This window comes from Natrix helvetica (genome assembly GCF_964273705.1).
Source record: "Natrix helvetica genome assembly, chromosome: 3".
In the NCBI taxonomy this organism is placed as follows: domain Eukaryota; kingdom Metazoa; phylum Chordata; class Lepidosauria; order Squamata; family Natricidae; genus Natrix; species Natrix helvetica.
Genome location: NC_138549.1, coordinates 126,756,868 through 126,828,956, shown reverse-complemented (window position 1 = coordinate 126,828,956; position 72,089 = coordinate 126,756,868). Strand labels below are relative to the sequence as shown.

Here is a 72,089-nt window from a genome sequence, read left to right as displayed (position 1 = left end):
ATAAACCAAGTTAGGCATACTGTACTAATCCTGTGTAGGAGAGTGGTGGTTCACACATAAGCAAGCTATAATGTCACCAGTTAAGATCAGGTTTCATAGAAAATAACCCACTGTAGTTTGTAAATCATATTTTATAGATTGGCTTCATGTATGAACCTGGTCATTGTAATTTATTTAACAAACTATGGATAAAACAAGCCATGGCTTTATATGAAATACGAACCACATGAGATTACATATACTTAGCCTGAAATTTGCAAGTCCCATATCAATAGCCCTTTTATCTGCAATAAATATAGACAATAAAATTGAGTTCTACATATTACAATATGAGACTGTGAAGTGATCTTTCTACATGGCAACTGCAGTTAAAGAACTGCGAGATTATTTCAGTGCCTACTTTCTTTCTTTTTTCTTTACAGAGGTCATCCAATGTAATGCTCAGGAGAAAAAGAACTTGATGGACTGAAAGGAATGCACTTTAAAAATGTTTCCTTAATTTGAAAACTCTTTCTCAGTTTGCATAAACTTACCAGAAAGCTCCCTAATTAACTAAAAATACTCAAGGGGCTTTCCAGTGTTCATTCAGCTTTTACAGTTTCTAGTTTAATTTCACTGGTTTTTGCAGATGTTATAAAGAATAAGGAACAGTCAGAACAATCGGCTAATTCCTGGTCGCTGGTTGTTGAATTCCTATGGTGAATGGTGGGATTAGAAGGATTCATAGAAAACAGTGTTGGAAAATGCCATGTGGGATATTTCCAACTTTCTACCCAGAGCAGGAATCCAAATTAAAACAACCATAACAAATGTCTGTCTAAACTCTGTTCAGAAACCTACCCACTTCCAATAAATGGAAGACACATCACCTTCTGGATAATAGCATTTGATCTAAAAAAGTATTATTTTATCAAGAGTGAGTATTCAGGATTGTGTAGCATAGGCTAGTTAAGTTTTTGATTTGAGAGGAGAATTTTAGTCTGAGCTTATGTTTCAAAGATATATCAGCATAACTCTATATAATCTGTATCTGAACTAGAGATGGTATTGAGCCAGTTCTCTCCAGTTCGGGTGAACTGGTAGTGGCGACTGTGGGAGGCTCCGCCCACCCGGCCCAACATAATGCGCGAGCACTGCAGATGCGCAGAAGGCTGTGTACATATGCAGATGCAGCACGAGTGAGTGAAGTGAGTGTATGTGCGCTCACATTTGCGAACCAGTAGGGAAGGTAAGTGAATCCCACCACTGATCTGAACTAATCTGTATCAGTTTTTTAAAATGTATTTTAAAGAAGCCGTTATATAGGACAAGACCCAACTTCTTTTAGAACTGTCTGCAGTTGTAATGAGAGAATGAGTTGTAATGAATTGTTGTTTCTCAAGTATATCCTGATCTTGAGACTTGCAATACTTGCAAATACTGAGAAGGGGCACATTGATTGCTACATCAGTACATCTCAATCAAGATGTTGCAATAGTATAACAGGAATATTACATCATAATCTCGTACAATAAATTAATGCTGTAGTGCTAGACAAGACAGATATGTAATTTTATTTCATTTGGAAACATACTGAGTCTGTTTTCTAATTCACACAATATCAAATAAAATTGACAGAGTCCTTTATTCTCCACCTATGTATACAACCCTCTCTCTCTCTCTCTCTCTCTCTCTCTCTCTCTCCCTCCCTCCCTCCCCCGTGTGTGTATGTGTGTGTAAACAGAAAAAGGGGAAGAACAAATCACTTGCAAGTTAGGTTCAATTAATTATGGCTTGTTACATATGGAACACCTGGTTGAGTTCATACATTACACACATATTGCCCTATCACACAAACCATTATTTACAAACTATGACAAGTGGATTCACATAATACATAAAGCCAAAGCAAAATATGTTATTGTTTTGCACAATTTGGAGAAGCAGGTTAGAATATCTATGAGTTGGGTGGTGCTACATCCACAGAGAAGCTAACAGAGCTCTTCCCTGTTTACTACAATTTTGTTACGTATTACTTTTTAGTTTGACAAAAACTGCATCTATAAGTGCACTTTTAAATGTTGCTTAAATCAGATTTGTGTAATTATCACAGGCACTGCTGGTGCTATTTCAGAAATGATTCAAACATTATCAATGATAATTCATACAACCACACTGCAAGTTCTAGTTCCCATAAGCTGAGGTATCAAAAAGGATGAACCTCAGGCTTCCTGAAACCAAATGCATTGCTTATAACTCTGTGAAAATGTGTTTCTCTCAGAAATATAGAATTTGCTTTAAAGCAAGTTAGGACAATCCTTTTCACAAAATGAGCAATGGCTTTAAAATGTTCTGCTTTCTAAAGCCTCACCATAGTACTCAGATTCTCAGTACTGTGTCCTATGTATAGAAGTTCCTTACAGTTGCTTCAGTTGGTGCTTGGCAGTCTCCTTGCTCTAGCATTTAAAATAATAATAATAGGACGCTGGAACGCTGTTAAGAAAAATACTAGTTTCCAGCATCATTTTATTTCAAAATAATGCTCTTAGCATAATATGAGAGCTGTAAATTTTCTTAAAAGATTAAAAACACTGGGATATTGAAGGCTAGTGCTTTGGAAGCACGCTGAATTGCTTGACAAAGGTAAGCATGAGTAATATGGAGCTTCTATACGAGGAAAACTAGAGAGGGTAACAGGCACTTTCTGTAAATTAGTGTACTTTGACTGTGAAGATTCTCAGTCATCCAGGTCATAGCTCTCTCAAAGTTGCTTTTCCAAAAGGCTGAACCAGAACCAATGAAGCTCCTTGAATGAGAACCAAAACATCTTCCTCAAATAAAAAGCAGTCCAGTTGCCTTTTGGAAAGCACCTTTGAAATAGTGTATTGTGACCAATGAATCTCCCACACACACATTATGTCCCACAATCACCACTCTATCAACCAGAAAGCTCTCTTGCAACCATATCTGATAGTGCCCACAAGATATTTTCAAAATTCCAAATATGTCCACCAGTCCTAGTACTTGGGGACTCTGACCTCCTAGGGCAAAACAGCTGTTCAGATAACAAATATAGTACCATCTAGAATAACAAAAGGCTTGTGGTAGTGAGCAAGACCTATGTGTTTGATTGCATAAGGTCTAGATAGAACCCTATTTCCCTTTGGCAACCCTGATCCTGACTAATGCGGTAAAAGATATCTGAAGAGCACCGATAGAAAAGAATATATGTAGCTCAGGGCTGAACTGTAGGGTTCTTGATGTTCTCGGAGCTTGGTGATTTTCTTGCAGATGTTTCATTACCAAACTAGATAGCAACATCAGTGCTTATGATGTTACCAAGTTTGGTAATGAAATGTCTGTAAGAAAACCACCAAGCTCAGAGAGCATCAAGTACCCCACATCCGAAGAGTAGCATCTGTTAAGCTTCTATTGATGTTCTCCAGGTTACTTCATTTCAGAAATGCATAAAATAAAACTATAATGCTGCTTAGCCATAGCATATTTTGTATAGAAACACATTCAAATGTCAACATCAGGATATTGCTTTCCTATATATTATAAAATCTTGGAGTAAAAGATTTTTTCCTGAAATTATGGAATTGTGGCTTATATTTAAGTTACCTTTTGCCCTACAGTAACAGGCAGCAGAATAATTTTAGAAAACTAGATTCCAATGGCCAATGAATAAATCCTGGCTTCATAAAGCAAATTTGGATGAAATGATTTATAATTTATCACATACAATGAAGTGGTAAACAATTTAAATAATCAGTCATATTAGCCAAAATTACTATAAGAAGCATTGAGTTTGAGGCATGGCAAAGAGGAATATTTCATATAAATGGAAAGCAACTTTCCTGTATTTAAAGGAATGGATCTAGGAGATGAACTTGCTATCTTCTTTTTGAAAATTCTCTATATTCTGAAAATGAGAAGATGATGCAGTATACTTCTGTTTGATCTAGATTTAATTATAAGCTTAATAATCTTTATGAGATATATTTAAGGACCTTTTAAAATTAGGTTTCTTTTGCTTTTGCCATATGTAATTTATTTTAATCACAATACCATATCTAGCTTTTCTTTCTTCACTGTATAATCACTATCTTTTTTTCTGTTGACAGTCTATTGTTGGTATTTCATCAGTTTAAAAAAAAATCTTGTTTATAGTTTCTGTTTATAGATAAACTATAGCAGAAACAGTTTAAACAAGCCTTTTACTGCCATAAAAAGCCAAGACAAATTTAAGTAGAATGTAATGGTTTCTATGTACATGTGTTTTTTTATGTTTAAATATTTTTGCAGCATAAAAAGAATATAACACTTGAAAATCCTCTCTGGACTAAGACTATTTTCAGATATTTGACAAGGTGTATTCTCAATAAGCCTGAAAAGCAATATTGGAAAAACTACACTATAGAAACAACTTTATTCTTTTTATTAACTTCACTGTATTTTGAATTTATAATGGTATGCACATAGGTTTCATGTTCTGGGATATATAACTAGATAAATAAACATGGAAGAGAAAAAAGGCCTTAACCAAACCGTCTCTAAAGCCAGTTTCTTTTGTCATGTCCTTCTGTTATTTTAAGCTCCAATAGGGCAGTCCTCCTTGCAATTTGAAAATAGGGATGAAAAGAAAGAGAGCATATTTCTCCATCAAAGAGCATATGTATAACCAAAGCTGGAAGAGGAGCATCTTCTCTCACAATTTAAAGAAAAGTTGGGCAACCTATAGCTTTAGGGCTATAAAACCCAAATCTTAGTTTAGGAGCCCTAGTGCTCCTTTATAATCATGTGCCAAATTCAGCAGTGTGTCTCCTGATATTTTAATGTATGGAAAGTATTAAAACCTTTGTGAATTCCTAAAATAAATGTCATACAGTAAGAAAAAAGGGGGAGAACCAACCCCATAGAAACCAAAGACGCAACCTGGAAAATTCTAACTTTTTCTATGGATCTGATACAACTTTGCCCATTTTGCACCACTGTTTTCCCCATTAAAATGCTGAGATTCATCCAAAATTTAAAGAACCAAAGAGTTAATCATCCTTAAAAAAATCTTTATACTAGAAATAATGTATATTCCCTAAAATACTTTTCCAACTCTTTTGATCCCATACTAAAACATGGGAAGCTTCTTGCTTCAAACTAACTCATGGTTCTTGGATTTTGGCTGTAGGGAATGGGGTAGAATGGGGAATGGAGTAAAAGGGGCAAGTAGCAGGTTAAGTACTCTTGAAGCAGTCAAAGCATACAATGGTGAAGGAATGTGTTGTTATGCCTTTAGGTTACTTGCTAGGAGTTGAGTCATGTCCAGCATATTTTTGGAATCCATCTATCATACATAAAAACTACTGAGAATTTGATGGAAAACCATCACTATATACAGGATGGATAGAAAACTAGATGACAGAGATATATAATAGATTGCATATTAATATAGGTTTTTTTTGTTCTTAGTCATTACTTGGTCATTTCACTTCCTAGTTTTCAATAAAATAGATACAATATTTTATCATTTCTAGACTGTTGACAAATTCTGATCAGCCTTTTTAGAATTGCTTTCTTTATCAGAAAGATTGCTACTTTTAGCCTTTTCATAGCCATAGAAGTATGGTTATTATACTGTAAACCTAATGGGGATGAAGCAGAAATGGGTTTCAGAATCAAGCAAGCAGCAAATGTACTGGCCGCTTCATTCAGTCAGAATAAATTTTCAAGGGAGATCAGGGGATGCCCTACAGCTGGGATAGCCAAGCAGCTTCTATTAGGTAGAATGTACATTTCAATAGATATTGATTGGGTGCTAAAATAGCCTCTTTGCTATCAAGGATATAAAAGTATTTCCTTCTTGTTTCCCTGGCCATCCTCAGCAATTCCTGTGTAACATGTTGAAATAAACGAATCCCTGCAGACATATACTATGTCAGGCAGAACGATTCCCCTCAAACCTTCCATAATATCACTGTATTGCAGCCCGTATACAATTGATCCCTACTCTTCCATCCCACACTTGCCTGCAGCTCTCGCTGTTACTGAAAACTGTATGCATACCATGTTGCTGATTAGCTTAAATTGCCAACAGCAAATGTTTCTGAATTCACTGGAACTGAGCCTGTTAATTGGTGGTCCTATTTAACATTTCTTGCATTCTGGGGAGAAGGTCAGACCATAGAATTATTATTTTGTCCATGAAAATCTTTCTGAAATTAAAAAGAGAATAATTGAACCTTGTAAATAACTCACTTTACCTGTTATGAAGAGTCATTATTTCCTAGCTGGGACTTTGTAGTTATGAACACATACGGTATGTCCAGGTATGTTTTTATGTCCCTTTGGTATATTAAGAAGTTTCATTTATTTATACTAGTGATATTTTAATTATGTAATGCAGGGTTGTCAAACTCAAGTTCATTGAGGGCCACATCAGGGTTGTGTTTGACCTCAGGTGGCCAGGGTGGGCGTGGCCAGCTTGACGTCACTCATATCAGGGGTGTCTCTGGTGGCCTGAGTGCTTTATTAGCAAAATAAAGCTCTTTTTCCACTGGCAGAAGCACCATGCCCGGTCTTTCCCTGTTTCCAGGACGGTCCCGCGGGCCAGATCTAAGTACCCGGGGGGCGGATCCACGCCCCAGACCTTGAGTTTGACACCCCTGCATTCATGGATTCTAGACAACTTCATGTGGAGATACATATGGAATAATGCTGTTTTTTAAAACAGAATCCAATTAGACTCTCAGAATCAGAAATCTAATTAAGTGGTGGTTAATGGAGCTTGATTTTTATAAACTTTCTGGTAGTGTAAATACACTTTTTATTTTAAAGCACATATTTTCTGCTGTTAGTCAAAGGATGTGAATCAGCCAAAGAAAAGGAGGGGCAGCAGTTTTAATTGTAAACCACTCAGTCACTTAGGTGAGATGGGCAGTGTAGAAATGTGATGAATGAATAAATAAAATTCCTAAGCTAGGAGAGTATATAACATCTGAACTTTTTTCATTTTCAGAGTATTTAGCTGAATTCCTCCTTGTAGATTAGCCTTCAGTTTAATCAGAGGTATCGACAAGAAAGTCAAAAAAGTCCAGATGTTGGATGCAACCACAACCCAGGTCCTTTTTTAGACACGCATGATGTATTGTTAAAAGGGAACATGGCTTCAATCATTTGGTCAGGTCCATCCGCTTGGCTACCTTGACAAGTCCTTTCCTTTGGATGCCCCTGGTTATTATATTATGTGGACTGAATCATTATGTTTAACAGTTATGTAGTTTGCTTGTTTTATAATAAAGTTTCATGTGAACACAGCAATGTGTTGTGACTGTTAACCCAAATTTATGCTTTTGTGTTGTGTCGGTTGCTAGGTCAGCAAAATAGCTTAATCACTAAAGTTTGTTTAATCGGTTTATAGAACTTCCCAATGCAAATCTGCGTGGCTTACAATAAAAACAACCAGTAAAAAAAAATCCCCAATATGATGGCATGAGCTGATAAAATTTATTACCAAAACAATAAAAAATGAGGCCTGATAATACAATTAAACCAAGGAGAATCACTCCTTATTCCAGCGCCTGGGAAAACAGCCAGGATTTCAAGGTTCCTCTTAAAGAGCAGCAGAGTCAGGGCAATGTAAACCAATGAGTGGTGATGGGGACATCATTCCATAGGCTGGTGTTATGACAAGGAAGACTTATTTCTTGGACCCAGTAGATGAAATTATGTACTGTAACTGCCATGGTGGACTTTACTGCATAGGCCACAGTAACTACCTTGAATTGTATTTGGAAGCTTGCTGGTAGTTAGTTTGGCTCACATGGCACCCATAACTTTCATGTCAAATGTATTGAGTACCAAATTTGATACGTTGCAAAGCAATTGAGTACCAAGGGACCACTTATAACTAAGTGTCATCAACATAATGATGGCACTGGACCCCGGACCCTCTATTAAAAATGACCTTGCCCAGTGGTTTCATGTAGATCAGGGGTGTCCAAACTTGGGAACTTTAAGACTTGTAGACTTCAACTCCTAGAATTCCCCAGCCAGCATGGCTGGCTGGGGAATTCTGGAAGTTGAAGTCCACAAGTCTTAAAGTTCCCAAGTTTGGACACCCCTGATGTAGATAATCAGAAGAGGTGAGAGTGTTGAGCCCACAGATATTCCACTTGAAAGAAGGGGTAAAGTTGGCTTCTTCCCCCTGCCAACATCTCCTGGCACTGGACTGAAAGAAAAGAGAATTGCCACAACGGCATTCTTCAGGTTTGTGACAGTGGTCTAGTCTAATCCATTAAATGTACATCCTCTACCATCAAGGATTTGACCTAGTCCTCCTTCCTTAAGTTGCCACCTTATTGTGCATAATATTCTAGTCCTTCTTCTCTCTTTGGAGGAATTTATGTTCATGGAACCTGAGTAGCTATTAATTGTTGTTGGCAAATCCCAGCAGCCAGGTGATGTGGACATGGAGACAGCTATATATTAATACAGTGGAAAGAAATGAAATGCTGTGGCATGAAACAATTTATCAATTCATCCATGCAAGGAACTTACCTTATTAGTCTGCTGCAAAGAATCTAGAGTGACAAGAGGTATCTTATGCCAACAGGGTATTGTATCACACAGCAAGATTCCTCCACAGTTTGCTACTTGGGGAAGGCTGTAAGAGACTATATTTGTTGAGCATTGGCTGTTCAGCCTTTTTGATCTTCCCTTGATGCTTCTTATTTATTAATTTACTCAATCTAAATTACAATCTATTTGTTCTTTCAGCTATTTCTGCTAACAATTATTTTCCTTTTTCAGATCAGTATTTAATTATGTCACTGTTATTTTATTTGTAGACTTTTTATTTTTGGTCCTCTGTCATATCACACTTCTTACTATTACCTTCTTGCAATGTTCCATACCTTCATTTTATTGTAGTTTGAGTTACCTATTACTCTTTATACTTAGAATTATAATTGTAGGTTAGCTGTTAAGGGCCTAAGTTGATATCTGTCACAGCTGAACTTTGTGCAATGAATGCTGTGTTATCGTTGGAAGTTTACTTCTAGCCGAATAATAAACACACACATATAAAGCATTTTGGATTGTTTGGACATTCAGCTCCATGCAGTGTAGCAAATGAAAGCATTTCTTTCATTTTAAAAGTTTTCCCACTGTGTTGTGTCGCTAAGTAGAATATACCACCATAGCTCATTAAAATAGTGTGGCAAATTTTAGTTATCAAAGTATTCTAAACTACAACTACCAGCAGCCTCAACCCATATTGCTAATGGGTTGACTAATTCTATGTTGGTAATTCTACTTCAGCAATTGAGAGGCACATATGTGCACTGTAAAAAGTAAGAAAGATGCCACTGACAGAGACAGGCCAGATCCATTATTAAAGCAACAAATGCAAAAAGGGGGCTCAAGCCAAAAATTAGAAGAAGACATGTGCACTAGACTCAGGCAGGCACCTTTGTAATACACATAGAGCTGAAGGGTAGGAAAATAAAGCATAGTCACGTTGCAAGATTGTGTGACTATAGTCAATAAAAATACATTCTAAATCTTTTGTGTGGATTTGATTCCATGGTTTCTTTTTTTACATAGTGGGACTGGCTGTACCCCAGGTTGATTCCATCATTTGAATTACACCCTTATTTTTTTGCTTCGTTTATTAGATGTACATCTTGCCTTTTTATTAAAATAGAAGTTCAAAGTGGCATAGGTAGTGTTCCATTCTCTTCTCCCTCACAGCAACCACCCTGTGAAGTAGGTTAGGCTGAGGGGCCAATATAACATTTACAATATATTACAATATTATTATGTGTGAATTTGTAGCCATCTCTGTGTTATGATTTTTAAGAAGACCTCCAGTTACCATCATTTACTATAATGCAATGGAATTGTATGGCAATTTCCTTTGCAAATTGCTAAGTTTGGCAAATTTGTGCCAGAAAAGCAAGGAACTGTCTATCTTTCATCCCTGTTGAACATATCCCCTCCCCTCCTTGTTTTCTTCTTCCCAAAGTGATATTCGGTGCAGTTTTGAAAGCTGCCGGTGTCTTTAACTTGCCATTTGGGTCTGATAATGTATCTTTGGGTATCTTGGGTTTTGCAAAGTCATGATCTGGAGGCAGAACTGCCTGTTTTGCAACAGCTTCTTTCTTTTCCCCTCCTTTCTGTTCCCTGTTCCCTTCTGTTTTTAGAATTAGTTTCAGAATATTCCAGGATATGTTAAAGCCAACCTGAGTTGGAAGATGATTGTGTATAATGGGTGGCTTGAATATTTAGTTTCAAAATACTGAATCCAGAAAACGTTAAGAGACAAAGATTCAGCTTTCTGCTTTCCCAATGTTTGGCTAATAAGATAGCCTAGATATATTTTATGTATAACTTGAATCCTTTTCACAAAGCAAGTGACGCAGGGGACACATACACTCTTAATTGTAGTTTAAAATCCATCAGTTGGTTTGTCTTACTGAAGGCAACATTTTTTTCATATAATATATCATCATTGAGATTGAAAGATTTTCTGAAACTCAGGGAAAAGATATGATATTAGAGTCCTGGATATGAGACTGATATAAAAATCTCTTTGTAACACAGAACACTTGAACTGATGGATTTATATCTTAATGTGATAATCCAGTTTACATTATTCTTGATGTTTGCAGTAATTTCGCCATACTTTTATTATACGTATTTCTTTCATGGCATTGATTCACCTCATTTAAAAAAAAGCACTGGAGAAAGTACTGCATGGCACTGTATCATATTGGCAATACTTCCTCCTTTTCCATCTGTCAAAAGTTGTTTAAGAGATCTACATCTCAATTTTGGAAGGAACAAAAATCACTGACACTCCTCTGGATTGCTATAAGTCTGGCAGTACCACAAATCTCTCACATTAACCATACAAAAATAAAATAAAATTAATTGCCAATACACCTGTGCATATCTACTTTGTGCATTTACATGGTTGGCATCAAGTCATCATTTCCCTGTCAAAGGAGCACTGAAGTCAAGAGGCAGGACATGGCAATGCCAACATTCCTGAAAATGGGGAAAGAGGCTGCCCCTATGCTGTGTTCCTTTTGCTTTTTTAAAAGCTAACTTTACTCCAATTTTTAAAACACTGGAGCAGAGACAGATATAAATCCAGTTAACTCAACCGTAGTCCTCCTAGGATGACAAAGATTTTTAGTTGGTTTTGAACTGGTAGAGTCCTCATATGAAAGTGTTCATGGCAAAGCAATTTGGACAGAAACCAGTCAAATGTATGGATGACTCTTATAAACGATCACTTAGGTTGAAGGTTTTATACTGGAGTTAGAAATGTCTAAATAGCAGTTGCTGGTGATGATAAGCAAGAGGATGTGAATAGCATCAGGTTGACTTTAAGAGAGTGTAATACTTGGTCTGATCTAGCAGGGAACTTGTTTATGGTAGCTCCTTCCATGACTTAGAAGCCCTTTGTTAAGGGATAGCAGGTGGTCTCTCACTCTCTCACTCTCCCTCCCTCCCTCTCTCTCACTCCCTCTCCCCCCCTTTTTTTGGTCAAAAACAGGATTGTTTATCAGCTCCTTTGTTGAACAAGTGTTCCTTCAACCACCCAACTGGCCAAAATCTGTGAAATGGCCATTTTCATCAAGCTAATCTTAATATTTTGCTAGTATAGATGCTAGACAAGAGGCAGTCACTCATTTTATCTTTTCACCACAAGAAAGATTTAGCTATGGGATTGTCATTTAAAAGAGTTTCTTGTAGCCTTCAAATGATAAAAATAAGCTACAGCAAGCAAAGATAATACTGTATTGAGGGGTCCTTGGTGCTCTTGGTTGTTTTGTGGAGACATTTCATTATCCAAACTAGGTAACATCATCAAGCTCAGAGGACCAAAGACCCGTTTTCAACCCTGAGCTACAAATATTCTTCTTTATTGGCACAAAGATAATATTGCAATATGACCATGACTATTAAATTATGGCATATGCAACACTAATGGTTTCATTCTGCAGCCTGGTTTCCCCACAGGAATTTCTGATTTTGTAGTGATAATTATTATGTCAAGACAGTATCATCCATTTACTGTATCCACAAAAGGAAAAGTATATTCAGAACTCCAAGAAAAAAAGAAAAGAAAATCAATCTGTTCTCAGAGGTGATTCCCCTAAAATTCACAGAAGAATGAGTTGGCTGCAGTAATATTTAAACAAGGGGAAAAGGGAGGAATGGAAGAGAGTGACTATAAATGTGAACACTACAATCTTTTGCTGTAAATCCCAGTTGTTGCTCTGTGTATCACGTTTTCAGAAATGTCTTGGCTTGTTTAGTTAAATAAGCATTACTGCATGTAAAAGAATGGGAAAGCCCCCATTGTTGGGGGATTGTTTTTGGCAGAAACAATTGCTATAAAAAATAACAATGGGGGGATGGGATGGCAAAATAGTTGTCCATTTTGGGCAGCAGCCTTGAGATGAGTGTGAATGTGTCTATAAAGAAAATCGGGTGTCAGAGGTATCAGATATGGACTGCAAAAATTCAGACAATCATCTCATAGCAGCAAAAACATACAAAAGCCCCAATTCTGCCGCCATCCAGTAACTGTCCATGGTTTAGAAATCAGTATCTGTCCTTCCTGAGGAGAGGAAGTTGGAAGAGGGGGCAGCGATGGCCTTGAACGGATCGCTGCCTTCTTAGTCCTGAAACTTTGGGTTAGGGCACCTTATCAGTGGCCATGTTGGTCACTGGGTGTGAGGGAGGAGCCAAAATGTCACATGCAATTCCTTAGTTTGCAGCAATCGGGATATTACGCCAAGGACTGGTGATGGGGGTATATTGTTGTGAGACACCAGGCAGTTCTAATAACCCTACTTGTGGCACATGCCATCTTTTGAGAGAACTGCAGGGCCCGTCGGAATACCGAGGGTTCCTCTAGCGCTGATGCCCTGCTTTACAAGGACGCAGAACCCAGATTCATAAGTGCAAGGCAGGCAACCTGCTGCAAAGAACGCTCTGGCCCTTGGTAAAATAACTTCCTCGGGGTGGAGAAAAAGGAGAACCCCCCGCCCCTATGATGGCAAATCTTTCGCGTGGCCTAGAAAGGGGCGGCCGTCAGAAGAAGGTGGGTCGGAGGCCGACTCCGCCTCTCCGAAGGACCCGTGGCCGTACATTCATTGGTGTCAGTGCTGCCGGGAGGTTGGAGGTACTTCGCAGGGGGAGGGGAGGCTTCTTGGCTGGGCTCGCCGGGTCGCCGCCGCTGGATCCAGCCCGCGCTCGGGCGGAGACTGCCGAAGAGTCCCTCCTCTCCCTTCCTCGTGGCCTCCGGCTCCCCGCTCGCAGCCTCGGCTCCCTTCTTTTCCATCGCTCCGTCCCGTCTCCGAATTCGCGCACATGGAGCTGCTGTGTGTGGAGGGGGTGATCCGGGCCAAGCGGGATCCGCAGCTATTAAGGGACCGGCGGGTCCTGCAGAATCTGCTCAGCCAGGAAGAGCGCTGCTGCCTTCGCGTTTCCTACTTCCAGTGCGTGCAGAAAGAGATCCAGCCGTACATGCGGAAGATGTTGGCGTTCTGGATGTTGGAGGTTTGTGCCGGGAGGGGTCGGTCGCTCGCTCACTCACCCTCTCTCCTTGTGGGCTCAGCCCGGCTTACTTTTTAGTCGGTCGCCTTATAAAATGGGGGATGGGGGTGTTCCCCTTCTTTTCCAACCGTTCGGAAGGAAGCCTGGTTAGTTTCAGTGGCACCTATAATATTCGGGCAAGTATGAGGTATAGTATGCGACTTTATGGCACGTTTTTCTCCGTTCATTTCCTGGAATCTGGTTTCTCCGGAATCCGGAGTTTTCCTGGAAAGAAGTGAGGCCTTGGGTTAGGAGCCTGGATGGAGCGGGAAAGCTGAGTCTAATGGTAGTGGCGGGAGGGATCCAAATCCAGGCATTTTGGGGGAAAACTTTTTGCAAAGGGAGAGGTCGACCGAAGGTGGTGGGGAGTGTTTGCGTTGAGAGGGTGAAGGAATCGAATAAACAGCAAGCCGGGGTGGGGATTGAAAAAGTAAATGAGGCCTCCAAGCCCCTCGGTTTTCGCCTTCTCGATTTAGGTTGATTAAAAAAAAAAAAACCACCCTGATGGTGCTAAGCCAAGGAGAAGATTCTTATTCGAGAAACGTTCACCTTTTCTTGGCAGTAAGTCGTGCAACCTCTAGGGGGTCCCGGTCACTAGCCCTGCTTGTGCACAACGTTCAGGGACTAATCGAAGCACAGTTTAGAATCTGCAGTTTTCCATAACTAAAACACCAGAAATGAAGATGGGAGAAATAAATAACCAACTAGTAAAGGACAAATTTTAACCACCAATCCCTTCTCTACCGGAAAAAGAAAGTTGTAAGTCAAAATAGAATAATCTTGCCTTATTTTATAAATAAATTGCTTTAGATAATTGTACAATAAGCATAAATAAATTAAGTAGAGCTTTTTTCTAAATGAAACAAGGGGGAAACACAGTTTTATTTGTTAAGTTTCTTCCTGCTGGAAACAGGATTCTGAATTAAAGGGGTTTGTAGTCTAGAATGGGACTCTTAACTTTTATATGCCTGCCTTATTGATAATATATATTTTACTATCTTCATTTGCAAGATACCAAAGCACTCAGGGGAAATGACCATTTTCTGCAATTCCATTAATTTCGGTTATTAAATTCAGGGTTATAAAATCTTATTTTCCTGATCATCTGTAATACCGGTAGGTAAGAATTGCTTTTGGGGAAAACAAAGTAAGGAGCTCAGAATGGAAGAGAGATTTGAATTCCTCCATCCATTATACCTTAGGGGTGTCATAAATGGAAGCAGCCCTGTGTGGATAGGCTAGGAGTGATTGTGACTTTAAATTCATTTATATGGCTTTAAGCTGTTGAGACAGAAACCAGTATCTTGAACAGGAAAACTAAATTCATCCATTTTAAAAAGCACCAATTCCTATATGGGAAAGTCATACAGTAAAAAATGAGTTTTGGTTCTACAGTCACAGTTTAATTGTTAAGTCAATTTAAAAGATTCAGTGGGTATAGTAATAAATCAGCATATATAGCTAGCCTAATCAATGGAGAAAATGGGGAATTAGGCTTTTTAAATTATTGATTAATGTTGTCATCATATGATGGTTTCTTCTAGGGAAGTGCCATTTATTTCACTGGTATTTTTATTGGCATGAGATATAAAGGGTTTTAATGTTCTGTAGTAAATGAAATTAGGAAAGTGAGATGCTTTTGAGTATTTAGGATCTTAATTCATTGCACATAATGCATTAGGCCACACTTAAAAACCAAATACTGATTCTGTAATGCAGATTTGACCTAACCAACTGTGCAGCAGGATCTAGAAGCAAAAACAGAAAACACATTTTCACATCCCCTATTCTACATATTAACTCTCATATGTTCCTTCATATTTACAAAAAGTGCTTTGATAAGGACTATTTTTGAAGAATTTATTTTATTTATCGTAGGTGGTACCTATTTATAAAATTCTTTATCCATTGTTACTGGGTTTTTTTAAAATCAGGTTTGTGAAGAGCAAAAATGTGAAGAAGAGGTGTTTCCTTTGGCTATGAATTATGTGGATCGCTACTTGTCCTGTGTCCCCACCCGCAAAAACCACTTGCAACTCCTGGGAGCTGTCTGCATGCTTTTGGCTTCCAAGTTGCGAGAGACCATGCCTTTAAGTGTACAGAAACTCTGCATTTACACAGACAATTCCATCACACCATGTGAAGTTTTGGTAAGTTTCCTTCATTATTAGATATAATATTTCATATTTCTACAACTCAGCTTGCTTGTTCTGTTACTTAATCGTGGATGGGCAGTGGGCACTGTGGTTGCATCTTAAGTATCGTATGGTTTTCCTTTTCCTGCTACATCCTGATCTATTTTTTTCCTTTTCTACATGCACAACTTTTTTAGACTCTTGATTCTGGCCTGTTGAGTGCAATTGCCCATAAATTATCTAAAGTTAGAAGTGAATAGTAAATTGCCCCTTTTTGCTAAGCACATCAAATTACTTTAAGAATGGGTAGATATGAACTCCAAAATGGACATACTATGTAGTAAATGTTATTGGGTGGAAACAAGACTAAAGTGCTGTGCATGGGACAATTCCCCCCTCCTCCTAAAACTGGAACTCATAAGCATAGACTTTTGCACTTGTGAGCTTCCCTCTATGGTGACAATGTTTAGACACAATGGGCATGAAATGCCCTATCAGAAAGAAATGTACAGGTAGTCCTCGACTTACAACCACAATTGAGCCCAAAATATCTGTTGTGAATTGAGACTTGTTAAATGAGTTTTGCCCCATTTTATTACCTTTCTTGTTGCATTTGTCAATTGAATCACTGAACCTGTTAGACTAGTAATACAGTTGTTGAGTGAATCAGGCTTCCCCATTGATTTTGCTTGTCAGAAGATCACAAAAGGGGATTATATGACCCTAGGACACTGCAATTCTCATAAATATGTGTCAGTTGCCAAGTGTCTGAATTTGGATTACATGACCATGAGGTTGCTACAACAGTCTAAGTGTGAAAAATGGTCATAAGTCACTTTTTTCAGTGTCATTGTAACGTTGAACAATCACTAAACAGTTGTAACACTTGCCTAGCTGAGTGTTTCATATATGTGCTTAATCTAGTTATACTTCTGTGAATCTTTGTAATTATATTATTTCCAAATGTACAATGTTTTCCTCCACCATTTTCTTAAAAAATGTGTTACAAAGAAACTTCCTTTGTCATTATTCATCTGCAATGAGAAGTAATCATACAGCAAATACTATTTGAAGAAAACACATAGATTAGCAGTTTCTGTTAAGGGCAGAACTGTTCCTTTGATGGTTTGGGGATGGTTGAGACAAATACAGGTTTTCCAAATTTAGCTAAATCTCATTTAAAAATGAACAGTGAAATGTAGTCATGTCAGAAGAATAGCCATTTTTCAATGGTAGTTATAGTTTCAAACCTTCAGAGTACTCCAATAGGAAAATAATGCCTGTAAATATTTTTAAAATATTTAAACATCAGCTCTCTCAGAAGGTATGGCCAATGTTATGGTACTTAGCCTGGAAACATGTAATTTTTCTATCAGGCAGTTCATCAGTAGAATGACTCAAAAGTTGCTGCAATCAGTTCTATCAAGAACAATTCATCACTTACATCACAGTCTCTGTTATCCTGTTGCAGGTTCAAGTTCTATGTTCATTTTTTAATAAAGAAGCTCTTTTTAGTGAGACACTCAATATGAATGTAGTCTGTATTCTGAATGTTTATATAAAATACATTTTTGAAGCTCTTGCAGTGGTCTTTTCATTAGATTTCAGACTAGATCGAATATAGTGCAGAATTTCTAGAAACCAACACATCTCTTAAGAAAACGGTAGAGGAAAAGTAAGCAAGATTATATATGCTGTTGCTTAGAAAAGACTTATCCATGCTTACTATATTCAAAAGTAACCCAGGGTAGTTGGCTTTCCAAGGCATTCGCCATTGCTCTGTGGCAGAGCACTTGTTTTTCATGCAGAAGACCCATGTCATCTCCTGACCAGATGGAAAAATCCTGCCTGAAACTAGCAAGTTGCTGCCCATCACCCATGGCCTAATTCTGCATAGCCTAAGAAGTTCTCCTACTGTGACACCTGGCCCATTAGTTCTTATGTCTCTTCCTATACTTTACCTTTCTGGTGAGCCTTTCTTACAAAATAGCAAGCATCTCCGCTCCACTTGGGTTCATTTAATCCCAAAATTTGTCACTCAAGACTCTGCAGATATATCAACCGGTAGGAAAAGGAGATGCTTGGTAGAAATTCAAGAATGAATTAACGTAGTTTTTGGAGTGTAAGACGCACCTTTTTCCCTCAAAAAAGAGGCTGAAAATCTAGGTGCGTCTTATACACAGAATACAGCATTTTTTGCCTCCTGAAACTCCGCCCCTTTCTCCAAAATGGCCGTGCATAGCTTTTAGAAGGCTTTCAAACAGCTCCTGAGGGCTGGGGAGGGCAGAAATGAGTGACAAATGGCCCATTGTTTGTCCTCCCTGCCACCAGCAACACTATAAGCTTCCTAAAGGCTATCCATGCCCTTTTTGTGACAAAAAACGGGTCTGTTTTCATGAAAACCAGGCTGTTTTTTACTCATTTTTGGGGGGGCCATATCCCCCCCAGGAGCACTCTACAAACCTCATAAGGGCTATTTATGCCCCCCCCTTTTTTTTGTTGAAAAAAAACGAGTCCGTTTTTGGGAGGTTTGCAGAGTACAAAAACTTTTTTTAAAAATTTTCCTCTTCAGAACCTTGCTGCGTCTTATACTCTGGTGCGTCTTATACTCCGAAAAATACAGTGATGAGACATTTGAAGAGTTGGCCTGTCCTTCTAGCTGAGCTGGGAAAAGTATAGTAGCTTTTACCCAACTTCTCAGAGTAATAAATTGTGTCTATCCTTTGAGGAGCTTCTGCAGGATTCTTATCCATTGAATGTGACAAGCTCCTATCAGCAGGGTGGGTTGATTTAATTCAAAGGAATGTAATCCATCACTGGAAAATGGCCTGAATTAAATAATTGTTCTAAAACAGCTTTCTACTTTCTTACCTTCATTTCCTCAAGGGATTTGGATCTGAAATGATTGATATAACCATTGAAATAGTTTGTTTGCAGGTAAATAGGAAATCTTATGGATATTGATCATAGACCATATAACCTCCGTCCTGTTGTGTGTGTGTGTGTGTCTGTGTAAGTGTGTGTAATCTCTACTTCTCCAGAAGGAGCTCTACTGGCAGTAGCGGGATGCCATGGATCTCCCTAGAAGTATAACTGAACTGTCAGAACTTGTTTGCTTGTCAGGTAGTGGCATTATCTCCATTTCAGCTTCCATCAATCAAGGCATACAGGGCAAGGATTGCTCTGCCTGCTGTTTTCAATGATCAAAGTTAAATACAGCATGGATAAGTAGCCAAATAATAATAGATACATTGTCTAGCTTACTGTCTCATATACTGTATAATAATGTCTGTTCTTCAAAGCCTATTTCTCTTGTCCTTGGTTGCCTAGAAAAGCAGACTTTTAACCCCTTTGCATTTATACTTTTTTACTGAACATGTAATATTCTTTAAAGAAATAAGATTTAAATATATAACAAATCAGATTTTAAAATTACTTTCCTTGTCAGTGTGGCCCTGATTCTTTCCAAGAAGCTATAGCTAATGCCTAATGTCTTTAGTTTGGTTGTACTATATGTCTCTTCAGCCCAGCATTAGTCATGATTACCGAGGAGGATGGAGTTGTAATGGAAGAGCAAAGGGGAGTAGGTCAGATATTCTCTATCACTCTGTATTCTACAGGTGTTAGCTAGATACATTTTGTAGGTCAGGGGAACAGGAATCCCTTCTGAGTAGCTATATTTTTTCTTCATGTCATTAGACAGTTCATGGAACTATTTTTTCAACTCTTCAAAGATTATTTACTTGAGCATTCACTGTCTACTCCATTGGTTTACATTTGATCAAAGAGGGAGGGAGTTGTATTCACATGGACAATTAACAATGAAAATATCATTATTGTTAGACATTTTAGGTTTTCTATGAAACAAAGGTTACCCATTGCCATCATTCATTCATTCATTCATTTTTAGATTAACCATGTACGTATATAACCCATCAACTCATAAAGATCTCTGGAATTCCTCTTGATTTCAGACCACCAATAAGTTCAGGTCCTTGATCTTATATTGATTCCCCTCTGCTCCTGTAAATGCGCAGAAGTGCAGGAAACTCAGTAGAACCCCAACTGATTTATTTAACAGTAATGAAGTTTCAGAAGGAAAAGGTGATAAAATCCTTCCCAACTCAGCCTCTAAGTTCAGTTTCTTTCCATCTAAATTACATAACTGTTCTGGTCAGTATGGTGAATGAAAATATATTTGTTGCCAGCACTTTGAATCTGGCCCCCAATTCTGTTTGAAGAGCACAATGGCATAAGCATCAAAATGTGTTAGGAGCTTGATCTTCTACATGGAAGAAGAATCCAAAATCATCTGTGAAGCTGATATCCTGTATTCTATGACTGGACTGTGGATTGCCTTCCATCCTTCTCTTTAAAGTTCACTAACACTAAGAAGATAGGTCAATTATCTCTTTGAGTCATGCAGGATGGCATCTGCTTCTGGGTTTGAGAGTGTTAATTCTTCACTTACCCAACCACTTCCCTCCTGTGTGCTAATAATGTCCCATGCTTTTCTTTCACAATTGGGCAGCGAGAGTGATCCAGGCAAAGAAAAGAGAAAGCAACTTTATCATGGTTTGGACAATGGATGTATCCTGGCAATTTATCTGCCAGCTCCTGGAAGGAAAGCTATCTCACTTTCCTAGCAAGACCAATTTCCTCTTGGAAAGAAGAGGATGCCTGCTTGACACCAGTTCAGCACTCAAACTCATGCTGAAGTTATTCTTAGCATAAGGAAATGATGCAACAAGGAATTTATCCCCTTAAAGGAAGCTGGATTTCCGTCCACGGGTATTATCTAAGCTGTTGTGCACTTCATTCATTGAGCCAATTTGCTGCATGCATGTTTAGCTGAAAAGATGGTTACAAAGAGTATTTCATGTCAGCAGGTCACAAGGTCTTCAGTATGATGGGATTTACTTTCAGCATTCGTTCATTAACCATCTGGCTTGTCCAGCATTTTGGACTGTTGATCTTGAAGTTGGTCCAGTCTGCTCCATAGATAGGGAGCTATCATTTTACAAAAGTCCTTAGACACTTAGCCAATCTTCATCTATGACTTGGAGAACAATAACATTTACCTGCCTTTTTTTTCCAAAGCAGTTTACTGGTATAAATTTAAATGAAAATATTTTTTGAATATTTTTTAAAGATTATTTCTTGTAATAGAAAGTATTTTTTTCCTCTGTGATTTGTTAATTTTTTTAAAATGTAGAGGACACTGTTCAAAAATTGTGTCTCCACCTACCCCACCCTGCGTTATTAAAGTCCAGACTACCAGCTAAAGAGCCCATCATCTCATTCGGGATATGCAGAAAAGGATTCAGTTCCTTAAAGTTATACTTTATTTGTTGCTGCCTGCTGTGATCAATAGAGCATTGCTTGAAATTCACCGAACCTTCTTATTTGCAGTATTGATTCTTCCTAATTTTTGGATCCCCATTTGTCACTGAACAAATTTGATGTTAGATCTGTGGCAGTTGCTCTGCCTTTTCCCCCCTTAGCTTGATGTGGTAATATGCTGTTTTTCAAATGAAGGGCGAGTTTTCCCATAAAACAACAGTAAAGCCACAATGTAAGAATTTATCTGTCATGTGCAAACTGAGAAGATTAAACCCGAATAAACCAAGAAGGCTTCTCTCTGACCTTATGCTTGAAAAACCAGATAAAAGTCACTTTTGTTTCTCCCATGGCAATATTAAACGAAAGTTAATATCGATACTCATGTCAATCAAAATTTGATTCTTACTTAAGGAAGACTGCCCCAACACTGGAAGTCTTTAAGAAGATGCTGGATAGCCATTTGTCTGAAACGGTATAGGGTTTCCTGCCTAGGCAGGGGGTTGGACTACAAGACCTCCAAGGTCCCTTCCAACTCTGCTATTGTATTATTGAATTCTAAAATTACTTGCTGTCTGAAAATGAGAAAAGTAAGGAAAGATGAAGGAACAGAAATTAAAGGAAAAAAGAAACATGTGATTGGGGGAATCCGTTAAGAGCCTGTTGAGATGTGATGTGGCCATACGGGCAGCCTAAAAAGGGATTACAAAAGAGATTGCATGTAACCTGTATTCAAGGAAATGATATCATGTTGAGGGGCAAACCTCAATGGGAAGATGATCTTGCTGAAAGAATGAAAAAAAACAAAACACCAGGCCATATTCAGTCTTTCAAGGAAGCCTGCAAAGTTCAATTGGTGCATAACTGCTTTGACTTCAAAAAGCACATTGGGATTGAGTCGTAAAAATCTGCAGGCAAGACAAGGCCATGCACAGTGCCACTTCTCATATAGCTTTTCTGGCAAGGCCTTATATCTGTTTGAACTCTGGGAGTTGAGAAGCAATTGGTTATATCTTGGACATGCAGTCTCAGAAAGCTAAATAGAAGAATAGAGCATGGAGATCGTGGGGGAAAATGCTTGAGTATGCTGTTTAAGAATAAGAACTTGGGAAGACAGATAATATTGAGTCAGCACTAAGGTTTCCAGTGTGGTATTGTCTATTAAATGGCAGTAGCTCTTCAGGGTTTAAAACAGGAGTTGCTCTCAGCCCTAAGAAGAGAGCTGCTGGGTCAGAATCTGGAATTTTTGGCATACAAAGAATGTCCTCTATCTTGAGTTCTAGCCTCTGCCCAGATATTAGAAGAAACAAATCTTTATGTGTTTCTGAATTTGTTTGTTTTATACTGTTTGACCTGAGCTGTTCAATGTAAGAGGGGAAAATTGAGGAAAGAGGTTTTGCCTCCCCCCCTGCCAAGGTAAATAGGATACCATTGCTCTTGTTATTCCATTTGCCAGGAAATCTGGTATTTTTCTTGATAAGAACATTTAAGAAATTAGGAAGAAACTATTTTGGAAGATGAACCAGAAGATTAAAAATGGGATGGTCTTTTAGGCAAAAGAGACATTGACAGCCTCCCTGAAATTGCCCTTAAAACACTTGGATTTTGGAAGACATTGGGTCATACCAACCAAGGCTGATAGGACTTAGAAGTTAATATATGGATGGCAGATGAAGAAAGATAAAGAATTCTGATAATAAGAGAAGAAGAAACAAAATGTCACTCTTCCGCTAGAATGGAAAGTTTATTGAAAATGTTTCCATAGCATTTGGCAAATAAATAGTATACATCAGTGCTTCTCAAACTTGGCAACTTTAAGATGTGTATTTCAACTCTAAATTCTATAGTGTGATTGCGGAATTAAAATTACTAAATTTGAGAAACACTCATATGTTTTTTGCCTAGAAAAGGCTGTATTCAGTTGTGCCTGACTACACGGGAGAATGAAGATTATAATTGACCGATGTAGATCCTGTATTACTCTTTCCTCTGGTGTTCGTTTTAGAGGACAAATTCTACATCTTATCAGCTGCAATGACAGAAGGTTTGCACACCTAAACTGTCAAGAGGCACAGTTTGGGGTTGGAAACATTCTGCAGTACAGGTATTCTTCAGCTTGTGACTACAATTGGACCAGAATTTCTGTTGCTAAGCAAGGTGGTTGTTAAGAGAGTTTCACCCAATTTTACACTCTTTTTTTGTGAGTTGCTTTGCGAACCGCTGCGGTTGTTAAGTGAATCAAATGGTCATTAAGCAAATTGAACTTCCTCCATTGACTTGCTGGTCGGAGGCTGGCTTAGACTTGCGGGATCGTATTCTGCCCCATACATCCCTGCGACCAATCCGCTCGCACAGAGAGGGTCTCCTCCAGGTGCCGTCCACCAGGCAGTGCCGGGGGGCGGCGCCTAGGAGTAGAGCCTTCTCTGTGGCGGGCCCAGCCCTGTGGAATGACCTCCCCCCGGATATTAGGAATACCTCTGACCTCCGCTCCTTTCGTGTAAAGCCCACCTATTTCAAGTAGCTGGCCTGGCTCAACTTTGATCCAACTATATCGTTCCTGACGGGTTTTTTTATTTGGGGTATTTTAATTGTATTCAATTATTTAGGGGTTTTTAAACATTGTGTTTTTAATTGTTTTTATTCATCAGCTCACCTCCTCCTTGTATATGTCTTTGTATACGTTTTTGTTATATGTATGTTTGTCTATATATTTATTTCCTATGTTTTATTGTACGCCGCCCCGAGTCCTTCAGGAGAGGGTGCGGCTAAGAAATAAATATTTATTATTATTATTTATTATTAGACGGTAGAAAATGATTATTCCCAGGATGCGACAACTATCATAAATACATGCCAGTTGTCACGCATCCAAACTTTGATCATTTGACTGTAGCGATGCTGTGGCAGTCATAAGTGCAAGGACCATTCATAAGTGGCTTTTTTCAGTGGCACTGTAGCCTTTAACAGTTGCTAAACAAATGGTTGTGAGTCAAGGACTATCTGTATACAGATTCCAAGGAGCAGTAATCTTTTGCTGGGATCTTGAGGAAAAGGACAGTAAGCTTCATGCATTTGGCTTTTTTTCTTGTGTGATTTTTTTTTTAAAAAAAAAAATTCCCCTGTTTTTCTTGCATAATCTCCCCTCCCTTCCCTCTTTAGGACTGGGAATATTTGGTCTTAGAGAAGCTGAAATGGAACCTGGTAATAGTAATAGCAAACGATTTCCTGGATCACATTCTCCATCGGCTGTCTCTTCCTCAGCATAAGGTGCACTTGGTAAAGAAACACGCCCAGACTTTCATTGCATTGTGCGCCACAGGTATGTTTGTGTTTGAAAGGGTGAGCCTCTCTGGAAGGGAGAAGCAGCTTCATTTATACACTTTGAAAAGAGAGACCTTGTTTAATTGATACCTGTAGTAAACTGATTTTTTTTTTCCCGAAGAGGCCAAAGATTCCCCCGTTGATTGAAATCCGGTTTCTGTCTCTGGAAAGCAGGGATGGTGAATATTTCAGGTTTAAGTGTGCCATTATCTATAAAAATTAAATATGACATAATAATTCCAAAATGATAGTTTGCATGATAAGGACAAATTTAGTCCTAGAGGTTTGTTCACAGAAGCAACTTGCTGTCTCTAACTATTTTAAAAAGAACTTTACTGCTCTGTTGAAGAATATAACCTCTGGTTCTCTTCTATCACCAGAAAGACACATCCTATTGATCATTTGAACTGGGCATTAGGTCACTGCTGAATTCTTGTATAGTCTTAAGTGGGGAAATGCATTTTTCTCTCGCGTTCGCTACTTGTTGTAAATGTGCAGGGAGAGCACCTATCTTTTCTTCTTTCAGGAAGAGGCATTTTTGCTTATTGTAACATGCTATCGAAAAGAAATAGCTATGTAACCTTATAGATTATTCTTAGGTTGGTTAATGAAACATCTTAGATAGATTTCATGTCCCCTTTTGTTGGTGTCAAAGTAGGAAGCTGCCAGTCACTTCCACTATTTTCATTCCGGTTTTTGGTAACTTTGGAGTAAATGGAAGAAGGCCTTTTAGGCAATAATGGGTTCCTTTTTCCAAGCTGGCAGATTAATCGAATACTAATGTCTGATATGCAATAGCATTGACTGTTAAAATACTGATGCAAATTGATCATGATGATGATGACTTTCGAAGGTGGGATTTCATCAAATGAATGCTTCCTCCTGACACCTGTAAATACGCTGATGATAATTTTGTTGCAAAATGATTTGCGCAAGCTAAGATCATGCTCTTTTTCAATTTGGGAGGCACTTTAAAATTATGAAAGTGGTTGGTTACAGGTCCGCAAAGTACTAATATTTATGAGATTGCTCCTGCCACCATTTCTAGATGTCCCCCACTCATAATACATAATCACAGATTATCTTTGCATTTTAAATGGAGCAAAAAATAGACTTTATAGAGAAAACAGCCTACCATTTTATTTTCTAAACATCCCGTTGAGGCTTCATAATAATAGCAATAGACTTATAGACCTATACACCACCCCATAGTGCTTTATACTGCAAGTTTTTTTTTTCTTATTTAAAAATTAGTGTCCAATTCTGCATTGCTGAAATTTTGAAATGAGCCATCTGGTCAGGAATAAGGCAGAGTTTAAATATTTTAAATAATATTAAAAGAACGAAGATGTTGTATTCCTTTCTGAAATTTGAAACCCTAACCTGTGCTGCTTAGTTTTAATTTGCTTGGTCTTCTATCTTAAAGTATCTGCTTTAGCTTTCTTTGTGGACATTTCTCTTTGCTGAATGAAATAACGAATGGATTCATTCCTCTTCCTCCTAACACCCCTTTCTTCTTTATTTGTAGAGTACACCTTTGCTATGTATCCACCATCCATGATTGCCACAGGTTGCATTGGAGCAGCAGTCCATGGCCTCTCTACCTCATCTGACCATTTTTCTGGCGAGGCACTTACTGAGCTGCTTGCTAGCATTACTGGCACAGAGGTGGTGAGTATCCTGCTTGGAGGCAATAGCGAGCAAAATGGGAACTGGAGTTCTGCTAACATTTTCTTCCTTGAGTCAAGGAGAGCTATTGTGGCTTCTTCCCTTTGCATTCCAAACTGGTTCTTGTTTATAAGATGGCCAGAAAATCTGGTATTAACAGATGGCATTTAGCATCTCCTTAAGAAACCACCAGGCTGTCAAATCATTTCTTAAGCCTCTGTTTGATGATTAGAGACATCTGCCTCTTTTCAAAAGTTTCTGGTGATAAAGCTTTTGAGCTGCCAAATCTAAGCTGATGATCCAATATCATCGGCAACAGCAACCTGGATAATAAAGATCCAAATACCCAAATCCCAAGTTTCTGTTGATTAATCAAAACATCTTAACAACAATAGCAAAAGAAAAATACAGCAATAATCAAACCCCAAATTAATCTATGCACCATAAAATTAGCTACACTAAAACCAAGGCTATCTTTTTAGGAATGTGATAGATGGAGAAAACATCTAGGCAAACAAAGGGAACTCTTTCAAAAGTCATTTTGAACCGTGATGCTGATATTGCTACATAAACAAGAAAAACGACAAACCAGGACTGAAACTTGCAGTTTATTTTTCTGCCTAAGGAACCTCTTGTGCTTATGACTGTAGAGTCGCAATTCGGAGAATTAAGGGGAGATTGGGACAAGATGCTGAAGAAAATAAAATCCATATTTTCTTGTTAAAATCTTGTTGGTAGATTAATTCATTTATTTTCACTTTTTGGTTTAAAGTAAAATCCTCAGAATTCAATAGGAATTGTTGTGAATGACACTCTTGCCCAAATCTGGATTAAACATACTGCATTCTATGTGGTATGTTTAAAGTATGGAATGGAGTTCATAAATTCCCACTTTCCAACATATGTGTATAAAAACAATTCTAAGTATAAGACATTTCAATTACAAAAGATTAAAATAAACTTTAAAAACCCCACAGATTTGTTAATTGTGCAACTAATGGGCTATGTAGGGATAGAATTAGCTAATTTTGGTCTGACTTCCTTACCCTGCATGGAACGTTCACTTAGAATTACCTTTAAAAATTCCTATATTACCTTGTATTGCAAAATTTAAGGCATAGGTCCTCTTTACCAGCTTTTTCCTATTGGATTGTTCATCGTGCCATTTTTTAAAAATTAAAATAGATAGAATTAAGAGCAGGAAATTAGGTTCCTTTGATCATGTGTTCTGCTTAGATTTTGGACATAGTAGACCTTCTACCCCATTTTTCCTGGCTATCCTGCACAAGTCATTATGCTAAAACAAGAGCTGTTTGTTTATTACATTTCTATGCCACCCATTTCACTGATATAGTGACTTTGGACAGCTGTTCAAAAGTTGTGTTTGGAAGCCTAGAATGAAGGCATATCTGGAAGAGCAGATGTATTATGAGAAGCCACGGATGAAAGGAGAAATGTTGGAGCTTAATTCGACAAGCAGAAGCACCTAACTAGTTGTTTCAGATTCTTGTTCTCACAGCTCTGGAAAAGTTGTCATTCATTTAAACCACCAACTCGCCCCTGACATTTTATAGATTACTTGATTTGGGTGAAAAGATTTTATATGCAGCCACTGATTGTCTGCCATATGTGACTATATTATTAATGAGGCTGAATCTTATTTTAGTTGCAGCCCAGTGCAGAAAGCCTGTCACCTTCAGAAATGGAGGATAGTAGAGCCTTTCTTTGCCTGGTCAATGCAAAGGTTACATGGTTGTCCCTGGAAGACATCTGCTCTTCTGGCAGGCTTCCTCTCCTTGCTCTGCATCCTTGGATTCCCAAGCCAGTGCTGCTTTTTCACTGTTAAGCCAAAATAATTGTGACTCTGCAGTACTCAGTGGGGTTGCTATATAAATTGGCTGTTCTCTAAAACCCAATTGCTTTTTCTTGTTGCATTGTGGCAGCTTCTGACCTACCACTGAGTTCATGATTGGTGGGTATTTGCAGATGGTTCTTCCATTTATTACTTACCTGATGCTCCAGATTGGTTATTTCTTCTTTTCTTTTGCACACGGGGGAGGGGGGTTGTCTTTGAAAAGCAGAAATGTTGGAGATTAGGTTGGTGAATGAGGACAGGCTTGGAATTGGCTTCATGTCTATTCAGATGGGTCAGTGTAGGATTTTTGCCACAGGCAAATATGGAGTCTAGAGAAGTACACTTCAGGTGGCATTCCAGAGCCCTCCCGGGTTGCCTTCTCAAGTTGCCAGGAAAAGCATATTTGACGTTCTGAATACTCTGTTACATGACTCAAACCAACAGAGAAAGCAGGAGCTGGTGAATTGTGCCTATCTTGCAGATCTAGTAGTAAATTGCTTGACAACCATGAAGTGAAGAACATGTTTGGTAAGGTTTTTGGCTTTTTGCCCCATGCTTTCTGAACTGTCCAAGGCCAGCTGCTCGCAAGCTGCTCTATGAATGAGAGTGAGTCTGGAAATCAAGTTTGAATGCTGAGCCTATTAGCAGAGTTGATGGAAAACAGTAAAGGGCAGGTGGAAAGTGGATAGAGGATTACAAAAGATGAACATCTCATAAAGAGAAGAAGTGAGGATTTCAAGGCCCCATGCTGTAGTTAGTTCTTGCCTGAATTGGAATGCCATGTTTTATCTTGTCAATTGGCTTTGTTTTACTGTCCAGTGCTTTTAAGTTTCTTTCCCACTTTTTGCATTTTTTGAGCTTTTTGTCTTCTAACTGAAGCTTGTAAGATGCTATAAAAAAATAGAGCTCTTGCTCTGTTTGATATTCTTACTAGGCTTCAGCTGAAGATTTAGTGGGTAGAGGCACCAAGCAGAGATTTGAATTATTTCCAGTAGTTTTGTTTTATTGAACTTTTCTGTTTCGTTGAAAATAGCCTTTAAACCTGATTTTTGCATTTATAGTGAATCTTGAGTGCTTTGAGATTTATAAGGAGATGGACATACATTCTTCCTATTTTTGAATGTCAGTTTATCATAAAATATGTAATCAGGAACAAATCTTAAAATTTTGAGACATTCCCATTCTTTTCTTACTTTTTAGATCATATAAAAATAGAAACAACGAGACAGATTCAAAAACAACAAAGAACAGGTTAGCATGTGGAGGACCTGTACATACTTTCTATCCCTTTCAGTTTTCACACCTGTCCATCCACTCCCAGTTGCATTTAATTCTTAAAATTGCCCATGCCAATGCTTAGTGTCTCTTGCATACAATTCACTAGATGTATCAGATGTCTTAAGATTCTAGAGCGAAGAGTCGATGATCTATAGGTGCTTTGAATGGCCATGCCATTTTTAAACAACAGTCCCAAGTCATGAGAATCTAGGACATGTTTTACAAGAAACAGATCTTTGATCCATTCAACTCTTTATTGCTACACACTGAATGGCAAACAGGGTTTCAGATCAGTTTTTAAAACATATCCCCCAAAACACCAGACACTGCCTATGTTCCGGCAAAGGATCACAAGGCCAAAATATGAGGAAAAGAGAAGCTACAATTATTGTTGCAATGTTCTATTTCAGTATCATGGAAGTTCTTAGAGACTTGTGTGAGAATGTCTTGAAGTAGAACTGAAACAGCATAGGATATTAACCACAAAGGACCAAAGCCCACCTGTGCCTCACACAAATCCCTTCTAGTTCCCTCAATTCCTGCAGGAGTAAATTTAAAAATAACACAGAGAGGGTCTTCTTTCATGTAAATTCTCTCTACTTCAGCCTTCCTTGCCTTTGTGGGAGGGATTTTCATTTCGGTCCATTTCTTTTTTTCTTTTTTTTTTCCTCTGGAGAGAGATTGTGTTTTGTCACTAAGCTTGATGTTTGGCCAACTGAAAGTGTAGCTTATTTTTCAGTTCAATGGCAATGCTGGGATCTGGGTCATCCACCGAAATAGGAATAATTATTTTCTATGGAGAATTGTGTTCATACTTGATCCATCAGAGTTTTGTCTGTTGGAGCTAGAAGTAGAAACATACAATAATCCCTTTCAGAGAAGAAACTTACCATGAGACATCCAACATTCTAAATTCTATAATCAATGCTTCCTGTATTTCCTTATCATCTGCTTGCAAGCTTGGCAAATGATTTAGAGTGGGCTTTACTAAGCTTTAGATGGGTGTTAAAAGAGGTTTTAGAGGCCATGTTTACTGGAACTGTCTTAGAGGGAAAGAACTTGGGTGTTGCTATTTTTACTTGCCACATCCTCTGACAGATTCTAAGAACCATCAGTGGATTCTTTGTAAGATTATATACAGTACATGACAGGATCCCGCGAATTGAGCAGCCTCAACGGGCTTGTTGAGGATCCACTCAAACCCCAAAGACCTGCAGAGAATCATTGTGTTTTAGGCTAGAGCAAGAAGATGGTCCTTTGTCTTTATAGCAGGAGATGCATGCAGCAAGCTATACTTAGGCCTTACCACTGTGATTCATTGCAGAACTGAAGGGGTTTCCTCGTTTCCCTGAGAAAGATTGTTGCTGCATATAGGCCCTCCCAAATTGAAGGTCAAGATTTTCCCTTGCATTAAGATAAATGCAGTAACAGTACTCTCTGGAGAACACAGTCACAGGCAGTCTAGCACGTTCGAATTCTTGGGAGGAGGGAACTATTGAACGTTTCAAATATTATGGTAATACTTCTCACTAGATAGCTGACTAGTAATATGTATTTCTAGCAGTTTTTCCTCTCCTGTGCAAGACATACTTCAATGCAAGTGTGTCTTTTGGGCAAACATTGTAGAAATGAGTTGCAGACTCTTTCTTGGCATGATTTCCTTAGAGTTCCCAGCACACCAGGAAATACTTCTTTGAGGGAAATAAATTAATGTGCACATACATAAATAAACCATTAGCAAATATTTTAACTGTAATCATGCTGAATTCTTATAGTTCTACTTTTGCAACAATTATTGATGTGTTTCCTAGCCAAAATAAAAGACAGTACCACTCCAGCGTTCTTTGTTCACTGTTGCAAGAATCAGACTTCATCTGGCTATTTGGAGTGACCTACCTTCATATGATAAAACCATGAATGGCCTTAGGTGGCTCAATGTTGCCAATTTCTATACAAATCTCTATGTAAACTAGCTGGTATCAGTTGCATTTATTTGTCCCTGGTAGTAACTTTAACAAACCAGTCATTGATTGTGCTTCTCCCTTGGAACTTTTCAGTGCCAGTGTATCTAACATGAATGCTTCAAATATTTGAAGATGTTTGGTTGCGCTGAAAAAAGGCATGAAGGGTGCAAAATGTGAACATGAACACTCTTCTTTGTTCCTCTCCTCTTTCAGGACTGCTTGAAAGCTTGTCAGGAGCAGATCGAAGCTGCCTTAGCCGATAACCTGAAACGACTATCTCAGCCTCAGCAAGACTATAGCCCCTCCAAGAGTGCAACTTACCTGGAGAGCCAGGAAGTCAGCTTGACCAGCACACCTACGGATGTCACAGATGTCAACCTGTAACAAGTCCTCTTGGTGACCACCACCCAGTTCTCAGAACAAAAAGGGCCCATGGAACAGTCTGCCATCACTGATTAACTGAGGGAATTTCTCCAGTAGATACCATATTTCTAATAAGACTGGGTTGTAGTGGACTTGGTTGGGACTCTTGCAGTAGGACTGTTTGTGTTGCTAGCCTGGGTTTCCAAGGATCAGGAGAGCCTTCTGGGGTAATTGAATCAAACTTAAACTTGGGAAGGATGAGTGAGCATAGCATCAGTTCAAAAGATTCATCAGTTTGGGTCACTTCATTGGTGGGGCACTGCTGATATACTCCTACTTTATCTCAATCTTCGCTGCATGCCTATTGCATGTGAGTCAAGAGAGAGAATGCACTTTTGTTGCCTGAATCACCTTCATCTTCCATAATGACTTGTTGACATTCAGCTGATACTTCCTTGGCTAAAGCTGTTTTGCTCAGGCTGCCATTTGTGGGCATTATAAGAGCCCAAACAATATAGAGTTATAGCACTGGAACCCCTTTCCAGCTTCACTCAGTGCCAAGGATGCCTTAATTCTTTGAACATCGAGAGTAGCACGATCTTTGAGCCCTTCATTTGAGAATGAGTGGGTGGGGGGTGCTTGCTTTTTGTAGGTGCTTATCAAGGGGCTGCTTGTCATAGTAAAAATGTAGGGAGGCCTGAAGGGATAAATTTTACTTGCACCTGGTTGCCTTTGCTTATTCCTGTGAGATCTCTGAGCTGCTTTATTTATTGTAAGGATTAAATCTTGTAAAACTGCAGAATTAAGGGACATTAGCAGTCTGGTCTGTCCCATCTTGCTATATAAAATAGTGCCTTAATATTCTTTCCTCATTCTCCTTCATACCTCTGGGTTGCTTACTTTGATTAGCCATTGTAGAAGTCATTCACATTCAGAGTACACCCAACACTTGCTGCTATACTTGTATGTAAAATCCTTCTTGTCTATACTGCCAAAACCCTTTTAAAAGGCAGGCAGGAGAACTGCATGCAAAGGATGTATGGAGAGGGAGTAAGTAAGAGAGTTTCTAATGCGATTACCTGCTTTTGTAAGGGGGATAAAAGATGAAAAATGTTCCCCATAGAGTTTACAATATGATGAGCTACAGACTGCACTGGTGTTGAGGATTAAATCCATGATGATTCAGGAAAAATGTTGGATTGTTTCCCCCCCCTAAATGCTGCTTTTATGAAAGATCACTTTAAGAATTATTAAGCATAGGTGAACTTTAGTGATGGGAGCAAACTTTGCATTTGAGTTCTAGTGGTAGTTCATTCTTCAGCCCTCTAGCTTTACAAGAATAAGAGAGTTGGAAGGGACCTTGGAGGTCTTGTAGTCCAACTCCCTGCTTGAGCAGGAAACCCTATACCATTTCAAAACGAATTTCAACCTCTTCCTAAAAACCTCCAGTGTTGGAGCACCCAAACTTTGGAGGCAAATCATTCCACTGATTAATTGTTCTAGCTAGAAATTTCTCCTTAGTTCTAGGTTGGTTTTCACCTTGATTAGTTTCCATGCCGTTTCTTGTACTGTTTCGGGTGCTTTGAAGAATAGTTGACGTAAACTGATGCAGACATCCCCAGTGGGGAGAAGAGGCAAGTGACAAAAAGTATGTGGTGACACAGGCGTGAAAGGAAAGAACTTGGATTATGAAGTCATGACATCTTTCACCATTTTGGCATTATCATGATTGTGAATGAACTCAAGCACCACATATTTACCAAAAAAGGCTTTTTTAAAATTTTTATTTCCCCTTTCCCTATGCTTAGCCTGGTTATGTCATAATCAAAGTGCCATCAACATTTCTGATAAATGGAAGTCTGTATCCATTAGAACTTCATACAAGGTTGGAAATGAGGAGAATGCATTTTAGATATATATATATAGATAGATAGATATAGATATATATGTTTGACAATATGATATTCATGGTCACTTGAAATTCTGTTGTTAGGACAATGTTGGTGTTTTACCATATTGCAATAAAATATCCTTGAAACTGGCTCATTCTTGCTCTCTTTCCTGGGCATACATAAAATACAATTTTAAAAGAACCAAATAGATCTACAATGTGATTTGACAACATCTAAAGAAGGCTGTCTGTTCCATGGTACTATTAAAAATACAAGCTGTTCTTGATTTGTCCCTTTGAAGGACTTCATGTTATAATAACTACTTCAATAGTGCACATTTTTCAGCTATGGCAGCTAAATCCACAACCAGATGGTAAAAATAGCAACTATAACAATAATATGCTTTAATATTATAAAAGTAAAATGCAGCATGAAGCAGGTACTTTATTAACGTGAAGGAGATATATGTGTGTGGAGAGAGAAAAGGCATAATCACTACAATTACAATGGCTATTAATTGGTTTCCATGCACATTAGTGCCAGATCCTTTAGATTGCATTGAAACTACTTTGTTATGACACTACTACTTGTAAAGTTAAACTTCCAGAGGGTTTTTGTTTGTTTGTTTGTTTGTAATATGGTGCGGTCAGTAATACTTAGGAGGTTAACAAATTCTTAATGGTTCTCAGGACTGGACAGAAAACAGGTCATAGATCTGGACTTTTCCCTCCTGGCTGGATTTCTGTAGGACTGCAAACATTACGCTTAGTAGAGAAAGTTTAGATCATGCCTGCCCAGTGGATAGCAGTGGGATTTGAGAGCATGTGGTTGACTTACAGTATTTTATTTTTTGTATGCCACTCACAGCGTCTGGAAATGAAGCAATGGAGAATATATAGCAAGTTAAAAAATACTATTCACCATTGGTGGCCTTTCACCACATCCCTAGTAAAATGAAGCGATAGGTTACAACGTGGGGTTTTGGCTTATGGTTGGCCCTTCCTGTCTGTATGAAATGCATTCTCCAAGAAAGTCAGCCAGGAGCCATTCCTGATGCTATTCTTGGCTAGATGTCTTTTTCACCCTGAACTGTTTTTCATATTTTAGCTACTTTGCTACCTATTCGCGCTACTAAAGAATTCCATGCCTTTTATTTCAAAACCAACTGAAACTTTAGCTTAAAGGTAATACGGTTTAATGAGAAAGTTGCCATTAGCAAAATATTTGAGGACTGGGACTTACCTGCAAACATGCTGGATATCATTTAAGGCAAAATAATAGAGATCAATTTTGAATGGCATTTTTTGCCTTCTGAATTCAGTACAGAGAGCTCTCCACCTACTTTATATTCAACTACCGGTAATCTGATTTCTGGCCTCTGAAATTTTAAATACTACAAGGATGGGTTTTTAAAATCCAACCTAGTGGTCCACTGTTGGTATTTTGTTGTTTTTTTTCTACGAACATAACAAATCTGAAGAACACTTGTAATGTAACAAATGTAATGAAGGCCATCCAATGGAAGACTAGTGGGCTTCCTTGTGCTTTGCCACTGTGAGAAGAGGCTGCTGAACTAGATGGGTCAGGGATCCAATCCAGGAAGGCGCTGCTTACGGTTTAGGAAAACGAGGGACTCCATCTCTGAATTTTAATCTATCCGAAAAGCTGCAATAGATCCATCCTGGAATCAGCATCTACATTTCCTTTCAAACATAGATAACCGGTGCAATAGATCAACATGTTAATGGAGAGTCTTTAGGGGGAGCTTGGAAAAGCAGAATAAAGAGCTGCAGGCAGGAATATATGAGCACATTCATATTAATTGATCCAATCAAGTATGGCAAGTGAGTCTTGGGGGAGGGGAGGGGGACTCTTAAAAAGCCTCCGTAGCTGACTAGTTTAAGAGCAGAATGTCACCTTTTATAGTAGGCAAAATACTACTAAATACTAAAATAGACGATCCACCCCTATGGTGAATTATGACCCAATTCAGAGATTGCTGTTAAGCAGACGACTTGAATGTGTTCCATGGGAATAAAGGGAAGCAAAACTATAATGGACTAAAAAAAAATCTCCACAAAGACTTCACAAGGAGGTACCTTGTGGAGTTTTTTTTTTCCTTTAGACCTTCTCTAAGGTATAGTAGTGAACTTGTCAGCTCAGAAGCCCCACCCCTCTTGCCCTTTTTTTTTTTAAAGATTCCTCAACCTGAAGAAAGTGTCTGAAAGTCCATTTTATGCCATAATGTCATTTGCTTGATTTGCTATGCTGTGTGAATATGTAGTTAAGTGTAGTTTGTTCAGTAAATCCTAAGCAAACACTCTGAGTGAACTTGGCCAATTGTGTGATTAGGATTAATGGAAACTAGAATTCAATAACTAAATTGTCAGATACATTGATAGGTTCAAAAAAGAAAAAGGAAATAATTATACCAGTTGCTCAATAAAGATAGCAAAAAGCTTATAGATAACAAAAGGCAGAGTTTATTTTGGCTTAAGCCTTTTCTGAGAAGAGGATATATATTTCACAATACAACTATGAAGAGAGATAAAGGAGCATGTTTGCAGATTTTGCTTGGTATACAGACAATGTTTCTTGACCTTCAATGAGGGCAGATGACTTGTACCTTAAGTACTGAAGGAATTTACTGATCTGGCCTGATCTTTTTTTAAAGAATTAGAAAACAGGTGATTGGATCACATGTTTCAAGGAGGGGAAACAAGGGAACTACAGACCAGTGATTGATACCTAGATGAATGCTTTCACTTGGATTTCTGCATTGGGCAAAAGGTCGGACTCAATAATCTAGATCAGGGGTGTCAAACTAGATTTCATTGAGGGCTGCAACAGAGTTTTGTTTGACCTCTGGAGAGGGCCGCCAGCTCGACATCACTCATGCCAGGGGCTCCTGTGGTGGCCCAAGCACTCTTCCAGTGAAAATGGACTCTCGAGCTCCATTTTCCACTGCCAGGGCCTCCTGCAATCCTCTGGGAGCAAAAATGGAGCTCAGGAGGGCCGCATCACGGGCCAGTCCTTTGCTGTTTCCAGAGCAGCTCCGCAGGCCAGATCTAAGCCCCCCGCTGGGCCGGATCCAGCTCCCAGGCCTTGGTTTGACATCCCTGATCTGGATTGTCCTCTCTCTCTCTTACAGGTTGGACCCCAAAGTATGTTAGGGATGAACAAAACATAATGGCTAACATTCATGGAACATGCTATGTCCAAGCAGTCAATATTTAGCAAATGGTGAACCACAAAAAAGCCTTAGCCTATTCTACAGGAATTCTAAAATTCAAAAAGACTTAAAACCATTTCTTCTAATGAATGTAAATGCAACCAGAAAACAGGCACACGAGACACAGGCTCCATTCCATTCACTTTGCACAATGTGTACAAGGTCTATTCAAGAGGCTTCCTGACTTGGTTTCTCAGCCTAGGAACACGTTCCAGACATTGTCTTCCTTGGGCTTGGCTTTACTGCTTTCACCCTTCAAGAGTCATGCTAGCAACCTGTTCTTAGTCAATAGCATAGAACTCCATCCACGGAAATGGTTTAGGCTGCATCAGACATTAATTTACTGGCTCTATGCAACATTAACCGCTTCAGCCTATGACCACTTACACTGCCAAATAGATGGATGGGTGACATGCAAATTGTTCAGTAATCAGTGCTCCAGCAAGTGTCTTGTCCTAGGGGACGTATCGTAACACGAAAAGCCTGCTGCTCAGAGCAGCCACTCAACCAAATCTACCCTCAAGCTGAAATCTACTCAAATTAATTACTCTTCCATTCCCAGCTGCTGCAGGAATAGCCAATAAGCTTATTCACAGTTCAAAAGCATAATTCTTAGTGCCCCAAAGCATAAAGATCCTAATGTAGCCCTGGAGCTGCATCAGTTTGAAAAGCACAGGAGAAAGTGTCCTGCTGACTCCCTGCCAGTAAGTAGGCATTGACCTCTGGTATTCTCACATCTGTGCTAACAATCAGTGTTAGAATATAACTACGGCAGACCCCAGCTTATAATGGGAAGGAAATGTAGTATAGAAAGTAGTAATGATGACAACAGCTACATCAGAACCATCACAGAGGGCATCTGAAGCCAGCTGTTTCTCATAGTTAAAACCTTACATTCTACAATAGTGCCCATCCAACATTCCTGCGGCTTGAATTATAGCTCAAATATATTCCATTTTGGCAAGAGGGAGCATAAAACAAAACAAAACAGTTGGATGTTGTTAGGCATACAACATTGGAAAAGCATTCTGAAATCAGAGAATTCAGGACACAAGAAATACAGAATACCAATTCCACTTCAGGATGGTCTAATATTCACAAGTTTTAATACTTGTGGTCATCTGCTGATCCTCTGAATAATTAGACTTTGGCAAAAAAAAAAAAAAGTGCCATAAGGACCACATCATGCTTACTAAGAATATAGCAACAGGTATCTATGTATTCAAAGCAGGAAAATTTCCTCTTATGTCCTAAAGATCCAAATCCTCCTCAATCAAGTTGCTTGAGAGATGTATAGCATCTGCCCAGTCCCCAGCAAACTTTATATTGTCCTAGATACCTTAAGGGCATTTCTCCGTGACAATATTAAGATAATCTAGTTTAGAAGCAGTTTATGAAATAAGCCACTTTCTAAGGACAATAACATCATTTCCAACTTCTAGTTGAGATGAATTGATCTGAGATTAATTGTAATATCAGCCAGAGAAAGAAGATAGCGGAAGGCTGCTTCTCTTGACTTTTGAAAATAATATGACTGTGTAGTAAGACGACCTTTCTGGTTGTATCCGTTAGCCAGGAAGAAAAGAGCAGCTGCAACAAGATTGCTTATTACTGTCCCCATCAGAACTTGTTTAAATGCCACTTATCCTTGGACTGTACAACTCAAACATGCTGTAGATCTCAACTAGTGCCTCAAAATGGCCTCAAGTCAGGTCAGCTTCAGGGTTGACAACTAGTGGACCAAAGTCTGCTGTTCATACATGTGCGTGTGTGTTTGAGGCAGAGAATCATTTCATTATCATACAAAACTATCAGGATTCAAAACACTGGCTTTCTCAGTGACCAAAATTGGGAATAGAAATGGTCAGTGACTTATTAAAAAGTGGTGCACTCTATGCAACACTCGGACATTCCTCTCAGAAAGCAAAGCAGCTCAAGTTCTATCTTGCATGCCCAAGTTACACATCCGTCTGGCCTGACCAGCCGCCCTTTTTATTCAGCACTTGAAAGGGGTAACCCAAATCAGCAACATACACACACATTTCTGAATCCATAGGGACTGGGTAAGGTGCTTGGAGTCATGGCTCACTATGTGACCATTCCTATTTTAAAGGAACAAGACCTTGATTATTCACACTTATAAGGGGCCCTATTCTACAAAGCAACAATGTCTCTCTTCAGATGTTCACTTTGCCTCTCAGAATTGGCACTCTTTTTATCTGTCCATTAATCAGAATTGCAACTCTTCAGCTTACTGCTCTTTATTAACATTCCTCTATCAATGCCTCCAAAGGTCATGCCGTTATCAGAGTCCTTTCTGAGAGAGTTTTCCAAGAACCTTATAATTCTATTAACATTATTTAAGGAGGGTTCTCATCTGCAAGAATCGTCTTATTTTGTCTCCAAGCATAGCGTTGGCTTTTAAAAAAAACTCTATAAAAGCCGTAATTCCTGCAAAAAAGCTTGCTAAGCTCCAATGTTGTAGGATCATTTTATTCTTTTAGTCCCATCATAAACAAATCACAACCATTGAAGTGAGCCATATAGAGAGTCCTTCATCCTTTACTTTGTTTACTCCATTACAACTAGTGAAATCCCCTCAATGTCCCGACATTTGGAGTTCACCAATTCCCTGCGGATTTCTGGAGAAATCTGGGAATGGTTGTGAAACTTCAGCAACTCCAAGAGAGCTTCTTTTTGCTCAGAGGACAGATCTTCTTTGTAGCGCTGGGCAAATGTCAAGAGGCACTGGTGCCAGAGGACAGGTAGGGTTCGCTGATCTTTCCGAAAGGCTAGAAAGTGAAAAACGAGAGCGTCGACAACACGGAAAGGCAAGGCATATTTCTTGTCAATCAGCAGACGGAGAAAAATGCTGTTGGCGCCACTGTATTCCATCTCAGCAATCTTCAGCATAGCAGCTCTAGCACAAGAAAAGGAGAAAAGAATGGAAATACTTGAATGCATGTTTATATAACAATTTGATCATCTGATTGCAAAACTTAAGTGAAGGGTGATGAGGGGCCAAAGCATTAAGGGAATTTCCTTGAGCTTTCAAATTGGCTTTGAAGGAGAAAATTGGGATTCCTAGTGATGAAGGTAGAGAAATAGCAAATCCTGTCCCTCTGCCTCAAATCCAATGGCTCCATTTGAGTTGAGTTTGATTATAGTTAAGTCTAACACATACAAAGAACACCAAATTGGAGAATGATGAGTAAACCAGATGGACACCGCCCAAAAAGCAGTTGTGGTTGGAGCAATGAAATGCAAAATGTCCACAATTCAGGTTGCTAATGTCTGTTACAGATGGTGCTTCTGTGCTTTGGAGATTTGTATAGATAAGAATCTGAGCCTTTTCTTTTAAGCTATACCTCTTCCTTGCATGGCTACCTGCTATTGTCAGGGCATCAGTGAAACCAATGGAAAAATGTGCAACCCTGTTCTTGCCATGAAGTAATTTCCCCAAAACATTTAGGCCACAAGAATCATATTACATTGTTGAACCAAAGGGATATGTAAACGCTTAAATACAAGAATATTACAAATCAAGCAAGGATTTTGGTTTTCATAATTCCCATTACAGATTATGAATATAGCCTGAAATATTTTTTTCCCCTCCCAAGACACTAAAATAAATTTTTGCCAGCAAGATTTCAGAACCAAGGATACATGGATAAATGGCAAAGGAGACCCTTCTCCACATTCACATCCTCGGACTATTTTCCTTCTGTTGTTAGTTAGCTCAGTTCTCTTACCCTGAATGAAGGACTGGAATAGAGCATTTGGTGAGGATGCTGCCCACAATGATTGCTTCTCGCAATGTGCATGTTCCAGACTCACACAGAGGGATGAGAATTCCTGAGAGGAAAGGGAGGGTCAGAATTAACATAGCCTCTTCTAATGTAACACACACAAAATTCCCACCAGAAGTTCAAACAAAAACAAAATTCCTTTCAGAAGCTCACACTAGCACACCAGCTGGAACTTAATTTTTCATGCTTCAAGAACTTGAAACTTCAAGAATTGCATTGCCCTTAGATTAACCAATGTCCTTCTATTGACCTTATGGAGTGGACCAGCTACAGGTAATCCTCGAGTTACGAATGTAATGGAGCCTGCCAATTATATTCGTAACTCAAGGATTCGTAGGAGTGAATCATGTAACTTGAACATGGTCACTCCCTGCTTTCACCCACAGTTTTGCAATTAAGTGTGCAGGTCAAGTATCTCAGGGTGGCAAAGGCCATGAGCGGCTTAGTGATGGAACAGGTCACCAAAGGCCTCCCCAACCCACTGACATACCTTGTGCTTCTCCCTTCCATTCTGCCATGCAGGAATTACTCAGTTTGCAAAGATCTGTCTCCTCTCCTGCAGTTTCTTTGCTTTTGAGGGAGAGGAGAGGACAATTTCCCTTCCAGTGTCCAGTTGGCTTGCAAATGCTTTTTGTGCCGAGAGTAAAAGGTTCTGGGAGCCTTGATCTTGCGTGATTTCAGGCACCCATTCTCTGCAAAAACGGATGGTGCCTGAAGTCTCACAAGATCAGACAGCAGAACCTTTTACTCTCGGCACAAAAAGCATTTGCAAGCCGACCGGACACTGGAAGTGAAATCGTCCTGATCTCTTCTCCCTGAAGGCAAATAAACTGGTGCAGAGAGGGGACAGTTCTTTGAAAGGCGGGTCCAGTGTGGCAGGATGGGAGAGGGAAGCCGTTGTGAGGAACGGGAGTGCAGGTGAATAGGATGAATGTTGCAGTGGTAGTTCCTAAGGGTGAACGACTGCCATGGTACTGCAACGTTCATAATTTTGTCACTTTGTTGTAAACACTTGGGAGGGGTTATCGCATAGCTTCGAACGGTCACTAATTGAACTGTTATAACTAGAGGATTACCTGTACAGATCCACTTTCTGCTGTTAGTTATAGATAATTAGTATGAACAGGGTTAGCCACCTTGGCCTCACCTCTACTAATTGTCTTTATCAACATATCCTGTTTTAATCTTTTTCAAACACTATGCTACCTCATTATTCTCTTCAAAGTGCACGGTGCTGTATAGGATAGGGAGAAACCATTTGAATGCCGAAGAGCTTATAATATTTCTCTTCGATTGCAGGGACTTTCGAACTGTAGCTGCAATTTATACAATTCAAAAAGTTTTGAATGTAACCTAGACTTTCAAAAACTGTTTACAAAATTGTTTCAGAGAGAAAGGATGGGGGTCTTATAATACCTGCAGCTGAAGAGTAAACCATATGAACTGTATTTAAGTTTCATTATGTTTAACTGTAAATTAAATCACATCAAGTACAGGTAGTCCTCAATTTACAATAGTTCATTTAGTGACCAAAGTTACAACGGCATTGAAAAAGTGAATTACCACCATCTATACCTTTATGACCACAGCAGCATCCCCATGGTCACATTCAAAATTCACATGCTTAGCAACCAACTCGCATTTATGATGGTGGCAGTGTCCTTAGGTTATGTGATCTGCTTTTGCGAGCTTCTGTCAAGCAAAGTCAATGGGGAAGCCAGATTCACTTAACAACCATATTACCAACTTTAACAGCAGCAGTTCACTTAACAATGGTGGCAAGGTAAGTCCTAAAATGGGACAAAATTTTTCACTTAGCCACAGAAATTTTGGGCTCAATTGTGGTTGTACATTCAGGATTACCTATCTCTGACTTCCCTACATCTATTTTTGTTTGGAATAATGTATGACCCTCAGAGTAGGAAAATTTATGCACCTTCTCTCATTGTAGTCTCTACCAAATTTCAATTTTTCCTGCTATATTGTTCTTGCATTGATCCATGCCAATTTATCTTTAACCACGTATCTGTGCAGCTTTATACTTTTGATTGCTACCTTTGTCGCTTGCAAGACAAAATGCGTTATCCTTTAAAGTCTACCTTAAGGTTTTCTATTAGATAAATAAGCAGGTAGGTAGGTAGAATTCTTTACTGGCCAAGTGTGATTGGACACACAAGGAATTTGTCTTTGGTGCATATGCTCTCAGTGTACATAAAAAGAAAAAAAATACATTCATCAAGAATCATAAGATACAACACTTAGTGATCATCATAGGTTACTAATAAGCAATCAAATCATATTAGAAAACAAATAAAATCAATATAAATCATAAAGATACAAGCAACAAGGTTAGTCATATGTGGGAGGAGATAGGTAATAGCAAGGATGAGAAGAATAATAGTAATACAGTCTTAGTAAATAGTTTGACAGCGTTGTAGGAATTAGTTGTTTAGCAGTGATGACATTTGGGGGAAAAACTGTCCTTGTGTCTAGTTGTTCTGGTGTGCTATGCCCTATTACATTGCAGAGGGATATCAGAAAGCTGGATCCCACTTCTGCAAAAGAACCCTCATCCATCAGGTTCCTCCTCCTATCCTTTGTTGCTTGGTGGAAGCTATTCTGAGGTTGCACTGGAGGAAGTCAGCCTCTCCTCTGATCCAGCTGACGATTCAGCAACACCAGTTCCTCTTCCTTTTGAACCGTTTCTTTTTCAGCTATTTGGACTCCAAACAGAAATGGGGGCCCACATCCCACAAACTCCTTGGATCTCAGATTACAATTCTAAAGAAAGAAATTTGCTTCTCTAAATTTGAATCTGTCAGAATTTTTTTTTTGTTCTTGCTAAAGTGGTGCTTGATACAAAAACAATTAATTTATAGTAATAGGGGAAGAAATACTGTTTGACAAGCAAAAACAGAACAGAACGTATTTCAGATCAAAATGAAACTTCTAGCTCACGTATCCTATCCCTATTGCCTTTTAAAATAAGTGCATTACAGAACAATGGTAGCAGTGAAATGTAAGAGAATAAATCTGAAACAAATGTTCATAAAATGAGAACATTAACAATGTATTTTCTAGCTGATAACCCAGAAACGAAGAATTGCTTGACAATTTTATATTTTCAATTACCATTCAATTGTAACCAACTCACCTTTGAACCACGCGCCGGGTTTGAACAAGGCTTTCTTCAGTGCCATATAAAGATGGAAATTGAGACGTTTGTATTCAGCGATATCATCTCTGATTCGTGGGAGAAGCACGAGATTGTAGAATCTCTGGGCCATCCTCTCTTTAAGATTAGAAGAAAAAATTCTAGAACAGATAATAAAAGCATGGAAGGGAGGGGCGAAGGTGAAAATGCAAATATTTCAGCTGGAAAAACTAGATAAGTGAAAGTCAACTGTTATATAATAAGAGTATAAATATCATTTTAGTATGCTTATAAGAATCTCAATAAACATTTTATACAACTACCAGATTTCAGAGATGTTCACACATCAAAAAGACAAAACCTAAAAAGGCCATATAAAAACCAGACCTTAACATATCTGGATCTCATAAAATTCTCACAACTATCTTCAACAAGAAAATTAATGTTTGCAGGGGCTTTAATGTTCAGAAGAAGGAATGGGTAAAAGTGATTGATTCGGGAATAGAGTTCCAGAGAATTCCAGAATTTCTGTTCCCTTTCCAGGCCATGCTCTGGAAATATTTCTTCCCCAGAAATGATTGAAAGGGTCCAAATATAACATTCTGGTCAAGACAAGCCTGTTTAAAATGCTCTGTGAGAGAAACAATATGGAATGTCCCTAAACTGAGTCACTAAGGTGGCTTTCATCTACTATCACTTTTACAACACAAGCTTGATTTAATGTGTTGAAACTGTCGCTCTGAATGTATCCAGATCAGAAAGGAGCTGCTAGTAAATGAAAACCAGCATAGCAGCATTATTTATAGAAGAATCCCACCTTGTGGCCTGGTACATGGCAGCTGCCGTCCATGTTTCTGGCTCTGTGATATAAAGCATCTGCTCCCAATTCGATAATGCTGGGACAATCTTGAAGGCTTTGGGCAGCTTTCCACTTCTGTATTTTGATAACACCTTTAGCAACATTTTAAAAGTGATTAATTATATCAATCAATCAATCAATCAATCAATCAATCAATCATCAAACTTCTATTTATAAACCGCGCCCTTTCCTAAACAGGACTCGGGGCAGTGTGATAGCAATAGTCAGCATTGCTTAATTACAAACTATATTTATTGTTCATAAAGTCTTTATAGCAAAGAGATATTGAAGATCCTTCACTGATATCACTATTTTTTTCACATCTGCAATGGTTGTGCTAATAAGCTTCATCAAAAACATTTCTAATTAATATTAAAAACTATAATAAACGGAAGTGCAGTATTAGTTATGAACATCACAGAAGATTGGTGCACTAGGTTTTTTTCCAGCAATTAACTCACAATTATTTACATAACATGATTTACAAACACATAACTAGCAAAACACATACTCATTACACTTACTTCTTTGACGCCTTTGTAGACTTCCAGGACACGAGGGTTGAGCTGTGGCATGGGTCGGCCAGATATTTCTGACATCACCGTCTCTACCTCCGTCTGTTTTTCTGTTAGCTTCTCCATGATAATGTCTGCTAAGGTCCGCCTAATAGGTGCCAAATGGAGGGTAATGGAGCAGATAACTTATTCAGCCCCTTATTATCTAATTAAGTAGGAGACCCAGCATTAAAGGTGATTCTTAATCTGACTTGTAATAGATCAGAATAAAGTTTCTTAGGTGGCCCTTCCCCATCACTTGCCTATGATTGTTCAGTTCAGAAGATTGTGGTTAAAAACAAGCAACTTGAAAGTGGCAGCATCTTTTATATTATCACTTAATACTCCTGTCCAATCTCTTTGAAAAATACAAGCTTATTTTCTATATTTATACTATCTATATTATTCCTCTTTGTTCTCCCATGAGAACAAAGCCTTCTTTAGAGTAGATTTAGGGTGCATACAATGGCTGCTGTGGGAAGAAAAGTAACATTGGCCCTACCTAAGATGTTGCTTCTCAGTGGGTTGCAGGGGGGTCCAAGAATGGGATTATCATGTCCTAATCTGCCCAGAAACGGTGTCATAATTGCAGCCATGACTCTCTGACACTCTCTCTCTTTGGCTCCAGTTTCAACGAGGTCGCAGCTGTATAGAGTGATCTGTAAAAAGAAAGAAACCCAAACTTCCCACTAACAGGCCTAACTACGGACCTATAGCCTAGGGAGGGGCCTGGACCCTCCTGCAACCCACTTAGAAGCAACGTCTCAGGTAGGACCACCGTTACTTCTCCAGTGAATATATGTTGCAGGAGGGTCCAGGAATGGCACGTACCAAAGCTGGTGTCCTAAGGGTGGGGAACTTACTGGTCCGGAGTTCCCGATGCAGTGAGCACTGTTGAAGCACCCTTCAATTGAAGGATGCCTCAGAAGGTGCGAACGCATCCAGCATATAATGCTTTATAAAGGAGAAGACCAAGTGGCTGCCATGCAGATGTCCTCAATAGGGGCTTGGGTGGCCCATGCCACTGAAGTTGCAGCGCTACTGGTGGAGTGTGCCATAACTTCACTAGGTACTGTGATACCAAGCCTCATAGGCCCGTGTAATGGAAGCCCTCAGCCAGCAACCTATTGTGGAAGGGGTGACCCTTGCTCCCAACGTTGCTACCTGGAAGGAAACAAAGAGAGCCTCCGTTCTCCTGATAGAAGCTGTTTGTTTTATATAGATACGGAGAGCCCTCCTGAAGTCTAGCCTATGCCACCTCCGTTCCCTATCATTGGAAGGGTCAGGACAGAAGTCAGGAGGAATGATCTCCTGAGCCCTGTGGAAGGGAGTGTTGACCTTCGGAATGAAGGAAGGGTCAAGTCGGAGGATCACTGTTCTTGGGTGAAAGACGCAAAGGTCTGCCCTGATTGAAAGGGCTCCCAACTCAGAAATGCATCTAGCTAATGTTATGGCAACTAACCACACATCCTTAAACGTTAGGAACTGAAGGCTAACAGTTCTCAAGGGTTCGAAAGGCTCCCGAGTTAGAGCCTGAAAAACCGTTGGCCAGATCCCAAGTGGGAAATCTATGGCTTGCTGAGGTTGGCCGCGCCCTTTATGAAACTTTTAATAAATGGGTGCCGAGCCAGTGACTGACGTCCCTCCTCCACAAACATGGAGGACAGTGCTGCCACCTGCCTGCGGATGGTGTTGTGGGAGAGGCCCCTATCCAGGCCTTCCTGGAGGAAGTCAAGAATTTGCGGGATAGAGGCCTCTGTTGGTTCAATGTGAGCCACCTGGCACCACCTAACAAAGGTAATCCACATGGCATTGTAGTTCCTCATAGTGGTTCTGGATGCCTCTATTGTCTTAATAACCCTGGAGGAGAAGTTGGCGCTCCTCAGGACACTCCTCTCAAGTGCCAGGCGGTCAACTGGAGCCACTGAGGCTCCGGATGGACCAGGACCCCCTGGCACAGGGAGATCTTCTCCTGGGGAATTCTCCATGCAGGGGATATGAAAAGGTTCAGTAGGTCCGCAAACCAGGGCCTCCTTGGTCAATGTGGATCTAGGAGGATTACTCCTGCCCTCTCTGACTCTATCTTTCTCAGGACCCCTGGGATCAGAGGAAGGGGGGGGAAGCATAGAGGAGCCCCCGAAGCCAACAGCTGCGGAGGGCGTCGGTCCTTTCTGCTCCCTGGCTTGCAAACCAGGAAAAAAAATCTTGGGAGCTGAGCGTTCATCGGAGTCGCGAACAGGTCCATCTCCGGATGCCAGAACCTCTGGCAAATCTGTCTGAACAGCTTGGAAAGCAGTTGCCACTTGCCGTGGTCCACTGTGGCTCTGCTGAGCCAATCGGCTTGATGATTTGCCAATCCCGAGGTGTGCTCTGCCTTGATAGATAGGAGATGCTTCTCCGCCCAGGTGACAAGTCTCTGCGTCTCTATCCATAGGGCCTTCGAATGGGTCCTTCCTTGCCAGTTGACGTGAGCCTTGACAGCTACATTGTCCATCAAGAGAAGCACATGTCACCCTTCTAGCAACTTCTGGAAGTGGCAGAGTGCCAGATGAGCCGCCTGAAGCTCCAACCAGTTGATGTTGTGATGCAAGTCTGTCTTCATCCACTATCTCTGCACCAGGCGTGACTCCAGCAGCGCCCCCCAGTCGAAGAGACTTGCATCCGTGGTCAGAGTGAGCCTTGTGAGTTCCCTGAACTCGGAACCCTTGGTCAATGGGGGCATCCACCAATGCAGGGAGAGGAGTACCTGTGGTGACACTCGGATTCTGGAGTTGGAGGTGCTTCTTCCCTCTCGTTGGTAAGGAAGGACGAAACACTGTAATATCCAGGTGTGTAGCCGAGCCCAGGACACTATGTCTATGCATGGTATCATCTTCCCTAGCAATTTTGAGAGAAGGGCTATGGGAAGTCTGCGCTCCTTGCACATGTGCTGGATCAAGTGCACTAAGCTGTCTTGACGATCCGGGGACAGGAAAACTTCCCCTACCCTGGTGTCTATCATCACTACCAAGTGCAGAAGCCGGGTCGTAGGGATCAGATGGCTCTTTCTGAAGTTTACCAAAAAGCCATGGTCTTGTAGTGTCCGAATTGTCAGTAGTAGATCTTGACAATTCTATGAGGCTGAGGCTGCCTGGACCAGGATGCCGTCCCGGTAACACTGAAGTCTCACCGGAATGGAACGGAGGTAGGTGGCCAGTGCTGCCAGAACCTTGGTAAAGACTCTGGGAGCAGATGCCAGGCCAAACGGCAGGGCCCTGTACTGATAGTGTACACCTGCGTGTGCCTCTGTCAGGTCTATGGAGGCCAGATGATCTCCCTCTATGATGTCCCCCAGTATTGATTTTAACGAGGACATTTTGAACCTCCTGTACACTAGGTGGAAATTTAGATGCTTGAGGTCCAGGATTGCCCTCCAGTCCCCCAAACTCTTCAGAACCATGAAGAGGTTGGAGTAAAAACCCTGCCTCTTCCAGGCTGCCAGAACTACCTCGATGGCCTGGATCTCCAGTAGATGCTGGATTGCGATCCTCATGAGGCCCCGTTTCACCTTGTTCCTGGAGACAGGAAAGGTTCTGAAATGGTTCGGGAGAGGGGAGAGGAACTCCAGCCGGAGTCTGAATCTCACTGTGCTGAGACCCCACGAGTCTGAGGTGATGTTCTCCCATAGATCCACAAAGAGTGCGAGGAGGAGAACATCTATGGGAGGACTCACTCCCGAGTCATTTGTCCTGGTGGAAGGGATGGCTGCCTCCCCCATGAAAGGGCTGCTTGCTCTGTGGCTGGAACCTGGGTCTATCTCTGGGATAGGATCTATCTGACTGTCTGTCTGAGCGAGCTTGGAAATACCGCTGTTGCTGGAAATCATTGTCTGGGGCACGAAAGGAGGGTCTACGAAAGTATGGCAAGGGGCACTGATCTGGCCGCCTGGTTGCTGTGGGCAATACTTTACGTTTATCCTTGTTTCCAACCAGAACGGAGTCTAAAGATTCACCAAATAAGGAGCCTCCTGTGTAAGGAGATGTTGCCAGCTTCCATTTTGCTTTGGTATCAGCCTGCCAATTGTGAAGCCATACCAACCTCCTGCATACAACTGAGGACGAGAGTGCCTGGGACGCATACTTAACAGCATTAAAAGTAGCGTCTGCAGAAAATTGAGTGGCTGCCAGTATTTTATTTACGTCCTGATGAAGCCGAACATCCTGGGGGGGAATACGCTTCTGTAGTTGGCGCAGCCATAGAAGGGTGGCACGATTGAAAAAGGAGGCCGAAGCAGCCGCCTTGATGGCCCAAGCCGCTGACTGAAAGTTTTTACGAAGAGTCAGCTCAGCTATTTTGTCCTCCTCTTCCAGGTTGTCAGCAATGTCCCCTGTTACTAAAGAAGAAGAAGAGGCCAGAGCCACCAGAGGTGCATTTATGGATGGTACCTGGAGGGCCTGGGAGAAACCCTGTTCCATGTTGTAGAATCTGCGTTCATTCTCCCCAGGACTGGGAAAGGCCTCCGGGTGTGCCCATTGTTTCTTAACTATGTCCAGAAATAATTGGGGAGCTGGTATCTCCTCCTTTTCTGCCAAGGGCTCTGAAATGACTCCCTCATCTAGATCTTTGTGACCCATGGTCCCCACAGGAGTAGAAGTGGTTCTTGCCTTGTGAAGGAGAGTCTTGAACAAAGCTGGGGGGAAAAGTCTTCTGAAGGCAGGGGGGTCTGGAACCAATGCCTTATCACCTGAGAGATCAAGATCTCTCTGAGCCTTGTCACCTGTAAGGGATCCCTCGCTAGCCAGAGAAGAAGCGGGCCTATGTGCCTGTAACACCTGTTGCTCAGGTTGAGCTTGGTAACTTTGAGGAGCCCCATGAATGTCCTGTCCTGCTGGTGTTGGTTCTTCTCCTAGCCCCATAGCTATTCCATCAGAAATGGCCTGCGATATAAGTAATCTGAAGCTTTTTGGAAGTCTTGCCCACTCTGTATCGAGTGGGTCAGCAACTGATTGACCAGCTTTGGTCCTCCTAGATGAAGCAGTGGGCCTAGAGTGTTGACTCTCCAAACGTAGGGCACTGGAAGAGGTAGATGGGCCTCCCGCATCCTCGGGATCTGCGTCCGCCATTTTGCATTCCTCTGACTGCCATGCGGTACTCACAGTTCCGCTTGAACTCAAGGTGCGATGCTGGACTGCAGCCGATGTGTGTGCCGCCTCCCTGTAGCCTCTCAATTTCCTTCTGCTGGTGCTGGCCACTCTCGCAAGCCGAAGTTGTAAGAGGCTTCGCTGCGAGCCCCGGCTCCACGTGGTCCAAGATAAGCGGCCCCTGCTGCGCCGGCTTCCCGCTGATGCGACTTTGCTGCGAGCCCTGGTTCCACATGTTCCAAGATAAGCGGCCGCCACTGCACCAGCTTCCTGAAGCTGCTCTCGCTGCTCGATCTGCCTGAAGACGTTGAAGGAACAATGAGGCTCTACCTGATGAATGGGCAATCCTGCCTCGTCAGAGGTGGGTTCCTACCTATTCGGTCTGGTTTGGCCAAAGAGGTAGTAACTCCAGCAGACATGTGATCATACCGGTACTATCCTCGGCGCCGGTGCCATCTTGGTTTTCTGTTCTGCACATGAGCAGAACAATCTTCATGGAAAAATGTAATTTTTCCCTTTTTTACTGTTGTGCGCATGCACAGACTGTTTTAAGTGCAAATGCCCCACCCACTCAAACATCATCTCTAAGGTGGCTTCCCTGCCTCCTCCTGCCTACAGGTCTCTCCCCCCACGGAACTTGCTATACCACCACCCCACCAGGCTCATAACCTTCCCTTCCCCCGCCCCTTCCGGGATCCCCACCAGTCCCATTTTGGCTTCCAGCAGGCTTCAGGGAGGCCTGCTAGACCCAAAATAGAGCGGAAGGGGGGCGTTGCACCTATTTTTGGCTCCCAGCAGGCAAAATGAATGACTAAATTGGCCATGCCCACCCAGTCACATGACTGCCAAGCCACGCTCACAGAACCGGTAGTAAATTTTTTGAAACCCACCACTGCTTCACATGAACTCCCTCCGCCAGGGGGAAGGAGCCCTTCAGTGGCTGCTGATGAATGGTGACTCTGTCCGATGCCAGGTGGAGCCTTAAAATGGCTGTTGGAGCGCTGGAAGGTGGCTAACGATGAACGGCCACCGTATAATAGCGGCTGGTTGAGGTGGAAATGTTGAAAAAAGGTCCAGGAATGGAATCGTGAGCTAAGGAAAAAACGATCTCTCTAGGGACAGACTGAGTCGAAACTGGGGCCGAGGTGAGAGTCAGAGAGGTGTGGCTACAATTATGACTCGGTCTCTGAGCAGATTAGGGCATGATAATCCCATTCCTTGACCCTCCTGCAACATTCACTAGAGAACAAGCAATGCATAACGATGAAATGCAGTCACCACTGATAAATATGTTGTACTTTTGAAAATGCCAATTTCAGAGTTTCTCATACATTCACAAAAGTTAAAAATGAATATACCTAAAGTTACATTCCAAAGTTATGCCAATAAAAATAAATTCTAAGGGAGGTAAACTATATAATATTTGTGTTGGGTTTCAAATTTGTAAAGATAGTGTATACACACACACACAAATATAATTAAAAATAGATCTGAATCTCAAGATTCTAAATGCAATATTCTATACCCAATAATTAAAGCATCATCTGCAGGTTAAACAACAAGAAGAAAATAAAGTTTTAGAATTATAGAGTACCTTGTTGTTAGCTGAAGCATTGGTTTCACCATTCACTAAGGAATACTGAGGCATTAGTGAGAGAACATCCCAACCCCTTAAGACTTGCATCTGTATATCCATTACTATTGGAGGCTCCTGAACAGATATTTTTTTCTGAAATAATCTGAAGCTGCTTAGATCTATTTAGGAGACACTGACATGTGGAGAAACTGTCATTCTGATCCATACCATTTGAACTGCCATATCTGAATACAATGGAGAAGTTCCTATAGTGGATATGAATAAAATTTTGCCCACATAATTCCTACGGTAAATATGAACTATAAGAGATTACACTTGTGACCTAAAATCTGCCCATCTCCTGCACTTACTTATATGAGGAATTATAATTAGAGTATTTTCTGTGGATAAAGGGAAGGTAAAGCCTCCTTAGTCTTGATGAGAACCACTGAATGGTTCTATTTAGGATGGGGCTACTGCAAGATGGACCAGGGCTTGACTAGTGATGGGAAACAAGTGAGTTAGCTGTCTAAACATGATCAGAATCTTACTTACAGCTGGTAGAAAGATTTAGAAAAATCTATCAGTTTGAACATTGTAAGACTGAATGTGAAACAGAATTGTGTATAAATGTATGCTAAAATGTATGAAATGTTATTGAAATTTGAAAAGAAAGTACAAATGAAAGAACGTTTGATAGAATGGGCTAAAAATCTTGGTTATAATACAGAAATGGAACAGAAAAAAATGTGACCAAAAGGATTTAAATTTACATTATGTTATAATCTTGGTGGGGGGAGGGGGGAGTGGCTCAGCAGTTAAAGACATTGAGCTTATCAACTGGATTATTATTTGCCCCACCTCCTGTCCACCAAGCAGTTTGAAAGCATGCAAATGCAAGTAAATAGATATCATTTCGGTGGGAATGTAACACTGTTCCATGCGTCACAGCATACAGTCATGCTGACCACACGACATGAAAATATCTTCAAAAAACACTGGCTCCTTCACCCCCTAGAATCAATATCGATTGGACAGGGTATACCTTTCATAACCTTAAATTAAATTGGCTTGAAACTCAACATTTAAAAAAAACTAAAATCATAACAATCAGTCCCATCACTTTCTCACAAATAGATGGTGACGAAATGGAACCAGTGACAGATTTTATTTCCTTGGGCTCCAAGTTTACTGCAGATGGTGACTACAGCCATGAATTAAGACACACTTGGGGGAAGATATAACAAACCTAGACAGCATATTAAAAAGCAGATACCTCATCTTGCCGACAAAAGTCTGCATAGTTGTGATTTTCCTAGTAGTAATGTATGGCTATGAGAGTTGGATCATAAAGAAAGTTGAGCATTGAAGAATTAATGCTTTAGAAGTGTGGTGCTGGAGAAGACTCTTGAGAGTCCCATGGATTGCAAGATCAAATCAGTCAATCCTAAAGGAAACCAACCTTGCCTATTCTTTCGGATAGATACTGAAAGCTGAAGATCAATAATTTGGCCATCAAATGAGAAGAGACGACACATTGGAAAAGACCTGAGGCTTCTTCCTGTTTTTAGAGATAAGTTCTCTTACTTAGTGATTACAACCTATCTCCCTTCTTTCCATCATTTATCCAGCTTAATTAAAATCCTGAATCATAAGTTTATTTTTTCTGTTTTCTGCAAAAAGTCCTTTGAGGTGTTGCCAATCAGGAATAAACATAGATATTGCTTTTTCTCGGCTTAAATTAGCCACCTCAGCAAGTTCAATTTACATCCATTCACAATTTATCCTAGATGTTACCATAATATCAGTATTTGATCATTTGGCTTACCTTACTGGTGGGTTCTTGCTCATGAACATATCAATGGCTTTTTCGTCATCTGGATTTACAGTCATCTCTTCACAATACTCTTCCTTCTCCATGGCTCCAGCTGCCCCCAGCTCTGGCCACTCATCCTCTGCATCGGAGTCTCCATCCTTTGAAGTAGGTCCTGAAAAAGAAAGAAAATATTTTAAAGGAAGCAACTTTAGATTACATATTTATGCAAATGAGTAAAGTCGGGGAAGGAGTGTCTGTTACATTAGAATGTTCATTAAATCCCAATGGCAGTTAATTAATATCTACCTTACCTGTTAAATTGAAATGGGATTTTATACTTGCATATTTTATACAAATCAAGTAAACCACAATCTATTAAATAGAGAGTTTACCAAACCTATATACAATATTCATTAACAGATTATGTGCCATCAAACGTATCGCGACTGTTGGCACCACATAAGATATTATCCATAAAGTCTCCCTAACCTGGTCCTTTAAGTCTTATGTAGAATACAACATTATTCAATATCATAAATACATCACAACAGCAGCTAAAAATCAGCCATGTACTAGCTGTTAAAAAAACAATGTTACATCAATTTTATTTCACTATCCTGGATAAAGAAAATAAGAGCTCTAGAAAGAAGCCAGAAAGATTTTATATTTCTATTATAGATTCCAACGCTAATCATCCTTTCTTCTACTAAAAAAAAATGAAAACAACCCAGGATTTATGGTCAGAAGTTTAATTCCAGCCTCCCTCTACTGAGTCTATATGAAGGAAAAATAATGGGGTTTTTTTTAGTCTGGGTTCAGGGATTTTAGAATTTAGGCAGTTTTTAATCTCCTTGAAGGAGGCTAATCAAACTCCTGCTTGATAGCTCACAGCTTCTCATATTCTTGGTGGGGTCGGTGTCTCCTACAATTGAGAGATTTACATCTTCCAATTTCTCATAAGTGGCCTTTCTCTGTAGTGACTCTCACAACGGCATTCTGAAATCTCGGAAACCTATGTCGTTATACCTTTTAAGACGCCTCCTAAAAATCTTATGCGTTCAGCCTGACATTCCCTTGTGTAAATCTTATGGGTCCCCCCCCCCCAATTTGTTGCACATTGTGTTTAATTCTTTTATAATTTTCGGATAAACCGCAGCAAAAACGTTCTTTAAAAAACAAAAACACGTGTCTGTCCGAACACTTTGGCTGAGCAAGAAAATACTTTGTCCCGTCTTTCCAGCCACAAGCTTCCTAGACACACTCACCCAGGACTGTCGTCTTTTTCCTGGGCTCGAGGCCACTGCCGACGCCATGCTCGGCCTCCAGCTCGTCTTGCTGGATGCGGGCCTGCCGCAAGATCCGCCGGGAAAGCTTCTCGTCCACATACTCGTCCTCCTCTTCTCCCCCACCATGCTTCCCTGCCTGGTCCCGACGCTTGACCCTCGTGATGGGCTTCACGGCCTCGCTCTGAGCAATCTGCTCGGCCAAGGGGACGCTCGTCGTCGCCGTCGCCCCACCGGAGGAGCCTCTCGACCGCTTCGCCTTGGGCATGTTTCCCCGCCGATGGAGCACGCAGCAACTGGAAGAAATATGGCTGCCCGCACACGCATGCGTTCAATGCGCGTCAGCCGGGTGCGGAGCTACGGTTGAAAGTAGAGGTGACTTCGGAGATCCTGCAGACTTTTAAAAACCTGCCTCAGAGGCATAAGTGGCCATTTCCTGCTCCCCCCCCCTCTGGAGCTGTTTTTTTTTGGGGGGGGGAGAGTTATTATCTTCGCCTGATCCCTTTGATAACAGCTGGGTTAGGGATGTTCTGTCTTTCACTGTGAGTTATATTGGGTGGGTGGGGGTGCAGGAAGGGAGGCTCAACCAATCTCATTGTACACATGTTGTACTCTGACAATAAAGGTTTGAATTTGAATTTGAACAGCGCCATGCACGGTTCTCAGGGAGGAGGAGGAGTGCGGCTGGACAGAATCAGTGGCCTTTCGTGTAGTCTTTGGCCTGTCGAGGGTTTACGGCAGGGGTGTCCAAACTTGGGATCTTTAAGTCTTGTGGACTTCAACTCCCAGAATTCCCCAGCCAGCCATGCTGGATGGGGAATTCTGGGAGTTGAAGTCCACAAGTCTTAAAGTTCCCAAGTTTGGACACCCCTGGTTTACGGTGAAGCTGCCTGAAACTCTATTATTTATTTATTTTTTATTTATTTATTTATTTATTTATTTATTTATTTATTTATTTATTTATTTATTTATTTATTTATTTATTTATTTATTATTTATTTATTTATTTATTTATTTAATTTAGTTTGTCACTCATGTACAAGATAACAGGAATAAGAATAAACATGAATAAGAACACGGGAAATGGGCACAAATAAATGGGGACGGTAGGACAGGGACTTTAGGCATGCTGATGCGCTTATGCACGCCCCTACGGTGTGTTTTTATTGCGAATTGAGAGCACGCAGACTTACATTTAATCGATTCAGCACTATTGATCGTTCCTGTCGCCCCCACTGAAAGCAGAAAGTAGCCTTTCGACTCAATCTAAAATTATAAGTTTATATTTGAGACCGTCCATTTTGACGAGAGGCGGGAGCAAAGACCTTTCTCCACCTCCTTATAGCCGTGCTCACTTCATCCAAGGCACAAATCGTTCAGATTGTCTTTTGCGGAATCCTTAGATTACAGTAGTGTGGTCGCAATTGCCACAGATTTGGTTCAAATCCCACTCCCTTTCAACACTGATGATGTTACCTAGTTGGGTAATGAAACGTCTGCAAGGGGGAGGGGGACCAAGCTCAAGAGAGGACCCCACAGTTCAACCCTGACCTACAGATATTCTCTTCTATAGTTAAAACAGGAAAAGCGACACCTAAATGAAAGTAAAATTAATCTGCCCGTTAAAGGCGAAATGGGAATCTACCGGTCTCCAGATAAAGAGCCAATTTAAAATGATCAAACTGAGCAATGCCAGGAGTGATAATTCAGCAACGCAAGGGAGAACAAACCTCCTTCGCCTACTTCAAAATTTGCATTCCTCTCGCCTCCATTAAAAACGATACGTGCACGCCACAAATTTGGAGGCAGCTGGTGCACTGCGGCACATTTAAAAAGCACCACTTTGGTTAATGTGCTATTATCGCAAACGATCTCCTTTATTTACGCGCGCATTCATATCGGGGTGTGTTTCTTGCAGTTAAGTGGGATTATTTCTCCCTAAACATCACAAAGGGAATAATAAGCAGGGTTTATTCAGCAAGAGACGCCCCTCCCAACGCCACGAGCGCCGCAGTAGTCGTTCGGCCAGAGTTATAATGGCTGGAGAATTCTGGGAGTTGAAGTCCACAAGTCTTAAAGTTGCCAAGTTTGGGGACACCTGGGCTACGTCACGTCCGCTCTGGTTTCTTCTGTTGGAAGCGAGAGCAAGGAAGGCGGGTTGGCTAGGAGGTCGCTGCACGGTTAGCAATCCAAGAGGAAGCAAGCCGGTGTTGTGGGCGCCCTTGCTGCAAAAGCCGACCCCCATCGCGCGCCGAGGCCGTGGCAAGCATGGGCGTCACCTGGTAGGATATTTTGTTGATGTTACGAAGCTGATAATGTAGATCGCTTAAACTGCGGCTCAATGTGTCAGAACGAAGTTGGCGCCTAACAGAAGAAATTCTGGGACTGTAATAGGTTTGTGTCTTAAACGCAACGAGAGAGACCATAGAACAGTCTGGGTAGCTGCAGACGCTTTAAAGAGACTTTTCGTATGAGTGATGATGGTGGTATTTCTGAGTTCTTTTATCCTCTTGCTGTCAAGGAAATATTTATAACGCAGCCACCTGGCAATATGCTCTGCCTGGACTACCGCTCATTGCCTTCAGTCTGCTCGATTATAGAAGGTGGGGATTGTTGCCCAACACACCCGGAGGGCGTCAGGTTGTCATGACCTCGAAAAGACGCCAGCTAACATGAAAAAAATAATCCCCAAGAGCTTCATTTTTCTGTGGTTTTGTGATGTTTTGATGGCTGCTGCTGCTTTTATTTGAAGCAACGGTTAGCTAGCCCATGGTCGCATCCTCAGCCAATCTAACTGTGTGTCAGCCCAGTTCACCTCACAGGCTTGTAATTGTGAGGGAAAATAGGAGGAGGAAGAACTATGTTCACAGCTTTGAATTATTTATAAACGTAAGAAAGGCAGGAAATAGATAAAATGGACTGCCATATGTCAGAAATGGTGTAAGGTCTCCTGCTTGGGCAGAGGGTTGGACTAGATGACCTGTCAGGTCCCTTCCAACTCTGTTAATTTGTTTTAAAAGGTTCAATTGTGGTGGTGGTGGATTTCCTAAATGTTCTGGATATTTCCTCATGAGTGTTTACATCTTCAGAAATAGAATAAGATCAGGTGTAGATTCGCAATTCTATCAAATCGAAGTTTTATATCTGAATCGAATGAAGGAATCTTGGAGTTGCACCAGTTGCAGAGAGAAATAAGTCTTTTGTGCTACAAATTTGCTTGATATATATTTTATTAAATACTCTGAATCTAAAATGCTGTTAGAAAAATATTTTTATTTAAATTTTATATAAAATATAAAACTAATAATATACTTGGGAAGGAGCATGTTTAATGTCAGTTCCAAAAATGTTTTTGTGTAGTAATGTATTAGTCAATTGACTGTGTTGGATTGTAGGTTTCACTGCTTTCAATTTTGTTTGGCCCAAACAGAATTTTTATCTTTATTTTCTTAGAAAAGTATTTGGGCAAGACAGACTCCATGATTATGAGACTATGCTTTAGATGACATTTATGTTTAACGGGAAAATATTGACAGCTTAAAAATACGGAGACAAAGACTTCAGTCATATGCTGTCTCTGTCAATTTGCTCTGAGTCCTAATATATTATCTGAAGGGATCACAGGTCAATATATGGCTTACCTTGTACTTTAATTTTGACTCCTCAGGATCAAGAGGACATGGGTGGAAAATTAATCTAAAGTTGGGAGTTCAAGTGAAGTCTCTCTAGGTGACATCCCTCTAAGCAAACTATGTTTTCTTCCTGTACCTCAATTCATTCTCACTGGAAAGGAGATAACAAGGACACAAAAAGCGTAACAGTGATTTTGGACACATTTGGGCAACTGCGGCTTTTTACTATAGTGTGAAACCAGAAAATGTTATTGGATGGTCACTGCGAATACAGGCAAAAATGTCTGCTAACAGCTGTCAGTCCTGATTTGTCTGTTATTGGACATAGAAGATCTTGCCTATAGTTAGTACTAGACAATGCTTAGTGAAAGTGTTATTGTGATATAGAAGCGGTCTTTGATTTGATGCAGAGTAAGGATGCTCCATTTCTTACACTTATTTGTGTGTGTTGTCTCCCATAGCATTAAAAATAGGTTTTTTGGATGGTATGTATTTGTTTTTCATAGTTAAAAAGTCATATTTCTTGTGCTAGTGTATCTCAGATGCCAGTGGCAGAGGGAAAAAGTGTTCAGCAAACAGTTGAAATCTTAACAAGAAAACTGGAGCTACTTGGTGCAGAAAAACAAGGAACATTTTGTGTGGATTGTGAAACCTACCACACTGCAGCCTCCACAATGGGCAGTCAAGGTGAGGGGTTTTTTTGTCTTCAAAAATTGGTTTATTCAGAACCTTTCAGTACATTTCTATTCTTTAATTGGAACATGGTGACATTTAAATCCATCTCAGCAAGTAACTTTATAGCCAACTTTTTCTGTAAAGTAACTTTTATCATGCAAAGAGTAAGTTTTGGACATAAGTATAGTCATTAATCTTAACTTCATAAAGAAGCATGTTGGAAATCTAGTACCTTGTGTATATAAAATATTTTATCGCATGATGCTGTCTTGTTGGCTGTTTCATTAATTTGGATACTTTACTGAAGCATGAACGTTTCTGTGCTTTAGTTGTTTCTTTGTCTTACCACAGTCATATGAAGATGACATACTATTAACTCTTAGGCAATAGGAAAAGCTAATAGTTTAACAGCAATCTTGATATCTTACAGCAATGCTGCATTTTTCTCAAGTGCAAAAATATTCTTGTGTGCTCAAATGCAGCTGGTCAATATCAAGCTTTCTTACCTGGTTGCTAGAAAGAATTATTTACTATATAGCTTGGAAGTGTAATTGATCACAAACAGCAGCAAGATGTGGCTGAAAATTCAGCCACATTTTTGAGTTCCATCACTAGTAGTATAGTTTCCTAATGACTGGAAGGAATAGTTCCATTCTATTTTATATTGGCCAGTAAACTCTTGTCTTACATAACCAGTTACAAGAGCCATATTTCGCACATTTCTGTTTGATAGAATCCTCCCTAAAGAAGAACAGTAAGGATAACTGTCTGGAAAGTAAATCCTACAAGGAGAGACTATGCTATGATACCTTCCTTTCCTGGGTTGTATTGTTAAGCTTTGCACATATTGATTAAGGTTCTGTGTAAGAATGATCCCTTTTGTTTTTCATTAAAGTATGGTACCTTAAAGTATGCCCATTAGAACAAGTGGTCACCAACTCCTGGGTTCCAGGCTGCACAAGCAGGAGGTGAGAGTGCAAGTGCACACAGTTCCACTTGCATGAGTGGTAGGTGAGTGTGTCCACCACTTACACAAATGCAGCTGTGCATGCAAGCATGCTTGCCATCCCCCTACCCCGCTCCTGTTGATTTCCCAAAGCTGGAAAGGTTGGGGACCTGTGCATTAGAATGTCAAAAGAAAAAAAAATCAGTTCCATGCAAAATAGTACTGATCAGAGCAATAATTTTCTAAATTGAGTAAAGTAACTCAGTTGATACTTGAAGATTCTATGTTAGATAAGGTGTAAACGTTCCTCTAGCATTTCTGAGAAAAAAGAAATATTTTTCTGTTGTTTTGCTATTGTTTCAGGACAGGCTGCCAAACTGATGTATGTGATGCACAATTCAGAATATCCCCTCAGCTGTTTTGCTCTCTTTGAAAACGGCCCATGCCTCATAGCAGATACCAACTTTGACATACTTATGGTAAAATTGAAAGGTTTTTTTCAAAATGCCAAAGGGAACAAAATAGAGAGCCGAGGCACTCGGTACCAGTACTGTGATTTTTTGGTGAAGGTCGGCACAGTCACCATGGGGCCCAGCGCCCGTGGAATATCTGTTGAGGTAAGGGTTGGCTGAAATCAATAAATAAATAGCATGATTAATATTTAGAATAATAGGAGCATTTTATTTGAGAGCATATGCTGAATGCTTCATCCTGCTGCACATATAGTTTAGTTAGTGAAAGGTGACCATAGTATGTTGGCTTTAGAATAGGGAACCTATCTTGTCTAGAACAGCATGAATAATCTTGGGATAGAACTGGAGTTTTTTTGTCTTGTAGCAAACTGGCTAAAATATTCAAAACTGATATCTGTGCCTTAGGATTATCAGGGAATGCTTAATGTAGCATGGATATGATTAAAGCTGGTAACATGTTCCTCTTCTATACTATAAAATATTATATAAGAGCCTGAATTGATAAAAGTCACCACTAGAATAAGAGAAAGTGGAAGAATGATATAAATGTGGATGAAATTGCTCTGATCTTGGGGAGTAGAATATAAATAAATAACAGTAAATAAATAACAGGGTTGGAGCTAAAACATATGTTAAAAATTATGATTTTCAATCATCTAGATCAGAAGTGTCCAACCTTGGCAATTTTAAGACTTATGGATTTCAACTCCCAGAATTCCCCAGCCCACCCAGCAGGGGAATTCTGGTTGCATATGAAAATAGAAATTTGTAGGTTGGTGATAGTTGAAGGGTAATAATGCAAGAATCAGGAATTTTTGGGGGGTGGGGGTGGGGGGGGGAATTGCAACATTCCAAATGGACGGAATCCTGGATTATTTCACTGACTTGATTGCATGGGTAAAAAAACAAGATGAAACGACACAAAAAAAATACTGGGCTATTTGAATACCCAAGAATGAGCAGACATGTTTAATACGTTTTTGCTCATAAAAAGGTCTTTATCAAATACATGATTTAAGTCTATTCATACATACAGAAAGAAAAGGAATGGATTGAAAAACATGGGCTCTTGTTTATATTGAAAGACTGAAATAATAACTGAAGGATACAAAGGTGATGAGGTTCTGACTATAGGACAAATTATTCTTTTCATGACATCAAGAGTGGATCTTGGGAAAAGATGGACATAGAGGAAAAAGGGAAAGAGCCGAGTGAAAGCAGAATAGAATGCAGGAAGAGAGAGAATGGTTGCTGGAAAAAAATTGTACAGTGTTCTAGATAAAAAAATAACAGCAAAGGATGTGGTCAAAGAGCAAGAAACAATTAAGATCTTAAATAGCACAGAAAACAAAGAGCAACATCATTTTGGATGTGGGAGAGAAGATTAAAGAAGGAACCTCCAGAATGGATGGATCTAAAAATAAAAATGATGAAATTATTTCAGATGAAGCCAAGTGAGAGAATGATGCCAGGGGTGTTTTAGAAATTATCATACTTTGGGCGAATTATGTGAAGACCTAGCTCTGCAGAGAAGACTACAGGGAAAGATGTAAGGAAAAAGAAGAGAATGACCAGCAGCAAGGTGGATACATTCAATTACAACAGCTATGGGTACAACATTGGAAGACCTGAAGGACCAGGTTGGGGATAGACTATCCTAGAGAAAATCTATCTATGTAGTTGCTAAGTCAGTATTGCCAATCAGTCTAATAACTTACTGAGTGAATAGCTGTGAATGATTCACAGAAATTAAAAGGTGTGTTATAACGTCTCATTTCATATGTTTAGGGATAAATGTATAAGGAATGCTTATGATAACATTAGAGACATATTGACTGGGATTTTGAATATGCATGCTCTTTCAATTGCAAACAATGCCATGCTGTTAGTTAACAACTAAATAGTTTGTAGTGAGTACAGGTATTGTTGGAATGCTTAGTAAAAAAAAGTAGGAAATGGATGGAGATATTTTAAGATACAGGTAGAGAGATAGTATAGGTCTGTGGCAAGGAATGAAAGTTTATGAAAGGACTTATGTTTTTTATTATAATTTTGTTGAAAATTTTAAAAACGTACTTGCTAATGAGTCATTTTATAAGATTCATATTTGCAATATTTTGAATCTTGTCTGCAAGAAAGCTTTATATTTGTTTTGTCCCAAAACAGCAATAAAACTTCCCCAAATTTAAACAACTAGATTTGAGAACATCTGTGTGAAAATTTCCTTTTCCTTCAAGTTTTCTAATTGTTGTTATCTATGCAGCTAATTATGATTGGTTTTTAATATTTTTTTGTTATTGTCAGGTGGACTATTGTCCATGTGTGGTAGCCACTGACTGTTGGAACCTTGTAATGGAATTCATGCAGAGCTTTATGGGAAATCATGCCCCCGGTATCCCCTCTGTGTTCAATAATAAGCATGACAGCATCTACAATCCAGCTGATACGATAGTTCAATACATGGAACTTTTCAACAAAATTCGCAAGCAGCAGCAGGTGCCTGTTGCAGGTATCAGATGAAGAAGGGTCAGAAAATTTTCTTCAAGTAAGCAACCACTTCATTCCAGTATTCCAGATAGCAGTTGTTATCCATCAAAGCAATATGTCTCTGTTGTAAATATCTTCTTGTTGAAGATGAATGCTGTTTCATATCAGACTCTTAGAAATGTTTGTCATAGTTACTTTGCCCTTGTTTTAGATACAGGGAATCTAGTCATGGAAACCAATATCTGTACTGTTATACATAGGTTAATTTTTATATTAATGAAAACCACAAATCTGTATCTATTGGTTTTAAAGATGTTGAATAATTGTCATTGTATTCTTCTGTCTGGTAGAGATTAATAATTGTTTAGTCTATTTCGCTCCTGCAAAACTTTTTGTTAGTTCTCACCAGGGTGGGTTCCTGCCAGTTCTAACCTCTTCTATAGAAGAGGTTCCACAAATCTACCATCCCGTTTAGAACCGGTTCCAGCTCCCTCCCCCCGCCCATCCGCACATCATCAAGATGAAGAGCGAGAGGAGGAATTCTGGGAGTTGAAGTCCACAAGTCTTAAAGCTGTCAAGTATGAACACCCCTGGAGTTTTTTTTCTAAAGGGTTAGGGGTGCGAGGGTCTTGTAACTTGACAGCTTTCAGACTTGCACTCCTGAGCCAACATTACTGGAGGAGGAATTCTGGAAGTTGAATTCCACAAGTCTTAAAGCTGTCACGTTTGAACACCCTGGGGGTATTTTTTCTAAAGAGTTAGAGGTGCAAGGGTCTTGTAACATGACGGCTTTAAGTTACACAATTCTAAAAATTATTGGAACCTGGTTCTATTCAGAACTCTGGAATTCAGCTTTGCATGCAATATTCTCTATATTTATGAAGCTGATTACTAAGGGCAATAGATATAGAGATAGCTAGCAAAAGTATACTTACTTTTATTTCCGTTCCTCCTAAAATTTTACATTTTTATCCATGTGTATGTAACACTCTATTGATTATAATGGTATTCTTAAGACTGTCACTTCCTTTGCCTCTCAGTTCAGTCCTTTTTTTCCCTCTAACTCTGACCTGTACAGGTCAGCTTCTCACCTGACTTGCCTTCTCTCTATGATGGACTGCACAAGAGCACAGTACAAGTTAGCTATAGACAGACTTAAGACCCTCAGCTTTTTCTATCACTGTTATTTCCTGGATTAAGCTGTGTTATGGTTCACCCAAGGATTTTTCTTATCAAAGTTATTCTGATGATTTTTTTCTCCCTAAATTCTTTAACTCTAGCTGTTAACCAGCAAGGGCGTTTTGACCAAAATGAGAGACAGCTTTCAAGATTAGGAAGAAAAAAGGTTTGTCTTCTAAAAAAAAAGTGCTCATTAGTTTACAAATAGACAAATTAAGCAGTCTGAATGGATGTGTCCAACAGGGGAACAGAGTCTATTGAAGATGCCCTCTACACATTTGGGGCCAGATTTGGGGGTATTGGCAAGTTTTTAAGGCTTTATTAGAAGACAACAGAGACCTAGCCATTTTAATCCCAGAGGGAAGGATGTTTTCAAGAGCAAGGACTATACCAGAGAATAATCAGTTTACTATGAAATTTTATTTGAATATACAGGAAAAGATGTTAGAATAGGATTATCATTATGCAAAGCAAAATAAAAGATACAATTCAGGAACATGTGTTCATTGACTCCATATTCATTAAGGGAACAATACTCTTTTGGAGGGTGTAATATGCAGGTTAAACTGCAGGGACTATTTAAGCAAAGCAGCAGGATTTCTCAGCTATATAATTCTAACAAGAAGCTTTTATTTGCAAAGAATTATCAACTCATGTAGATTCCTTTCTGTATGAGGATTTTAAAGCACTTAGAAAGCCAAAATAAAATAATATCTGAAGCAGCTAAAAGAAGCACATTTTGCAATTTGCCTTCAAAACATCAGGGGATTAATATTAATATTTTTTGGACAGAAGAAAACTAAACATTGACTTTATAAGAATGTAATTTTAGAAAACAATCTGAGAAAATAAGTAAATTCAAAAGCATGAATGATTTAAATCAGCAGGCAGGAAGTACTTCTGGAGAAGCAATCTCCATATGAAAGACTGTGTAGAAGAGGAAGAGATAAACTCCAAAGTGATGACTAGATGACTGGAAAAGAAAGAAGTGGGAGCAAAGCCAAACCTTGTATTGCCAGAGAAAAAATCTGTACCATAAATCTTAATAACTTACCTAACAAAATCAAATTCACTTGTGCACCGGGCTAATATTCTAGTATTTCAAGAGCTTAGACTAGTTTATTTAATTAGTGAAAGTTAAGTACCTTGTTGTACATTGCAAGTAGACAAAAATTAGGGAACAATTTGATTTGTAGATCTAATGAGAAACAAATATAAAAATACTGATTCATGGTGTATTAAATGCCATGTTTGGAAAACAGTCATTCAACTACAAGAACCGACAAACCGTGGGTGTAAAATGATTTTCCAAGGAAATTACTGCTTGGTTTATCCAGATAATGAGCTACTATGTTCAATATGTAACTGAGAAACTGAATACTGTAGAAGAGTATTGGCATGAAAACTCTGTGAAACTATGGAGCCTGGGATTTTGCCACAGAAATATAGCATGTATTTCAATTTAATAAAAGACAAATAGACAAAGGAACTGAAAATACATTGCTAGCCTAAGGGGAAAAAATGTAATGAAAGCCACCTACCGGCCATCTAAGAGAAAAGTCAAAAAGGTAGGACACCACCTATCTCCAGTCTACAGCACAGCTCTTGCAGCAGTGCCAAAAAGATTCCACAACCAATTGCACACCAAGAGCACAGATAAACATCCAAGTGGCCTCAAAAGCTCTCAGGGAGTACTAACACACCATATGATTGCAAAGAAATACAATCCTTCCATCTGGTTAGAACCTATCCTTCCATCCCCACCACCACTTAGGGTCAACTGTCAGTACCTATCATTCCTAACCCCCCCTGCCCCCTCCAATCACAACTGATGAGAAATGGATGTTTTGTTCTTCCTCAAGGAAAATAAGTCCAGTTGCCTTTTGAAAAATGACTTGAGACAAATAAGACTTGGATGACTGAGAATCTCAGCAAATATTGAGTCAAAAAGGTATTGAAATTGAGCACTGAAACTAATGCAGACATCTAGAACCTTTTAACTCAATGGAAGAACTTTTATTTATGGACATTATTGATTTAATGTTATCACTTTAATTACTTGAATCTGAATAGCTGCTTTTTCAAATTCTATTTCTGAAGCTTTGAATATGGATAAAAAAGTGTAACCTTTTATATTAATTCAATTCTTGATTTGATTCAGTATTGCCAATATAATCTAATTCTTTCACATCTTAACCACTTTTTGTATTATTTAAAAACAAAATATTGGAATTATTTCATAACCTATTACCCATTTTATGAGAAACAAAAATGTAACCCTGGGATAAACTTTCAATTTGTCCTGTTTTCTTACACAATCCTTACTACCTTAATTTACAGCCAGGTACTCAAGCACCATGTTGAACAATTCCACAACTGTATGTCTTATTCAGGAGGCCAAGGAGTGAGTGAGCAAATTCTGTAATTCCTGGGTGTTCTTTTTTCAATCAAAACCATGATCTTTAAAATTTGCTTCAAGGTATTTTCAAATAATCCAAAGAGCAACTTTGCTAGATTGGATTGGTGTAGCTGCCATAAAACACTGATACCCAAATTCTAAAGACTGTCATTGTGCTCTGACAGGTTAATATTTTGCTTTCATCAGCTTGAAAGTTCTTCTATACAGATTCCTGGTATTTATGCCATGAAGTTCTACAGCATTTCTGCTTTGTGTTCTTTCAAGTCATAGCATATTTTCCAAATAGACAACAGGCTTGAGTCCAATAGAAATTTTCTATGGATAGAATAAGGGCCTCTTTTGCTGTTTCTTCACTGTCTTGAAAAGTCTAGTCTACAAATTGCAACAAATATTCTGCCTCTTTATTTTAGCCTCTTACTTTAATAAAAAAGCTATCATAAAAACTATGTGAAATAGGTTTATTAGGGACTTGGCTTTGATATTCTGTCAGGTGTCATGATTGCCTTTCATTGAACAGGGCAGGTTAAAATTAAAATTCCCTTTTTAATTTTAATTCTTGGGGGAAAAACATTTCTCCCCTTCCCCCTCCCAACCCCCCCCCCCCCCCCAAGGCATCTGACAGAGGAGGCTTGGTCAGCATGTTTGAAATGAAAGTCGTCTGTGACACTTCCTCATCACACTATTGTTGAAAGAAATATCCTTTTGGGTTTGGCTCCAAGTGGGGAAAAAGAGACTGGAGACATGGAGGCTGCTTGGAAAGATGGTTTTAATGGTGGACAGGACCACATGGCTTGAGTCCTGAACAGAAAAGGTGATCACATGCTTCAATGTTGGGGAGAACCCATCACTCCGGAGTTGGAGGGGAGAACTCTTTATTATGTAAAGTGAACTAGCTCAGGCTTTAATGGCTCATTGATAAAGGGGGATGGGCAGGAAGCCGCACGCAGCTATTCTGTCTTTTAAAACATGTTTCTTCCTTTTCACATCCAGAGAAATATTCTGCCTTTTCAGTATTTCCTAGGATATTTCATTTTTCTGGGAGAGGCTGGGTGATAACTTTCCACACTATAAAGCAGCAGCTAACAAACCAAAGAAATGAGATATACTTGGAAAGACCAAGAGTTTTCCAGATCCGTTCTCTATACTTTTCTAGTTCCTGAGTGGGCCACATAAAAACAGCTTTATGATTTTTATAGACCTCAATTGTGATGAGTCTCTGATAGAGCCCTGGAAAACACAAGGGGAGATGGTTCAGCAGAATCCTTTGCCAAAGAGGTGGCATGAGGCAAAGGGAAGACAGGTTCTCCTTTTGGGTCTTGCTGGATATTCAAGGAGGGTTCAGACTCAAAGCTAACCAGTAATCTTTATTCTTAAACTAGATTGTTTCAGTTGCCACTCTTTCTAATGCACTGTTTGGTTCTTTTCTGGACTCCCAAAGACTCTCCCAGGGTGGGCGGGTAAAGGCCTTCACATCTTCAAATTCTAGAGAGGAGCAAAGCTCATCCCACTGAGATCACTGAAAAGGAATCTGGAAGGATAGAGGCCAAATGATTTTCCTCCCCCACCCCCCAACTCCCCAACCAATGTAAGGCATTTTACTGTCAATTGTATCTTTGGGTTGTCAGCTCTCAACCTTCATTGTTGCAGCTTCTGAACCTGCAAAGCACTGAATTCAGCTGGATTTTAACATAGTTGTTCTCCTCAAGTACCTTGCTTTCCAGTTCCCTCTCATATAGAGGAAACTGAACTCTTATAAAACTGAGATGTATAATTTTTAGGTAAGATTTTCTAAGATTACAGTTACATCTTTCCCATATTATCATTTTCTTCTATATTTCTTTGTTCACCCCTCCCCCAAAGTTGGCCTCTTTTTCTCTCCCTTTCTATTCACTAGTTCCCATAGCAACCAAAACTATCACAGCCTGCTTATCCTAGGTTAACTTGATTGGCCAATACTTCTTTACTTAGACATAGTGGAAGTGAAAAGTAACTTTTATGTAGTAAACCTTTTTTTTTGTATGCAGACCATTCAGAAATATTGTAGTACACACCTTTGATTTGCATATATCTGTTTCTGCTGCTTATTATTATTTATCTAGAAGACAAAATAAAACTGTATAGAATTACTTTCCAATTTTATCATAATGGAAAAATTTAGTAGGGTCAGATTGTTGCATACCAATATACAAAACTGCAAAGATCGATTTAGGTGGATCCACATATGACTTAGTTCCATACCTAAAAGTTGGTTATTGGGTTGGAAAGTAGGCATTGGCAAAAATCTACCTTATCACCAATCATCTGGTTTATAGGTAGCAAATTTAAAAATAATTCATACTGGACTAGGCATAAAGAAAAGTAGGAACTATAATAAGAACACTACTAATTAAACTGTACATCTGTCGCCAATGTGGCACAAGAACATATCTAGAAGATGGATTTTCATAGATCATTTTTAAAGTACTTTTAACCCTGAATTTAACATTACCAATGTTAAAAATTTACAATAATAGAGTAATTGCTTGATAGAACCAATATCATCCAATCAACCTTATTTTTAACCAGATATCTACATCAAAAATGATAAAGAGCATACTTTATGATATTAGAATAATTGTGCAAAATTAGAGATTAAGTATTGAATATATCATGAATTTTACATGAATACATCCTAAATCCATAACCTAGTACTATAACTATCAATGCCAATGAACAACTCAGAAATTAAAGACTTGTATCACTGTGATATAAATCCAGCTTTCAACAGAGGATGTTCAGGATGTTAAAAACTGGTTAAGATACATATCATAAATCAGGAATAATGGATATGCATATGGCACCAACATGTAATACACAAATCACAAATTATCTTTGTGCTCTAGACTAAATACCAATATTGCAATATAGTTCTTTATGGGGTGACTGTCATGAAAATGTTATTCTAAAACAACAGCAACCTAAAGACCACTGTTAAATTACAGTTCGTGTCTATGCCTATATTACATCACAATACAGCTGCTTATGGAAGAAAGCTATATGAGTTATTACATTAATACGCAAATACCCAAAATACATTAAAGTTATATATATGCTGTGATATGTTAATGACACAAAATATAATAGTCACAATGAAATCTCATGCATGCATCATCTTATTGCAGATCTCAAATGTACATATTATGCAGCTACTACACTGGTGTTCTCTGATTCAGTTAAATAATGAACATTGTATAGTACTGAGTAAATCCAAAGGATCAAAAACTACTATCTTTCATTGTTTCAATTTTGATTCTGTAATATGTATTCAAACATGGCTATTCCTTTAAAGTGATAATCAAGCAATTAATTTAGTATCTATTCATGTAGGATTGCAGGACACTGCAGGACACTATATTACAATGTCTTAAAATCGATCCATTGTTTTTGTACTGTTAACAGCAGAGTCACTTATATGTTCCATTGTCAGGTTTCTGTACTGTAGCACTATTGCAAATTGTGAACCCTGAACAAGAGATATGGTGGTGTGTGAGTATTGAGGGGGAGGAGAGTCCTGTTAAAAAAAAAAAATCCATGCTTTGGAATGTGCAGTGATCCCAGATACAAAGCAAAGTTAATTCATTAGAAATACTCCAAAATATAGTCAGCCCCTATCTTTATTAGGACAAAAAAAAAAGCAAATTTGCAAATTATAAAGTCTTTCAAGTTTTAAATAACTCTTCATTGAGCTACTAAGCAAAATATATTTGTATTTTATGTTGGAATAGTGGATGCAGGTTAGAATTAGCTGTTTTCACTTCACTGTCATATCACAAACCATGGATCCTTTGTTTGCAATTCAGGACATCATTTGAAAAATAAATTGACCATATATAGATCATATGTAATAATCATTAACATTCATAGTTTAACTTCATACAGTATCACAAAACACTGATCTATTACATTTACACTATCCTGAATGGACAAGGATGTGAGATATAATTTGGTGGATTAGTAGAAACCCGATAAAGGGTCCATTTAATAATTACTCTAACATTTTCTTATGAAAATGAAAATGCATTTATGTTAACACATTTTTTTGCTCAGGAAAAGAGGTTCTTTTGAACAAGCCTTCTAATGTGCTACCTCATTTATGGAATTTTACAAGAAAGGGGGCAAAAAGAGCAACACAACCTTCGTTTCCCATCACTTTTGTATTTAAAATAAAACAAAAAAATATTCTATTGAGGAAAAAGAATAAGAACACATTATTATTTGATACTAGTGCTGGGAGGCATTTGTCTGGCAGCACTATAAAATTCTGGAAACTATAAAAATCCAGCTACCAAATAAGATACGGTAAAGAAACTAATCAACCTTCTACAAAGGTTTTTTTATTTTTTTGGTATGATGGTGAACACTTCCTATTACAAAAAGGAATATGTATTAATTGAAATTGATACGGGCTGCTTAAAGACCCCACTCTTCATTCACTGATCAGTCTGCCTGATTCAGACTAACCCATCTACAATACACTCTTGCTCAAGCCAAACAAAATGTCGCATTTAATTCAATGCAGATGCAAACTATATTAAAAGTAGATGTCCTATTAAAACAATTGGGTTTTCTTAATGCCTTTAACGAGGTAAAACCATCCCCCCCCCCTTATTAACACCGAAAATATTCCCTGAAGAGAATGCAGCGTGTGAAGCACAATGCCTTCTAGCTAGACGAGAAACCGAAGATTTAACCGATTGATCACCTGCCAGGTCGCTCAAAGACCTTGCAAGACGGCGCGGGTTATTCTATTCGTGTGCTTACACCTGTGAACCTGTCAGGTGCTGCCCTGGTACCAAGAAGCCGTCGTCGAGCAGCAGATATTCGGCCGACTTCTACCCACCCCGGGCCCGAACAAGCCACGTTCCCGCATACACAAGGCGCTCTACACACATTTCAAGCCAAGTCTGCGCTGCTTGGAAGGTCTTGAGGCGAAACAGCCCCTGGCAAAAGCCCTTCGCGAAGCTCCGGAGAGGCGGGCAAGCGGAGCGCTAACGAAATGGGTCACTACGACTTTAAGAGTCCCTTTGTCTCGGAAACATCCTTATTTACCCTCCTGCGATTCAACCAAACTTAACCCCATTTCTTCCCTCCCCCCCCCCCGATTCACAAGTCGGGGATGTCACAGTTCCTGGGCGGAGCTACATGTACACCCCGGCTCCGCTTTTTGAGAAACGCTCTCGTCCAAAGCTTCGAGTTTGGAGAACGGAGCTAGGCTTTCCCAGATTCCACCCACGCCACCAGTCGGCCATTTCGTCCCATTAGAAAAGGAGCCCCGAGTTCCTTTTGAGCGAAGCAGTTAGAATCTTTTTTTGATTCTTGAAAAGAAACGCGCATCCTCCGACGCGTCACTCGCATAAATCAGGGACCGTTTCCCGCTTTTTTCTTGTTACGTATATGACGTTAAGAAAAAAGAAAACCGTCCCAGAA

At 39.6% G+C, this 72,089-nt stretch overlaps 3 protein-coding genes across 5 annotated transcripts; 2 read left to right on the top strand and 1 right to left on the bottom strand.

Annotated features, from left to right (window-relative positions):
* The first annotated feature begins 13,102 nt into the window (after window positions 1–13,102).
* CCND3 (cyclin D3) lies at window positions 13,103–33,554 on the top strand. The gene is made up of 5 exons (XM_081946965.1): window positions 13,103–13,557; window positions 15,528–15,743; window positions 24,228–24,387; window positions 25,918–26,060; window positions 31,368–33,554. The coding sequence occupies exons 1-5, from the start codon at window positions 13,369–13,371 to the stop codon at window positions 31,536–31,538; spliced, it is 879 nt and encodes a 292-aa protein (XP_081803091.1). The 5' UTR covers window positions 13,103–13,368; the 3' UTR covers window positions 31,539–33,554.
* Window positions 33,555–35,869: 2,315 nt separating this feature from the next.
* BYSL (bystin like) lies at window positions 35,870–55,174 on the bottom strand (the record flags this gene model as incomplete). Of its 2 annotated transcripts, XM_081947473.1 has the most annotated exons (7): window positions 54,795–55,174; window positions 53,542–53,701; window positions 44,988–45,126; window positions 44,422–44,555; window positions 43,605–43,765; window positions 40,394–40,496; window positions 35,870–39,561 (listed from the first exon to the last, which is right to left on the bottom strand). In XM_081947473.1, exons 1-7 carry the CDS (start codon window positions 55,078–55,080, stop codon window positions 39,213–39,215), a joined length of 1,332 nt encoding a protein of 443 aa, XP_081803599.1. In that variant the 5' UTR covers window positions 55,081–55,174. The 2 variants fall into 2 exon arrangements, with proteins under 2 accessions (XP_081803599.1, XP_081803598.1); XM_081947472.1 differs by lacking the exons at window positions 35,870–39,561; window positions 40,394–40,496; window positions 43,605–43,765; window positions 44,422–44,555; window positions 44,988–45,126 and adding an exon at window positions 48,737–50,435 and having other exon boundaries at window positions 54,795–55,133.
* A 1,732-nt stretch (window positions 55,175–56,906) lies between these two features.
* MED20 (mediator complex subunit 20) lies at window positions 56,907–65,135 on the top strand. 2 transcript variants are annotated; one of them, XM_081948826.1, is made up of 4 exons: window positions 56,907–57,094; window positions 58,977–59,131; window positions 60,429–60,682; window positions 62,843–65,135. In XM_081948826.1, exons 1-4 carry the CDS (start codon window positions 57,081–57,083, stop codon window positions 63,056–63,058), a joined length of 639 nt encoding a protein of 212 aa, XP_081804952.1. In that variant the 5' UTR covers window positions 56,907–57,080; the 3' UTR covers window positions 63,059–65,135. The 2 variants fall into 2 exon arrangements, with proteins under 2 accessions (XP_081804952.1, XP_081804953.1); XM_081948827.1 differs by lacking the exons at window positions 56,907–57,094; window positions 58,977–59,131 and adding an exon at window positions 60,016–60,087.
* Window positions 65,136–72,089: the final 6,954 nt, after the last annotated feature.

Coding starts and splice junctions, on each gene's coding strand:
- MED20 (XM_081948826.1), top strand. Junction 59,132..60,428: donor CTCCACAATGGGCAGTCAAG/GTGAGGGGTTTT, acceptor CTATTGTTTCAG/GACAGGCTGCCAAACTGATG. Junction 60,683..62,842: donor CCCGTGGAATATCTGTTGAG/GTAAGGGTTGGC, acceptor TGTTATTGTCAG/GTGGACTATTGTCCATGTGT.
- CCND3 (XM_081946965.1), top strand. CDS start 13,369: ATGGAGCTGCTGTGTGTGGAGGGGGTGATCCGGGCCAAGCGGGATCCG. Junction 15,744..24,227: donor TCACACCATGTGAAGTTTTG/GTAAGTTTCCTT, acceptor TTCCCTCTTTAG/GACTGGGAATATTTGGTCTT. Junction 26,061..31,367: donor GCATTACTGGCACAGAGGTG/GTGAGTATCCTG, acceptor CTCCTCTTTCAG/GACTGCTTGAAAGCTTGTCA.